Source organism: Scyliorhinus canicula, chromosome 1 (genome assembly GCF_902713615.1).
Source record: "Scyliorhinus canicula chromosome 1, sScyCan1.1, whole genome shotgun sequence".
Lineage (NCBI taxonomy): Eukaryota > Metazoa > Chordata > Chondrichthyes > Carcharhiniformes > Scyliorhinidae > Scyliorhinus > Scyliorhinus canicula.
The window spans coordinates 114,905,178-114,977,266 of NC_052146.1; positions in this window are offsets into that span (position 1 = coordinate 114,905,178).

Sequence of the window (72,089 nt, forward strand, 5' to 3'; positions counted from 1 at the left end):
TATCCATGCACATGACTGGCATAATGCTGCTTTTTCCTTAATCTGGATAGAGATTGGCAAAGCCAGATGATGCAGGGGTAGCCAGGGCTCGATCCAGGTGCCCCTCCATCCCGAGGCGGACCCCAGGGAGTAATTCTTTATCAGTTTCTCAGGCTGGACCAGACTTCAGAGTAAATTAAAAGTTTTACTGCCAATGGTGCTTAGGAATGCAAGGACCATCATATTTTTTTCGATGTCCTATTGGGTAGGATACAATAATGGAATATTTCCGCATGTAATTTCCAGTTTTCAGACTCTTTTTCAAATGGGCCCATCGTGCCAAACTGTCCCGCCATTTTTCAGTGATATCAGAATGCTCTCACAACTTTCCTTATGTAAACGGTCTGGTAAATAATGTTGAGTAAGCCAAACAGAATTTGTTGTTTCGCTTTGCCCCACCCTTCCTCCGTGTCTTACCCTACTGCACGTGGCGAGCTCTGCAGCCTGAATTCCTTGGGGTGTCAGATTAACTATATCTATATGTGGCTAATCAAGTGACAATGCAACAAAACAACAACAACCCACATATAAAACAGCATCAAATTCCCAGAAACAGGAATGTGATAATAACCAGATAATGTGTTTTTGTGATGTTGATTCAGGGATAAACATTGGCTGGGACACTGGGGATAACTCTCCTACTCTTTTCCGTAATATCAGAGACGGAATTCTCCACACCGCCAGCCCCATTTTCCAGCGCAGCACGCCCCCGCCAGCAAAGGGATTCTCCATTTACCACAGCTGACCAATGGGGTTTCCCATTGTAGCCACCCAACACCATCGGGAAGCCACGGGCTTGGGTGCACTTCTGGCGACATGGAGGATCCCGCTGTCGGAGAATCCTGCGGAGGATCTTTTCCGTCCAAGAGACCAGGCAGATGGGGGTCTCAGTTTGAAATCTCACCCATGAAGAAGCTTTCCTGCATCGCTCCCTCAGTATTGCACTGGAGTGTCATTCTTGATTTTTCATTCCGTCCCTCCCCACTGAGGGGAACTTGAACCTAGACTCTTGTGATTCAGAGGCAAAAGTGCTTCCAACTGATGCACAGCTGACACACTTCAGTAAACACATTGAGAAGAATTTCACTTCCTCTAAGCCTCTCAAAATATCATCAAAAAGCATTATGTTACTCATAGCCACTGACTGGCAAGGGGAAATGAGACATTAAGGAAATTAAAATGATGCTTCAGCCTTACTGACAGGGGCGTTGTAAATCGGAGCTGCCACCTCGCAAAACACATAGGTGAAGCAATCGGTCAGGAATGCTGCAAATCCGACTTCTTAAAAAATCTTGTATAAGTACGATGCAAATGATAAAAATAACAAAGGATCATATGAATAGTCACTCTCATTTAAGTAAAAGGTTTAGGCCTTTGTGCCATCTTCTAGAAAGAAAAAGAAGGCTTTGCATTTCTAAAGCACCTTTCGTGACTTTGTGATGCCCCAAAGTGCCTTACTGTGAATGAAGAAGTTTCTTGAAGTAGCTACTATTGTAATTTAGGAAACAATCAAAATATCCTTTCCCTTTTAAAGAGGGAATTTAGCAGGAAGTCAGGTGTGTTTTTGGTAAGCACCCCTGCAAGATATAGTGGGCTTTACAAGAATCTGTAACTTGCTTTTTCCCTTCTGCATAAAACTGTATATGTTCCAAAAGCTATGATTGAATGGCACACAACCTGATGAGTTACTGTCCTCGTGTTCATGTTAGGGTTCCCAATCTTCCAGGACCTTCTTATCTTTTTCTGTAAAATATTATTGCAAACAACTTGGGGTTGGGGGGGAGGGGGGGGGGGGGGGGGCAGATCTTTAGGAGCCTTGAAACTGATTCTGCATTTTCTTTCAATACTTTTGTATCTTGGTTTTAACAATATTGGAAAAGAGGAGGAAAGGCTGTCTGACTGATAGTTGAAACTCATCCACTCGAGTACTGAGGAGTCTTTGCTTTCCAATTGGAAGACAAGGCACTGTGAAGATGGACATGTCAGATGACCAAAAGTAAGAGCGTGGAGATGGGGTGGTTGGAAGTGGGAGGTCTTGCGATGAAATGGAATAGAATGTGCCCAAGCAGAATTCCCAAACTTTGCTGTCCCAAGAAAAGTACAGACATTCTCCCATTCACAATATCCAAGTGGGTCAATGATGCAGGGAATGAATGCCGGTATTGTGCTATACTGTGCAATCAAATTAAAACTTAACAATTGTACAGGAAGACCAATAGCATCTGTAAAAATCTGACGCAGGTTAACGTAGTAGGGCGTGGAGACATAGCATCAGAACCGGGAACAGGGAGACAGCAAAGTCTGAGGGCTGAAAGAAGGGAGGAGAGCACAACATATAAAGGTGAAAAATATTAAGAATTCTGTAACTTTTACAAGAAAACCAGCAGTGGGATTAATTGTTTGAAGGGTTTAAGAAGTCTAAGAGCAGGTCACGTAATGGATGAAACAACTCGGTGACCCAAGAAATGGAAGACATCAAGAACGTAAATAAAATTATAAACCCACAATGATCCTTATCTCCTTCCTGAGAACCTGGTGATGTCGTACCCTCTCTTTGAATCACTCCTTGCAACTTCATTTTTGTTACTGATATTTGACATTAGGGGAAAATATAGTGAACACCGGTTCGTCCACTGTAATGGCAGGAGATAATGGGAACTGGAACAGAATGGAAGCTTTCATCATGAATTTTTGTAATATTGATTGTTCTTTTTACAGGACCTAATCCCGGTTCCAGTATGTGCAGATAAGGCCCCCCTAAAAATGAGTTAAATAGGAAGTTTTATTTATATAGTACCCTTGTCACACAGTGGGGGCATTCCAAAGCTCTTCTTATTTGAATGAACTACTTTTCAACATAAATTCCTCATGCTGTGAGAAAAAGCTACAGCCAATGTGCACAAACAATGAATAATATCAATAACCAGTTGACATGTTACTGGTCAAGGGTCAAACATCAAATGTCCCTCGTCTTTGCCTTCAATTCCTCCCAGGGGATATAGGAGAGATGTGGCTTCAGTCTCCATCTATCCAGACAGATAGACACCCTAGTACCAGACAGAAGGAATGCCAACTTGCAGAAGTGCTACCTTTCAGATGAGGTGTTAAATCAAGGCCCAATTTGCCCTCCCAGGGACATGCAAATGATCCCATTGTTTTAAAGAAGAGTTGGGAAATTATCCATGATGTCCTGGATAATATTTACCCTTCAAACAGCATAATCTTAGAAAAGCAGATTAACTGGTCATTTATTGCATTTCTGTTTGGTGGGACCTTGCTGTGTGCAAATTGGCTGCTGTGTTTCCTCCATTAGGAGTGACTGCACTTCCAAAACAACTTCTTTGGCTGTAAAGCACTCTGGGAAATCCTCAGGTTGTGAAAGGTGCTACAGAAATGCAAATCTTTCTGTCTAAACAACTCATCTGAATGACAGCATCTCTGACAAGACAGAACTCCACTAAATAACAGCGTGGGTGAGATGATATAAAATGCTGAACTGAAGCCACACGCAAAGCTATAAGGACCAACTCAGCAATTTAAACGAGTTTTGCAAAGTATGCTGGCAATTTGATTCCTGCTGGTTTCTGATCTGAATCTAAATATTAGATTCGCATTGATGGGGAATACTAACGGAGGTTGGACACCGTACTTACTTTGCTAGATTGAGAAACAAATTATTTGATCCTTATCACAGTAACATTTGTGTGGCATTGCTAGATGCAAATCCTGACTTTACTTTAAAAACTACATAATTGGCTCAAAAGCATTTGGGGACTTTTTCTTTTCATGTTATTGGAACAGGATGGTTCAGTAATCTACTGTGATATTCTGCTAGTATTTTAACAGAGGCACTTCAATTTAAAAAAAATAAAATAATTTTTATTCAGATTTTCACAAAATATCAATAACAGAAAATATTAACAAACAATATTAACAACTAAGAAAAACAAAAAAGAGCAACCCCCCACCCCCGGTAAATACAAAAAGAAGAAATAGATTAACACCCGTCATAAACAAAGGACACATGTACACGCCCCTTCAACCCAACCCACCGAAAGAACCCCCCCGGGCTGCTGCTGCTGCTGGCCTTTGTCCCTACCGTTCTGCCAGGAAATCTAGGAAAGGCTGCCACCGCCTGAAAAACCCCTGTACTGATCCCCTCAGGGCAAATTTCACCTTCTCCAATTTAATAAACCCCGCCATATCATTGATCTAGGCCTCCACGCTTGGGGGCCTCGCATCCTTCCACTGAAGAAGAATCTTCCGCCGGGCTACTAGGGACGCAAAGGACAGAACACCGGCCTCTTTCGCCTCCTGCACTCCCGGCTCCACTGCAACCCCAAATATTGCGAGTCCCCAGCCTGGCTTGACCCTGGATCCTACCACCCTCGACACCGTCCGTGCTACACCCTTCCAAAATTCCCCCAGCGCTGGGCATGCCCAGAACATATGGTCATGGTTCCCTGGGCTCCCCAAGCACCTAGTACACCTGTCTTCGCCCCCAAGAACCTACTCATCCTCGAGCCGGTCATATGAGCCCTATGTAGCACCTTGAACTGTATGAGGCTAAGCCTTGCACAAGAAGAGAAGGAGTTCACTCTTTCCAGGGCATCCGCCCACGTCCCCTCCTCAATCTCCTCACCCAGCTCCTCTTCCCATTTACCCATCAGCTCCTCCACCAAGGCATCGTCTACCTCCTGCATCACTTGGTACATGACCGAAATCCTCCCCCCTCCAACCCACACCCCCGAGAGCACCCTGTCCTGGACCCCATGTGGGGGCAACAGAGGGAACCCCGCCACCTGCCGCCTGGCCAACGCCCTTACCTGCATATACCTAAAAATGTTCCCCGGGGGGAGCCCGAAATTCCCCTCTAACTCACTCAGGCTCGCAAACTTCCCGTCTACAAACAGGTCGCTCAACCTCCTAACACCTGCCCTGTGCCAACTCCGGAACCCGCCATCGATTCTCCCTGGAACAAACCGGTGGTTCCACCGTATCGGGGACCCCATCGAGACCCCCGCCTCCCCCCTGTGCCGTCTCCATTGCCCCCAAATTTTGAGGGTAGCCGCCATCACCGGGCTCGTGGTATACCTCGTTGGAGGGAGCGGCAACGGCGCCGTTACCAGCGCGTGTCCACACAGGACGCCATCTCCATCCTCTTCCATGCTGCCCCTTCCACGTCCATTACCCACTTATGCACCATCGCTGCGTTGGCAGCCCAATAGTACCCGCAGAGGTTGGGCAGCACCAGCCCCCCCCCCCCGCCATTCCTGCCCCGCTCCAAAAACACCCTTCTCACCCTCGGGGTCCCGTGCGCCCATACAAATCCCGTAATACTCCTGTTGACCCTCCTAAAAAAGGCCTTCACGATAAGGATGGGGAGGCACTGGAACAGGAACAAAAACCTCGGGAGCACCGTCATCTTGACTGACTGCACCCTGCCCGACAGCGACAGCCGCAACATGTCCCATCTTTTAAACTCTTCCTCCATTTGCTCCACCAGCCTTGTAAGGTTAAGTTTGTGCAGGGCCCCCCAGCTCCTGGCCACCTGGACTCCCAGGTACCTAAAGCTCCTCTCCGCCCTTTTTAATGGGAGCCTACCAATCCCCTCCTCCTGATCCCCCGGGTGCACGACGAACAGCTCACTCTTACCCAGGTTGAGCTTATACCCTGAGAAGTCCCCAAATTTCCTGAGAATCTTCATCACCTCCGGCATTCCCCCCACTGGGTCCGCCACATATAGCAATAAGTCATCCGCATAAAGCGACACTCGGTGGTCCTCCCCACCCCGCACCAGGCCCCTCCACTTCCTCGACTCGTCAACGCCATGGCCAGGGGTTCGATCGCCAACGCAAAGAGCAAGGGGGACAGGGGACACCCCTGTCTCTTCCCCCGGTATAACTGAAAGTACTCCGATCTCCTCCTATTCGTGGCCACGCTCGCCATCGGGGCCTCATATAACAACCTCACCCATCTGACAAACCCCTCCCCAAACCCAAACCTTTCCAGCACCTCCCACAAGTACCCCCACTCAACCCTATCAAAGGCCTTCTCCGCGTCTAGCGCCACCACTATCTCCCCTTCCCCCGCTACCGCCGGCATCATAATAATATTCAAGAGCCTCCGTATGTTGGTGTTCTGCTGCCTTCCCTTCACGAACCCCGTCTGATCCTCGTGGATGACCCACGGCACACAGTCCTCTATCCTTGTGGCCAAGATCTTCGCCAACAGCTTGACATCTACATTTAACAGCGAGATCGGCCTGTATGATCCACACTGCAGGGGGTCCTTATCCCGCTTAAGGATCAAGGAAATCAGCGCCCGGGACATAGTCGGGGGCAAAGCCCCCCCCCTCCCTTGCCTCGTTGAAGGTCCTAACCAACAGGGGGCCCAGCAGGTCTGCATACATTTTATAGAATTCGACCAGGAACCCATCTGGCCCCGGCGCCTTGCCCGACTGCATGCTGCCTATCCCAGTAACCAGCTCCTCCAGCTCAATCGGCGCCCCCAGTCGCTCCAGCTGCCCCTCATTCACCTTCGGGAATCTCAGCCGGTCCAAGAAATGCCCCATTCACCTCCCCCCCCCCCCCCCCCCCCCCCCCTCCGCTGGGGGTTCAGACCAATTCAATTCCCTGTAAAAGCCCCTGAAGACCCCATTGATGTCTGCCCCCCTTCGCACCACATTTCCTCCCCTATCCTTAACTCCACCAATCTCCCTGGCCGCATCCCCCTTACGGAGCTGGTGCGCCAGCATCCTGCTCGCCTTCTCCCCATTTTCATAAACCGCTCCCTGTGCCTTCCTCCACTGAGCTTCCCACTTTCTGGTGGTCAGTAAGTCGAACTTGGCCTGAAGACTACGCCGCTCACCCAGCAATCCCTCCTCCGGAGCCTCCGCGTATCTCCTATCCACCCTCACCAACTCCTCCACCAGCCTCTCTTTGCTCTCTCCTCTCCCTATGGGCTCGGATGGAGATCAACTCCCCTCTAATCACCGCCTTCAGCGCCTCCCAGACTGTCCCCACTCGGACTTCCTCATTATCATTGGCCTCCAGGTACCTCTTGATACATCCTCGAACCCGTCCCCCCACCTCCTCGTCCGCCAGCAGCCCCACCTCCAAGCGCCAGAGCGGGCGCTGGTCTCTCTCCTCCCCCAGCTCGAGGTCCACCCAGTGCGGGGCATATCCTATCGCCAAATATTCGGCATCCTCCACCCTCAAAATCAGCCCCCTGCTCATAATTTAAAAATCGATCCGGGAATAGGCTTTATGCACATGGGAGAGGAATGAAACCTCCCTGGCCCTCGGCCTCGCAAACCTCCAAGGATCGGCCCCTCCCATCTGGTCCATAAACCCCCTCAACACCGTAGCCGCCGCTGGCCTCCTACCCGTCCTGGACCTGGATCGATCCAATGGGGGATCCAGCACTGTATTGAAGTCCCCCCCCCCCCATTATCAGGCCCCCTGTCTCCAGATCTGGAATGCGGCCCAACATGCGCCGCATAAAACCCGCATCGTCCCAATTCGGGGCGTATACGTTCACCAGCACCACCCGCTCCCCCTGCAGCTTGCCGCTCACCATCACATACCTCCCGCCGCTGTCTGCCACCACATTTGATGCCTCAAACGACACCCTCTTTCACACCAGGATCGCCACCCCCCCCGATTTTTTGCATCCAGCCCTGAATGAAACACTTGGCCCACCCATCCCTTCCTCAGTCTAACCTGGTCCGCCACCTTCGGGTGCATCTCCTGAAGCATGGCCATATCCGCCTTCAGCCCCTTCAGGTGCATAAACACACGGGCCCGTTTGACCGGCCCATTCAGTCCCCTCACTAGCCATAACCCTTCCCCTGCCCGCCACTGGCCACGCCCCCCGCTCGGCCTGTTCCCCACGGCGGCAAACCCCCATCTCGACCCCCCCTGCATACCCCAGCTCCTTCCTGGCCATTCCAGCAGCAACCCCGTTACCCCCCCCCCCCCCCCCCCCCCCCCCCCCCCCAAGCTAGGACCACTCCTAGCCGCGTTACTCCCTCCATAGTACTCCCGTAAGCCAGCTGACTCCTGCTGACCCCGGCAACTCCCGCCACTCCTCCAACCCCCCCCAGCGTGGGGCTACCCCTCCTCCCCAGTGCCCACCAGCAGGCTCTCCTCCTCCCCCTCCTGCTCTCACGCGGGAAAAAAGCCGCGCTTCTCAGCTCCGACCCCAGCTCGAGGTTCGGGGCGAGGTTTGGGGCCTCACGGTAGCATGGTGGTTAGCATCAATGCTTCACAGCTCCAGGGTCCCAGGTTCGATTCCCGGCTGGGTCACTGTCTGTGTGGAGTCTGCACGTCCTCCCCGTGTGTGCGTGGGTTTCCTCCGGGTGCTCCGGTTTCCTCCCACAGTCCAAAGATGTGCGGGTTAGGTGGATTGGCCATGCTAAATTGCCCGTAGTGTAATGTTAATGGGGGGATTGTTGGGTTACGGGTATACGGGTTACGTGGGTTTAAGTGGGGTGATCATTGTTCGGCACAACATCGAGGGCCGAAGGGCCTGTTCTGTGCTGTACTGTTCTATGTTCTATGTTCTATGTTCTATGACCCCGCCACCATCAACACTCAGCGCGGGAAAGAGCCCGCGCTTTCCACCTGCCCGACCCCGCCTCCTCTAAGGCAGCTCCCATTGTCGGCCCAAGCCCCTCGCGGGGCCCCAGCCCCCTTCCCACCATCAGCTCCCCACACTGCAAATCTACCCCCCCTCCTCGAGCCCATCCACCGAACCCACGCAAAAAGACAGTGCTCCACCCGCCCTGAAAACAACACAGAACCAGCATTAAGCAGAAAGCCCCCCCTCAGAAAATAACACAGTTAAATACAGACCCCTGCACCCAACCCTCAGTTTGAGTCCAACTTCTCGGCCTGCACAAAGGCCCACGCCTCCTCCGGGGACTCGAAGTAAAAGTGTTGGTCCTTGTAGGTGACCCACAAACGTGCCAAACTTCACTCCTTTTCTGTGTAGCACCGCCTTCGTCCGGTTGTACGTGGCCCTCCCCCTCGCCACCTTCGCACTCCAGTCCTGGTAGATCTGCACCACCGCGTTCTCCCACCTGCTACTCCGCTCCTTCTTGGCCCACCTGAGCACACACCACTCCCGGTCAACGAACCGGTGGAACCGCACCAGCTCCGCCCGTGGCGGCTTATTCGGTTTGGGCCTCCTTGCCAGTATTCTGTGGGCCCCCTCCAGCTCCAGGGGCCCCTGGAAGGACCCAGCTCCCATCAGCGAATTCAGCAGGACGACCACGTAGGCCCCCATGTCTGACCCCTCCAGCCCCTCCGGGAGGCCCAGGATCCGCAAATCTTTCCACCTCGACCGGTTCTCCATCTCCTCGAACCGCTCCTGCCACTTTTTGTGGAGCGCCTCATGCATCTCCACCTTTACCACGAGGGCTGAGACCTCATCCTCTCTTTCAGAGGCCTGTTGTCGGATCTCCCGAATTGCCACCCCCTGGGCTGTCTGAGTCTCCAGTAGCTTGTTGATGGAAGCCTTCAACGGCTCTAACAGCTCCACTTTGAGCTCCTGCTGTTCCTGCGCCCACTGCCTCCATGCCTCTAGGTCTCCGCCGGCCCACTTCAATTTTTAAAACTTTGTCCTGGGGTTGTGGTGCATCAGTGTGAGAGCTGGCATTCATTGACCGTACCGAATAGCCTGGAAGGTAGTGATGAGCCTTGTTCATGAACTGTTGCAGAAGCAGTTTGATCGGCTTTTCTAGGCGACTTCACAAGGGAGTTAAGAGTTAAGAATTGTCAGATTGGTTTGGGACCGAAGTCATCCAGAGATTAGTTAAGAACTGCAGGATTCCTCATTATAGGACATCAAGAATTAGATGAACTTTTGCAACAATAGCTTTTTAGTCACTTTTACAGATACAGCAGGAGATCTGCCATTTAAGAACATAGAACACACAGTGCAGAAGGAGGCCATTCGGCCCATCGAGTCTGCACCGACCCACTTAAGCCCTTACGTCCACCCTATCCCCGCAACCCAATAAGCCCTCCTAACCTTTTTGGTCACTAAGGGCAATTTATCATGGCTAATTCACCTAACCTGCACGTCTTTGGACTGTGGGAGGAAACTGGAGCACCCGGAGGAAACCCACGCAGACACAGGGAGAACATGCAGACTCCGCACAGACAGTGACCCAGCGGGGAATCGAAATTGGGACCCGGCGCTGTGAAGTGTAGTGCTTTGTCTTTGTGAAATGTCCAACGGTGCTTCAGAGGAGAATTATATGACATCCAGCCACTTAAGGCGATATTAGTGCCAGATGATCAAAAGCTTGGTCAAATAGGCATGATAGAAATAAATGTTAGCAAGGTCTGACTAGGCAGCATACTTGCCTCTGAGTCAGATGGTCATGGGCTCACAGTCCGATTGTAGAGACTTGAGCACAAAAATCCAGGTTGGCACTCCTGAGTAATACTGGGAGAGTGATGCACTGTTGTAGATGCTGCCTTTTTTGAATAAAGTGCTAAACCTAAGCATGGTCTGCTCTCATTGCACATTGCTCATGGCAGTCTTTAGAAGAAGACCAACAGAGTCACCAACATTGTCTTGATCAATTCAATGGATATTAGTTTTAAAAAAACAGGTAATTTGGTCATTGTCACATTATTACCCGTGGGACCTTCCGATGTGCAAATTGTTTATTTTGTTTCCTGCTTTACAACCGTGACTGCACTTCAGAAGTATCTGAGTGGCTGGAAGGTATTTTAGGATGTCTTGAGGCAATGAATGGTGTTATATAAATACAAGCTTTGTTTTATTTAAAGGAGAAGAGGGGTCAGCAAGTAACGAGATTTAGGGCCTTGACAGCGAAAGATATGTCAACCAAAGATGGAACGTTTAAAATCACAGGGTGTGCAAGAGGCCAAAAATGGTGAAGTGCAGGTATATCGGAGAGTTGTAGGGTTGGAGGAGGTTATACAGATAGGGAGCAGCCAGACCATTTAAAGATCTGAGAGGAATTATGAGAAATTTGAAATCGAGGCATTGCTCAACTGGGTGTAAATGTGGTCCAGAAAGTTCAGGGATGTGAACTGAATGAGCCTCAAAATGAGGTGGAGATAAACAGCAGAATTTTAGATCAGCTTATGGAGGGTGGAAGATAGGGGGGTCATTCAGGAGTGCATTGGATTAATATTCAAATTTGACAATTCTCAAATTGTCATGAAGGGAATTAAATCCAAAGATGTGCAGGTTAGGTGGATTGGCTATGCTGAATTGCACCTTAGTATCTAGGGATGTGCAGGTTAGGTTATGGAGTTATAGGGATAGGTGTAACTGAGCATGGGTCGAGTGCTCATTTGCAGGGCTGGTGCTGACTCGATGGGTCGAATGGTCTCCTTCTGCACTGTAAGGATTCTATGAAAACTCGTGTTTTACTAGATCATTAGTGCACATTTTGGAATTACTCATCTGGTAATTTAACCACTACACGACCATAACCCATTTACAATAAACAGATTAACATTTGCACTAATATATTGGGCTAATCTTTCCTAATATCTGTCTAGTCTAGTTGAGGCTTGTTACTGTCAGCATTGTTTCTTATTTAGTTACACCCCGCACTAGTCTCTCATTACCGCTCAACTTCTGATTCACGAAATACCGGAATTCTACAAGGTGGGTGAATCTTTGTTTTCCTGGATGTGTCTGGTGTGATATGATTTTTTATGTCACCATGTCTGATAATGAGACGGCCACACATGAATCGCCCACCCACTAGGTAATATCTGGGTGGAATGGCAGCTGATGTTATCGAACAGCTGAAGCTTTCAAACTGCTACCATCTCTCCCACAGGGACCGTGCATGCCAACCCGAGCATTTACTTAGGATTACAAGTCATGAGATGGATGATGATGTGTTTTAAAAGTTTGTTCATGGGACGTGGGCATCACAGGATGCGCCAGCATTTATTACCCATCCATAATCGCCCTTGAGGGGGCGCAGTTAAGAGTTGAGCACATTGGGCCTGGAGTCACATGTAAGCCAGACCAGGTAAGGACATTAGTGAACCAGATGGGTTTTTACGACAGTCGACAATGGTTTCATGGTCATCATTAGACTTTTAATTCCAGATATTTTATTGAGTTTAAATTCCATCACATGCCGTGGTGGGATTCGAACCTGGGTCCCCAGATCAGTATCATGGGTCTCTGGATTGCTGGTCCAGTGGCAATACCACTATGCCACTGACTTCCATATGTGATATTTCTTTCTCCATCTACTGTTATCACTACCCTCTGGAAAATTCTTATCCTATTGGGATACAGCTCTAAAGAAACCAGGACTAATGGTTATTAGTTCATTGCTACCTCCCAAAATTATTGTGTCTCTTCAATCCTGGCCTCTTTTGGCTCTGGTGAATTCCCTCATTAGTATATTAACAGGTGCGCTTTCCCAATGCCTAGGCATTGTTATGGGCCAGGGTTTAGAAAACTCCAAAGTATATTATGGAGTTCACCTGACCTATGACTGTTTATTGAATTTGGCTGGGATGAGCACAAGAGCCTTCCCTTCAGGTATTATTCAACGGACTTCTTGGGTGCTTTTAATATTAAAAAATAGCTTTATTCTAAGAATTTAGTTAACACTTGTATAAACACACACACAGGAAGAACTTTTATCAATTACAAACACAAAGACCCCACACAGCTACAGTAATCTATGTATAACCCTTAATGAATTCCCCCTTAACTGTTCCAATTCAATAAAAAAAACAAGTAAAACCAGAAACCCCTTTTTTTTTCAAAGGCATGGCCCAGTACACGGCATTCTCACTGGTATAAGACTTGTTATTGATACACTGTTCCCCTTTTCAAACAGCAGATTTCAATTCCTTCCAGAAAGCAATTAAAACTTTTAAGCTACCAAGCAGTCTGGAACAGCTTTTAAAATGACGATAGAGAAAAACACTTCTTTCAACCTGTGCAGTTCAAACCAGTCCAAAACACAAGGTGAAAGTAAAAACTCACAGAGCCACAGCCCAGCTCCACCCACACAAATGACATCACTGAAGCCATGTGATAAGACAAATAACATTTCTTAAAGGGACACTCCCATGACAGCATTAAACTCTCAAATTCTCTCTCTAAACATCTCTGCCCAACTCAGGTGATCGGGCTCTGGGCAGGGTGGTAACCTGGCACATTGATGCAACTTGGGCCCCATGACACTCCCAGTCTGGCACCCTGGCAGTGCCACCCAGCTGCTACCCTGGCACAGCCATGGTTCCGAGGTGGCACTGATAGGCTGGCAGGGACACTGAGGTGCCTAGGTGGCATCTTGCCCATGCCAGGGATTGGGCCTGGGGGTGGGTGCCCGCCCTGGTGAGTTAAGGGAGGGACTTGAGGACCCCGCAATGGGGTGTTGGAGTGTCTCTGGAGGCCATGATGGGGGTTCAGAGATACCTACTCCAAAACACAATGGGCTTGAACCAGAGGCCTCATTCGAGACCCCGAACAACACTTTTACATGATTGAGACATGAGCTGTCTGAATTCCTTTATTTAACAAACTGTTCGATCTTATCTTCAGTCACCATTGGACCTCTGAAGAGATCAGTAACTTCAGGCAATGAGCCTATCATTGTATACTATCTTACCATTGAACAGGTAGCAGCAGAAAGATCTCTGTCTAGTACAGTCGCCAGGCCCTCATCCACACGGTGAACTACTGGAACATTGGAACTGGTGCCTTCAAGTCAATGCAACTTTACGGGCCTTCTCCCCTTGTGGAAATCTCATTTCTGGAAATTCAGGTCACCCTGCAACAGTTAACCAAACTACCCTCTGAAGAAACACTTTTGATGAACCATAACTTGTATTTTTATTGTGGTCTGGTCCTGGCGTTCCCTTATCCCTCTTTGTATGAGTGCAAGAAGGAATAGATGTTGCAAAACCCTTTCCCACATTTTGCACGTGTGTGAAATAAACTAACCCTTTTATTTTATCTTTTCTTGAGTTTGCTCTGCGAGTTATTCAAAGAGGATTGGAGCACTCCAAAATGAAGTGTTGGGGGAAATACGGCACCATTATAACGGGGGAAGTTAAAGGTCAAAGGGGAAGTTAAAGGTCAAAAACACCGTTCTATTTACTGGATAGGTAGAGAGAGGAGAAAACAGCATTGTTTAAATTAATCCCCCTCCTGACAGTGGCAGGAGGATAGTAACAGATGTAATGAAGATTTACACGGTTGGGTAAAATGGGGAGACATATGGTCGAAGGAATTCAATTCAGAGAAATGTGAATTGACATATTTTGGTAGGAAGACTGAGGAAAGGCAATGTGAACTAAATGGTACAGTTTTAAAGGTTATACAGGGATGTGGAGAGTTGAGGACTATGTAAACATAACCTTGGTGGGAGGACTAGCTGAGAAGGCTGCTGAAAAGCAAATTGAATCTTTAGCTTTAATATTAGCACAAGAAATTGGAGCAGAAGTAGACCATGGGCGCAATTTACCGGTTTCGTCGCGCCTAAGTTTGTGACACGGCGAGGCTGTTAAATCTCATGAACAAAGAAAAATTAAAGCATAGGAACAGGCCCTTCGGCCCTCCAAGCCTGCGCCAATCCAGATCCTCCATCTAAAACTGTCACCTATTTTCTAAAGATCTGTATCCCTCTGCTCCCTGCCCATTCTTGTATCTGTCTAGATACATCTTAAACGACGCTATCGTACCCGCCTCTACCACCTCCGTCGGGAATGCATTCCAGGCACCCACCACCCTCTGCATAAGGAACTTTCCATGCATATCTCCCTTAAACTTTTCCCCTCTCACCTTGAACTCGTGACCACAGTAATTGAGTCCCCCACTCTGGGGAAAAAGCTTCTTTCTATCCACCCTGTATATACCTCTCATGATTTTGTAGACCTCAATGAGGTCCCCCCTCAACCTCTGTCTTTCTAATGAAAATAATCCCAATCTACTCAACCTCTCTTCATAGCTAGTGCCCTCCATACCAGGCAACATCCTGGTGAACCTCCTCTGCACCTTCTCCAAAGCATCCACAGCCTTTTGGTAATGTGGTGACCAGAACTGTATGCAGTATTCCAAATGTGGCTGAACCAGTCTTATACAACTGTAACATGACCTGCGAACTCTTGTACTCAATACCCCTTCCGATGAAGGAAAGCCATATGTCTTCTTGGCCACTCCATCAAACTGAGCAGCCACCTTCAGGGTACAATGGACCTGAACACCCAGATCTCTCTGTACATCAATTTTCCCCAGGGTTTTTTCATTTACCGTATAGTTCGCTCTTGAATTGGAACTTCCAAAATGCATCACCTCGCATTTGCCCGGATTGAACTCCATCTGCCATTTCTCCGCCCAACTCTCCAATTTATCTATATTCTGCTGTATTCTCTGACAGTCCGCTTCTCTATCTGCTACTCCACCAATCTTAGTGTCATCTGCAAACTTGCTAATCAGACCACCTATACCTTCCTCCAGATCATTTATGTATATCACAAACAACAATGGTCCCAGCACAGATCCCTGCGAACACCACTGGTCACAGTTCTCCTTTTTGAGAAACTCCCTTCCACTACTACTCTCTGCCTCCTGTTGCCCAGCCAGTTCTTTATCCATCTCACTAGTACACCTTGGACACCATGAAACTTCACTTTCTCCATCAGCCCACCATGGGGAACCTTATCAAATGCCTTACTGAAGTCCATGTATCTGACATCTACAGCCCTTCCCTCATCAATCAACTTTGTCACTTCCTCAAAGAATTCTATTAAGTTGATAAGATATGACCTTCCCTGCACAAAACCGTTGCCTATCACTGATAAGCCCATTTTCTTCCAAATGAGAATAGATCCTACCCCTCAGTATCTTCTCCAGCAGCTTCCCTACCACTGACGTCAGGCTCACCGGTCTATAATTACCTGGATTATCCCTGCTACCCTTCTTAATCAAGGGGGCAATATTAGCAATTCTTCAGTCCTCCGGTACCTCACCCATGTTTAAGGATGCAGCAAAGATATCTGTTAAGGCCCCATCTATTTCCTCTCTCACTTCCCTCAGTAACCTGGGATAGATCCAATCCGGACCTGGGGACTTGTCCACCTTAATGCCTTTTAGAAGACCCAACATATCCTCCCTCCTTATGCCGACTTGACCTAGAGTAATCAAACATTTATCCCTAGCCTCAACATCCAACATGTCTCTCTCCTCGGTGAATATCGATGCAAAGTACCCGTTAAGAATCTCACCCTTTTTCTCTGACTCCACGCATAACTTTCCTCCTTTGTTCTTGAGTGGGCCAACCTTTTCTCTCGTTACCCTCTTGCTCCTTATGTATGAATAAAAGGCTTTGGGATTTTCTTTAACCATGTTTGATAAAGATATTTCATGACCCCTTTTAGCCCTCTTGATTCCTCATTTCAGATTGGTCCTACATTCCCGATATTCTTCCAAAGCTTCATCTGTCTTCAGTCGCCTAGACCTTATGTATGCTTCCTTTTTCCTCTTAGCTAGTCTCACAATTTCACCTGTCATTAATGGTTCCCTAATCTTGCCATTTCTATCCCTCATTTTCACAGGGTCATGTCTGTCCTGCACTCTAATCAACCTCTCTTTAAAAGCCTCCCACATATCAAATGTGGATTTACCTTCAAACAGCTGCTCCCAATCCACATTCCCCAGCTCCTACCGAATTTTGGTACAGTTGGCCTTCCCTCAATTTAGCACTCTTCCTTTAGGACCACTCTCGTCTTTGTCCACGAGTATTCTAAAACTTACGGAATTGTGATCACTATTCCCAAAGTAATCCCCGACTGAAACTTTAACCACCTGGCCGGGCTCATTCCCCAACACCAGGTCTAGTATGGCCCCTTCCCGAGTTGGACTATTTACATACTGCTCTAGAAAACCCTCCTGGATGCTCCTTACAAATTCCCATCGGGACCTTTGACACTAAGTGTATCCCAGTCAATGTTGGGAAAATTAAAATCTCCTATCACCACCACCCTGTTGCTCCTACATCTTTCCATAATCTGTTTACATATTTGTACCTCTATCTCACGCTCACTGTTGGGAGGTCTGTAGTACAGCCCCAACATTGTTACTGCACCCTTCCTATTTCTGAGCTCTGCCCATATCACCTCACTGCTTGAGTCCTCCATAGTGCCCTCCTTCAGCACAGCTGTGATATCCTGTCTGACCAGTAATGCAACTCCTCCACCCCTTTTACCAACCTCTCTATCCTGCCTGAAGCATCGATATCCTGGGATATTTAGTTGCCAATCATGCCCTTCCCTCAACCAAGTCTCAGTAATAGCAATAACATCATACTCCCAGGTACTAATCCAAGCCCTAAGTTCATCTGCCTTACCTCCTACACTTCTTGCATTAAAACAAATGCACCTCAGACCACCAGTCCTTTTGCTTTCATCATCTGCTCCCTGCCTACTCTTCCTCTTAGTCACGCTGACCTCATGATCTTGTTCCTTAACAGGCTTTAGTTACTACCTCCTTACTGTCCACTAACCTCCTCATTTGGTTCCCATCCCCCTGCCACATTAGTTTAAACTCTCCCGAACAGCGTTAGCAAAAGCACCCCCAAGGACATTGGTTCCAGTCTGGCCCAGGTGTAGCCTGTCCAATTTGTAGTAGTCCCACCTCCCCCAGAATGGGTCCCAATGTCCCAAAAGTCTGAACCCCTCCCTCCTGCACCATCTCTCAAGCCACGCATTCATCCTGCCTATTCTTTCATTTCTACTCTGACTACCACGTGGCCCTGGTAGCAATCCTTAGATTACTACCTCTGAAGTCCGACTTTTTTACTTGGCTCCTAACTCCCTAAATTCTGCTTGTGGGACCTCATCCCATTTTTTACCTATGTCGTTGGTGCCTATATGCGCAACAACAACTGGCTGTTCACCCTCCCCCTTCAGAATGTTCTGCAGCCGATCTGAGACATCCCTGACCCGTGCACCTGGGAGGCAACATACCATTCGGGAGTCTCGTTTTCTTTTTTTTTCAAATAATTTTTATTCAAATTTTCACAGAAAGGAAAACAGTAACAGAGAATCCAAAGAACAAAATGAACCCCCCCACCCCTCCCCCCCATACATACAAAAGAGAAACAATAAATAAACGCCTGCCGTGTGCGAAGATTCAACCCAAAACAAAAACAAAGAAACCCCCCCCCAACCCGGGCTGCTGCTGCTGCTGACCTTTTGTTTTTACCGTTCTGCCAGGAAATCTAGGAATGGTTTCCATCTCCTGAAGAACCCCTGCACTGACCCCCTTAGGGCAAATTTCACCCTCTCCAATTTAATAAACCCCGCCATATCGTTGACCCAGATCTCCACGCTTGGGGGCCTCGCATCCTTCCACTGAAGAAGAATCCTCCGCCGGGCTACTTGGGACACAAAGGCCAGAACACCGGCCTCTTTCGCCTCCTGCACTCCCGGCTCCACTGCAACCCCAAATATTGTGAGTTCCCAGCCTGGATTGACCCTGGATCCTACCACCCTCGATACCGTCCTTGCTACACCCTTCCAAAATTCCCCCAGCGCTGGGCATGCCCAGAACATATGGACATGTTTTGCTGGGCTCCCTGAGCACCTAATACACCTGTCCTCACTCCCAAAAAACTGACTCATCCTTGTCCCGGTCATATGGGCCCTATGCAGCACCTTAAACTGTATGAGGCTAAGCCTCGCACATGAAGAGGAGGAGTTCACCCTTTCCAGGGCATCCGCCCACGTCCCCTCCTCAATCTCCTCACCCAGCTCCTCCTCCCATTTATCTTTCAGCTCCTCCACCGAGGCCTTGTCTACCTCCTGCATCACCTGGTACGCTTCCAAGATCCTCCCCTCTCCAACCCACACCCCCGAGAGCACCCTGTCCTGAGCCCCACGCAGCGCCACCTGCCGCCTGACAAACGCCCTTACCTGCATGTACCTAAAGGTGTTCCCCGGGGGGAGCCTGAACTTCCCTTTCAGCTCACCCAGGCTCGCAAACTTCCCTTCTCTGAACAGGTCCCCCAGCCTCTTGACACCTGCCCTGTGCCAACTCAGGAACCCGCCATCAATTCTCCCCGGAACAAACCGGTGGTTCCCCCGTATCAGGGACCCCATCGAGGCCCCCACCTCCCCCCTGTGCCACCTCCATTGCCCCCAAATCTTGAGGGTAGCCGCCACCACCGGGCTCGTGGTATACCTCGTTGGAGGGAGCAGCAGCGGCGCCGTTACCAGCGCCTCCAGGCTCGTGCCCACATCTCCATCCTCTTCCATGCTACCCCCTCCCCGTCCATTACCCACTTACGTACCATCGCTGCGTTGGCAGCCCAATAATACCCGCAGAGGTTGGGCAGCGCCAGCCCCCCCCCTATCCCTGTCCCGCTCCAGAAACACCCTTCTCACCCTCGGGGTCCCGTGTGCCCACACAAACCCCGTAATGCTCCTGTTAACCCGCCTGAAAAAGGCCTTCGGGATAAGGATGGGGAGGCACTGGAACAGGAACAGAAACCTCGGGAGCACCGTCATCTTGACTGACTGCACCCTACCCGCCAGAGACAGCGACAGCATGTCCCACCTCTTAAACCCCTCCTCCATTTGCTCCACTAGTTTTGTGAGGTTAAGCTTACGCAAGGCCCCCCAGCTCCTGGCCACCTGAACCCCCAAGTACCTGAAACTCCTCTCCACCCTTTTCAGCGGGAGCCTCCCAATCCCCTCCTCCTGGTCCCCCGGGTGGACCACAAACAGCTCGCTTTTCCCAAAGCTAAGCTTATACCCTGAGAAATCCCCAAATTCCCGGAGAATCTCCATCACCACCGGCATTCCCTCCACCGGGTCCGCCACATACAACAAAAGGCCGTCCGCGTAGAGCGACACTTGGTGCTCCTCCCCACCCCTGACCAGCCCCCTCCAATCCCCCGACTCCCTCAGCGCCATAGCCAGGGGTTCAATTGCCAGCGCAAAAAGTAGGGGGGACAGGGGACACCCCTGCCTCGTCCCTCGATACAGTCGAAAATACTCCAACCTCCTCTTATTCGTGGCCACACTTGCCATCGGGGCCTCATACAACAGCCTCGCCCAGCTGACAAACCCCTCCCCAAACCTGAACCTTTCCAGCACCTCCCACAAGTACCCCCACTCGACCCTATCAAAGGCCTTCTCCGCATCTAGCGCCACCACTACCTCCGCCTCCCCCTCCACCGTCTGCATCATTTAAACGTTCAAGAGCCTCCGTATATTAGCATTCAGCTGCCTACCCTTCACAAACCCCGTTTGATCCTCGTGAGTAACCTGCGGCACACAGTCCTCAATCCTCGTGGCTAAGATCTTTGCCAACAACTTGGCGTCCACATTCAAGAGTGAGATCGGCCTGTATGACCCACACTGCAGGGGATCCTTGTCTCGCTTAAGAATCAAGGAGATCAGCGCTCGAGACATCATCGGGGGCAAAGCCCCTCCTCCCTCGCCTCGTTAAAGGTCCTAACCAATAGGGGGCCCAGCAGGTCTACATACGTCTTGTAAAATTCAACCGGGAACCCGTCCGGCCCCGGCGCCTTCCCCGACTGCATGTTGCCTATCCCTTTAACCAGCTCCTCGAGGTCAACTGGTGCCCCCAGACCCTCCACCCGTCCCTCCTCCACCCTCGGGAATCTCAGCCGGTCTAAAAAGCGCCCCATCCCCCCCTCCTCCGCCGGAGGTTCAGACCGATATAGTCTCTCATAAAAGTCCCTGAAGACCCCATTAATATCAACCCCCCTCCGCACCATATTTCCTCCCTGATCCTTAACACCACCAATCTCCCTGGCCGCATCCCGCATACGGAGCTGGTGTGCCAGCATCCTACTCGCCTTCTCCCCATCCTCGTACACCGCACTCTGAGCCTTTCTCCATTGAGCCTCCGCCTTTCTGGTGGTCAACAAATCGAACTCAGCCCGAAGGCTGCGCCGCTCCCTCAGCAATCCCTCCTCCGGGGCCTCCGCGTACCTCCTGTCCACCCTCACCATCTCTCTCTCTCTCTCTCTCTCTCTCTCTCTCTCTCTCTCTTCCCCCCCCCCAAATCAATCTCTCCCTTTCTCTCTGCTCCCCGCTCTCCCTGTGGGCCCGAATGGAAATCAACTCCCCCCGAACCACTGCCTTCAGCGCCTCCCAGACCGTCCCCACTCGGACCTCCCCATTATCATTGGCCTCTAGATACCTCTCGATACATCCTTGAACCCACCCCCTCACCGCCTCGTCCGCCAGTAGCCCCACCAACGGGCGCTCCTCCCCCAGCTCGAGATCCATCCAATGCGGGGCATGGTCCAAAATGGCTATCGCCGAGTACTCAGCTTCTACTACCCTCGCAATCAGCGCCCGACTCAAAACAAAAAAATCGGTCCGGGAGTAGGCCTTATGCACATGGGAGAAGTATGAAAATTTCCTGGCCCTCGGCCTCGCAAACCTCCATGGATCCACCCCTCCCATCTGGTCCATAAACCCCCTCAGCACCTTAGCCGCCGCAGGCCTCCTACCCGTCCTGGAACTGGATCGATCCAGTGGCGGATCCAGCACTGCATTGAAATCCCCCCCATTACCAGGCCTCCCACCTCCAAATCTGGAATCCGGCCCAACATGCGCCGCATGGAACCTGCATCATCCCAATCCGGGGCATATACATTAACCAACACCACCCGCTCCCCTTGCAGCTTGCCGCTCACCATCACGTACCTCCCGCCGCTGTCTGCCACCACACTCGACGCCTCAAACGACACCCTCTTCCCTACCAAGATCGCCACCCTCCGGATGTTTGCATCCAGCCCCGAATGAAATACTTGGCCCACCCACCCTTTCCTCAACCTAACCTGGGGCGAAATTCTCCGACCCCCAGCAGGGTCGGAGAATCGCCTGGGGCCGCCGAAAATCCCCCCACCCGCCAATTCCTGGGTGGCGAAGAATCTCTGCCATGGCGGGGGCCCCTCCGATCGGCGTGATGTCCGCGGCGCTCGGTGAGGCCCCTGCGGCGATTCTCCGGCGACGGGTTCGGTGGTGCGACCGGGCCCCCGGGGTCCTGGGGGGGGCGCGGTGCGATCGGAACTCGGGGGGCACTCTTTCTCCTCCGCCGCCGCCATGGCCTCTGCCATGGCGGAAGCGAAAGAGAATCCCCCAGCACGCATGCGCCGGTGGTGACATCAGCGCCAGCTGACGCTGACGTCACCACCGGCGCATATGCGAACCGGCGAAGGCCTTTCGGCCAGCCCCGGCGCCGGGCGGCGGGCCTGAAAGCCGGCTGGTGCCAGTTTTGGCACCAGTCGCTGTGGTGCCAACCGCTCCGGAGCGGGCCTAGCCCCCAAAGGTGCGGAGAATTCCGCACCTTTGGGGAGGCTGGACATCAGAATGGCTGGCGCCACTCCCCGACGCCGGGACCCCCCACCCCGCCGGGTAGGGGAGAATGCCGCCCCTGATCCGCACCCTCAGGTGCATCTCCTGAAGCATAGCCACGTCCGCCTTCAGCCCCTTCAGGTGCGTGAACATGTGGGACCGTTGAACCGGCCCATTCAGTCCCCTCACATTCCAAGCAATCAGCCGGATCAGAGGGCCACCTGCCCCCTTCCCCCGTCGACTAGCCATCACCCTTCCGCACCCCGCCATGTGCCCGCGCATCCCGCTCAGCCTGTTCCCCACTAACCCTAACCCCCCCCCCCCCCCAAGCTAGGGCCCCCCCTAGCTGCGTATCTCCAGGCATTGTAATTCTACAGTACTATGCAGCTCCCCACCCCACCGCAAAATCCGCAGATTCTTCCGGCGGGAGCGATTCTCCATTTCCTCCATCCTTGCCAACCATTTTTTGTGAAGCGCCTCGTGCGACTCCACCTACACCGCCAGGCCCAGGAGTTCGTCCTCGTTCTCTGAAGCCTTCTGCTGCAGCTCCCGAATCTCTGCAGCCTGAGCCGTCTGAGTCGCCCCGAGCCTGTCCAGCGATGTCCTCAACGGCTCCAGGATCTCAGCCTTTAGTTCCTGGAAGGAGCGCTGCAGCAGCTCCTGCTGATCCCTCGCCCACTGCTGCCACGCTGCCGGTTCCCCGCCCGCCGCCATCTTGTCCTTTCTGCCTCGCACCTTCTTCTGCTGCAAAGTTGTTTTCCTGGCCGCTCCACTTCTTGTCCAGCCCATCCACCGGTCGCCAAGCACCAAGGCTGCGTTCCCACCCGGGGAAAAATCAAAACTGTGCCGTTGCAGGCCCTTAAAAGAGCCCGAAAATCCAAAACTAGCGGGAGCCACCGAACATGCGGCTTAGCTCCGCATTGCCGCAACCGGAAATCGGAGTCTCGTTTTCAACCACAGAACCACCTATCTACTCCCCTTACAATTGAATCCCCTATGACTATAGCCCTTCCACTCTTTTTCCCGCCCTTCTGTACAGCAGAGCCAGCCACGGTGCCATGAACCTGGCTGCTGCTGCCTTCCCCTGGTGAGCCATCTCCCCCAACAGTATCCAAAACGGTACGCCTGTTTTGGAGGGAGATGACCGCAGAGGACATTTGCACTGCCTTCCTGCTCTTTCTCTGCCTTCTGGTCACCCATTCCCTTTCTCCCTCAGCAATCCTAATCTGTGGTGTGACCAATTCGCTAAACGTGCTATCCACGGCCTCCTCAGCATTGCGGATGCTCCAAAATGAGTCCATCCGCAGCTCCAGAGCTGTCATGCGGTCTAACAAGAGCTGCAGCTGGGCACACTTCCCAGACCTGAAGGAGCCAGGGACATCAGCCACGTCCCTGAGCTCCCACACTATGCAAGAGGAGCATAACACGGGTCTGAGATCTCCTGCCATTTTTAATCTCAAGTTTCATTCAGTCCAACTATAATATCAAATAATAGATAAATGAGAAAGGAAAAAAAAAGAAAAATTGTTACCAATCACACAATAAAAAAAAAATAGAAATCGAAAAACCTTACCTTATCAACACACCTCAGGGAAAAGAAAAACTACTTACCAGTCACCAGTCAATCAATTACCTGCTGGCTGTGACGTCACGGTTCAACTTCTTTCTACTTCTACCTGCCTCGAGACTCCCTTTTGATCTTTTCACGGCTGGGATTCTTACAGTGATTGTTTTTTTTTGTTAGAGGAGGAGGTAGGGAGGGAAATACTGAAGAAGTGTTTGGGGTTTAACTGTCACTTGACAACAGCTCCACCACAAACCACCTTCTGGATACAGTGACCGCAATGCACTGATGCAAATTTTCCCCGCAACAGCCAATCAGCAGCTCTGCTCTGCTGCCCTATGCTGGATGAGAGGGTTGAGACATCTTGCAAGATTCAACGGAACCTCGTGAGATGTCCCAATCTGGAACTCGCCCACTGTGGGTGAGATCCAGATCAGCATATTGAAATGAGCCATGAGGCTCATTCAAACATTCTTGCTCTGGATTCAATGGAACCAGTGACCTACCAGCGAGGCCTCAACGGAGCGCCGTTTAGTACTGGTCCACACAAATGTAAACCAGGCATAATGACACCTGGAGGTTTCCCAGATCGTTGGAGACTCCTGGTGGCCTCCTCGCACTCCCTCTGGCACCTGGGCACCTTGACACTGATACCCTGGCATGGGTGCCAGGGTGGCATTGCCAAGGGTCTGGGCCTGAGTTGAGCCATGCCATGAAAGGGGGAATGAGGGGGTTCTGAAGGTTTGGGGATGAAATGCGGGTATGAAGAAGCATCCTAATGGGTCGTGGGGGACTGAAGGCTGGGCATCCTGAAAAGGAGGAGTGCAGAGGCCTGAAAAGGGGGACATCCCTCAGTCATAGCAGGGTATCCTCACTTGCAGGGTGGGGAACGGGTGGCATTGCCCATGGGTGGTGGGTGTGGGGGACCCCCAAGCTCAGTTAGAGATTGGGACAGCCAATCCTTGAGGAGCCGGTCTCGCCAGTGGGTTCAGCTCCCCAGTGATGAAAACATTTCGAAGTGTGGGCTTGACCAGGGAGAAACTCCCCAAGGCCCAAAAAAGTGACTCGGGGGTGCAATTCTCCAATTGGAAGAGTAGCGTCTCTGCCAGAGCTGTATTTTACGTGATTTGGACTCCTGCTGGAAGCGCCAATCACTGAGCAATTCCGTGTCCCTCGCCATGCAAATTTATGCATGGCGAGGAATACGAAGGATTCTCTCGGGAATCCCGCTATCGGGCTGCCATTTTGAGCAGGTGGCCGGATAACGAAGTTCCACAGCCAACTATCCCCCTCCGCACCACAAATCGGCTCCCCAGCCCACCGCACCACAGGTCAGCCCCCCACCCTGGATTTTCAGGGTTCCCCCCTTTTTCCAAATGGTGACCTGACCCTCAGGACTCCCTAAAGAGAGGAACCCTCACAGGGACCCCCTAACTAAAGGGGCCCCCCACCAGGGACCCACAGAAAAGATATCCCTGTCTGGAAGTTAGAGAGTAGTCAAGATAGGGGCAATGAAAAGAATGACAGTTGTAACACTTGCCTGGATGCACCACATGCCCATTCCTGGAAAGAGACCAGCTGTGACCTGTGCTTCAACCCCTCAGATCCATTAGCTGCAAGCCATTTATTAATTTCTGGTAGTGGCCTGTGATTGACAGCTTCCTCAAAGCAATGGTTGTGATCTTGGGGCTGGGGGTCCCTTTGGGGTGTCCCACAAATTAGGGGGTCCTTGTGGGGTTCCTTTAGTTAGGGGGTCTGGGTGGGGGTGATGTTAATAATAATAATAATAATAATCACTTATTGTCACAAGTAGGCTTCAATGAAGTCACTGTGAAAAGCCCCTAGTCGCCACATTCCGGCGCCTGTTTGGGGAGGCCGGTACGGGAATTGAACCCGCACTGCTGGCATTGTTCTGCATTGCAAGCCAACTATTTAGCCCACTGTGCTAAACCAACCCCTAGGTAGAGGGTCCATGTGGGGTGTCCTGTTAGTTGTGGGGTCCATGTGGGGACTCCTTTAATTCAGAGGTCCCTGTGGGGGTTTCATTATTAAGGGTGTCTCCGGGGGGGTCTCCCTATTAGGAGACTCCCGGGGGGGGGGGGCTCTCCCATTTTAAGGGGTCTCAGTGGAGTGGGGGGGATCTTATAAGGGTACGTGGGTATGGTGTGCCTTGTGAGGGGGGAGAGTATCCTTGGATGGACTTTGGGGAAACCACTTTAAGGAATTACCCCCTTGGCCCACTCCGAGGTCCATCACTCCGAGGTCCGTCACATCAGGCTCACATTTGGTGAGACCTGTTGTAAATCCCCCTCCCTTGATTTCCTTTCCCCGCTTGCTCCCCACATCCCGTGACTCCCCAAGAGACCAAAAATCTGTCTATCTCAACATTACATATATTCAATGTTGGTGCATCCGCAACTCTCTGGGGTACAGAGTTCCAAAGATTTTCAGCCCTAGAGTGAAGAAATTCCTCCTCACCTCAGTCCTAAATAATTGGCCCCTTATCTTGAGACTGTGCCTACCCATGTTCTAGATTCCCCAGCCAGACGAAACAACCTCTCAGTATCTGACAAGTTCCTTCACAATTTTGTATATTTCAATTAAATCACCTCTCTATTATTCTTCTAACCTCCTGAGAGTGGAGACCTAATTTATGCAGCCTCTCATCAAAGGACAACCGTCTCATCGCACACACTAATCTAGTGAATGATTGCTGTTACAGTCTTTAATGCAAGTATACTTTCTTCAATTAAAAACAGAAAATGCTGAAGACTCTCAGCAGATCTGGCAGCATCTGTAGAGAGAGAAACAGAGTTTATGTTTTGCATCTGTATTGCTGGATTTTTCCAGATTTTTTTGCTTCTATTTCAGATCCCCGCATCGCAGTATTTTGCTTTTATCCTTTCTTAAGTATTGAGACCAAAACTGGACACTGTATTCCAGGTGTGGTCTCAACAAAGTCCTGTACAGTTGCAGCAATGTATTTTTGTTCTTGTACTTCAATCCCTTGCAATAAAAGTCAAAATGCAATGTGCCTTCCTAATTGATTGCTGTACCTGAAAGTTAACTTGCCTGTGTTTTTTGTATGAGTACACCAAGTCCCTTTGAACATCAACATTCATAAATTTCATGCCTTTTTCAAAAAATCTGCCTCTTTTCTTGATACCAAAGTGAATAACGTCACTGTTATGCCTGAGTGCCTTTCAATGATTTAGTCAGTACACCAGAGAACGTCTGGTCCGTGACTAGTTAAAGATTAATTAGATTACAATAATGTGGGACGGAAAACAATACTAATACTACTAAACTGTTACTAAACCCTTGACTCCAGGAGCTCTTATATCATCTCTCTGCTTCTGTAATGTTAATTCGTAGTTTCATGAGGTGTAAAACTAATAAAGTCCCATGTTACGAAGCATCTCGTGTCATTGAGCAACACACTACGATCATTGCAAATTGTTTCCAGATTGCATTATTGGCTTTTATCCAACATGAAAATGAAAATCGCTTATTGTCACGAGTAGGGCAGCAGGGTAGCATGGTGGTTAGTATAAATGCTTCACAGCTCCAGGGTCCCAGGTTCGATTCCCGGCTGGGTCACTGTCTGTGTGGAGTCTGCACGTCCTCCCCCTGTGTGCGTGGGTTTCCTCCGGGTGCTCCGGTTTCCTCCCACAGTCCAAAGATGTGCGGGTTAGGTGGATTGGCCATGCTAAATTGCCCGTAGTGTCCTAATAAAAGTAAGGTTAAGGGGGGGGTTGTTAGGTTACGGGTATAGGGTGGATACGTGAGTTTGAGTAGGGTGATCATGGCTCGGCACAACATTGAGGGCCGAAGGGCCTGTTCTGTGCTGTACTGTTCTATGTTCTATGTTCTAGGCTTCAATGAAGTTACTGTGAAAAGCCCCTAGTCGCCACATTCCGGCGCCTGTCCGGGGAGGCTGGTATGGGAACATTGCATATGTTACGAAGGTTTACATAAAACAAAATAACTCTTCCATTTTAGACATTACAATGCAAGTCACCACAAGACTATCCAACAAAGTACAAAGTATTTCATAGAATTTACAGTGCAGAAGGAGGCCATTCGGCCCATCGAGTCTGCACCGGCTCCTGGAAAGAGCACCCTACCCAAGCCCACACCACCCTATCCCCATAACCCAGTAACCCCACCCAACACTAAGGGCAATTTGGACACTAAGGGCAATTTAGCATGGCCAATCCACCTAACCTGCACATCTTTGGACTGTGGGAGGAAACCGCAGCACCCGGAGGAAACCCACGCACACACGGGGAGAACGTGCAGACTCCGCACAGGCAGTGACCCAAGCCGGGAATTGAACCTGGGACCCTGGAGCGGTGAATCAATTGTGATAACCACTATGCTACCATGCTGCCCTCTGTATTTACAACACAGAAACAGGCCGTTAAATCTAATTGGCCATGCCAGTATTTATGCTTCACGCATACACCCGCTCCCCCCCCCGAAACCCATTTTCATCTCACTCTGTTATCATAACCTTGCATGTATTTCTCCCTCATGTGTTTATCTAGTTATCCCTTAAACACATCAATTCAACTTTTCCTTCTGGTAGCTAATTCCACTTTCTAACTATTCTCATAGAATCATAGAATAGAATCATAGAATCCCAACAGTGCAGAAGGAGGCCATTCAGCCCGTCAATTCTGCACCGACCCTTCAAATATGCACTCTATCCATGTTCGCCCCACTCTACCCCATAACTCCATAACCTGCACAGCCCTGAACATTAAGGGGCAATTTAGCATGGTCAATCCACCTAACTTGCACATCTTTGGACTATGAATTTATGATTATTTAGAAAAACATAGTTTTCTTCTTTTCCTTAACAGGAGTATTACAGGATTTGTATGGGAGCATGGGACTCCGAGGGTGAGAAGGGTGTTTTTGGAGCGGGGCGGGGGGGGGGGGGGGCTGGCACTGCCCAACCTCTGTGGGTACTATTGGGCTGCCAAAGCTGTGATGGTGCGTAAGTGGGTAATGGACGGGGAAGGGGCAGCATGGAAGAGGATGGAGATGGTGTCCTGTGTGGACACGAGCCTGGAGGCGCTGGTAACAGCTCCGTTGCCGCTCCCTCCAACGAGGTCTACCACGAGCCCGGTGGTGGCGGCTACCCTCAAAATTTGGGGGCAATGGAGATGGCATGGGGGAGGTGGGGGGCTCGATGGAGTCCCCGATATGGGGGAACCACCGGTTTGTTCCAGGGAGCATCGATGGCGGATTTCTGGCCTGGCACAGGGTAGGTATTAGGAGGTTGAGGGACCTGTTTGTGGATGGGAGGTTCGCGAGCCTGGGTGAGTTAGAGGGGAAGTTTGGTACATGCAGGTTAGGGCATTTGCCAGGCGGCAGGTGGAGAGGTTCCCTTGGTTGCCCCCACGTGGGGTACGGGACAGGGTGTTTTCGGGGGTGTGGGTCGGAGGAGGGAGGATCTCGGACATATACCGGGTGATGCAGGAGGTAGACGAGGCCTCGGTGGAGGAACTGAAGGGGAAATGGGAAGAGGAGCTGGGGGAGGAGATTGAGGAGGGGATGTGGGCGGATGCCCTGGAGAGAGTGAATTCCTCCTCTTCCTGTGCGAGGCTTAGCCTCATACAGTTCAAGGTGCTGCACCGGGCCCACATGACTGGGACGAGGATGAGTAGGTTTTTCGGGCCGAAGACAGGTGTGCTCGGTGCTCGGGGAGCCCAGCGAACCACGCTCAGATGTTTTGGGCATGCCCAGCGCTGGGGGAATTTTGGAAGGGGGTAGCAAGGACGGTGTCGAGGGTGGTGGGATCCAGGGTCAATCCAGGCTGGGGACTCGCAATTTTTGGGGTTGCAGTGGAGCCAGGAGTGCAGGAGGCGAAAGGGGCCGGTGTTCTGGCTTTTGCGTCCCTAGTAGCCCGGCAGAGGATCTTGCTTCAATGGAAGGATGCGAGGCCCCCAAGCGTGGAGGCCTGGATCAATGATATGGCGGGGTTCATCAAATTGGAGAAGGTGAAATGTGCCCTGAGAGGATCAGTACAGGTGTTCTTTAGGCGGTGGCAGCCTTTCCTGGACTTCCTGGCTGAATGGTAGGGAAATAGGCCGGCAGCAGCAGCAACCCGGGGGGGGGGGGGGGGGGCTGGGTGGGTGTTTGGTTCGGTGGGAGGGTGAATTGTGTACATGGGTTTGTTGGATGTGGCGGGTGTTATCTCTTTCCTTTTTGTTGTTTGCCTTTTTTGTTTTTATAGTTGCTTTTGTAGTTGGGTGGTTGTTCTTGGATTTTTACCATGGTTGTTTTGTTAATATTGTTTTGTTGTTTATATTTTGTGAAAATCTTAATAAAAATTATTTTTAAAAAATTCTTCTTTTCCAATTAAGGGGCAAATTAGCATGGCCAATCCACCTAACCTTCACATCTTTATGTTGTGGGAGTGAGACCCACACAGACACGGGGGGAATGTGCATACTCCACATGGACAGTGACCTGGGTCGGGATCGAACCCAGTCCTCGGCTCTGTGAGGCAGCAGTACACCACCGTGCTCCCCTTGATTACCACATTTCTGGCCCTTGCTTTTAGTTTAAGTTGGAAGTGCATCTCTATGTCAACCCTATCAAACCCTTTCATAATCTTGAAGATCTCCATCAATTTACATCTTAATCTTCCTTTCCGAGAGAAAAGAGATGCAATCTGTTCAATTTTTCCTGATCAATGTGTGTTCTCAGTTCTGGCATCATTCTAGTTCTTCATTTCTTTGCACTTTTTTGTGTACCTTTGTATCATTTTATTATGTAGAAGCCAGAACTGTACACAATGTGTCCACCAAACTAAATAAATGCCAATAAACATGTTGGGGAATGTAAAATATGTATTTCGGCAAAGAGGGGGAGACCACAGTTATTACTACGAAGATGCTCACCTGTAAATATATATGTTAATTTTTGCGTGTTTTTTTTTCTCTCTCTAACAATTTGTAATTTGTTCAATATAAAACATGAAAACTGAATAAAAAACATTTATAAAAAAAAAAGTCTGATCTAATGAAGCTCTTGGCTGGGATTCCACTGCCATTTCCATGGCGGGTTTGGCGAAAGGGAGTGGAAAATGTAGTGATGTCATGGTTGTGTTGTAATTCACTGGCTGACCACTAGGAGTCTCACTAGTATATAAGTGAATATTAAAGTCAGCTGACCCCGAGATGACTGGAGAGCTGGAAAAGAGAAGCTGTTTATGCATGATTTTGCTGATATCAATCCATCGTTTTTTACATAGTTTGCCACAGTTAAAGTTAATAAATTATTTATAATTTTTACTACAAGTGTTCTTGTAATAAATAATGTCATCCGACAAGAACATTGCATGGTACCAGGGATGGATGGTGTTAAACACTGAGAAAAAACTATCAGCCTGCCACTGAGATTTGAAGATTTTGCAGTGTGCAAGAATTTAACAACATGGAGTTGTTGAAGCCACCAGAGTCTCAGCTTTCACGGTAGTGTGGACAGAATTGGCATGTATTTAAACAACAATTTAATCTGTTTCTTATTGCAGTAAATTTAGAAGATCCATCAGATTTGCACAAGGTAGCGATGCTCCAAACCGCGGCAGGGCCAAAAGCAATTGTTGTGTTTAATATGTTTAAATTTGCAAACAATGAAGATAGTAAAAATTTTAATGAAGTAAGTTAAAGATTTGATGCCGATTGCAGCCCCAAAAAGATTGAAATTTGTGAACGCTATGTGTTGAGATCACATTTACAGAAGACAGGAGAGTCCATAGATCAGTTTGTCACTGATTTAAAGTTAAAAGCTAAAACCTATATTTTTTCTGTGGTGGAATGTTCCATGATTCGGGACAGATTGTGTTTGTGAATGAAAATAAGCTGAGGGAATGGTTGCTGAGGGAATCAGAGTTGTCTTGAGAACAAACAGTTAAGATTTTTCAGGCTCACGAGCCAGCAGTACAGCATGCTAAAATGTTTCTCAGTAATGGAGGCATCTTCCTGGAGGAAAACACTCTGGGTGCTGCCCTTTTTCCAAAAAAGCGAAAACTTCCAAAAAAGCCGGGAAAGTTCCTGCAGTTCCTCGCACATCAACAAACAGGTTAAAAATAAGGACAAAGTATTGCTGTGGAAAAGATCTGCTCAAAGGCTCAATTCACAAATTAAGGCAGTGCCCAGCATTTGGCAAATCACTTTGCTCAGAATTGTAACACTAAGCTCAGATCGTTCAGCACAATGGAAGTCACAGATTCCAGTGATGAAACATCTTTGATTGTTGGGATAATAACCCATGGTTGTAAACACAGCGCCAGGAATCAGGGTTCGATTTCTACCTTGGGTCTCTATCTGTGTAGAGTCTGCATGTTCTCCCCATGTCTGCGTGGGTTTCCTCCGGGTGCTCCTGTTTCCTCCCACAAGTCCCGAAAGTGCTTGTTAGGTGAATTGGACATTCTGAATTCTCCCTTGGTGTACCTGAATAGGAACCGGAGTGTGGCGACTGGGGTATTTCCACAGTAACTTTATTACTGTGATAACGTAGGGCAGCATGGTGGCACAGTGGTTAGCATTGCTGCCAACAGTGCTGAGGACCTGGGTTCGAACCCCGGCCCTGCGTCACTGTCCGTGTGGAGTTTGCACATTCTCCCCGTGTTGCTTGGGTTTCACCCCCACAACCCAAAGATGTGCAGGATAGGCGGATTGGCCACGCTAAATTGCCCCTTAAGTGGAAAAAATAATGGGTACTCTAAAGTTATTTTAAGAAAGTTACTGTGATAATGTAAGCCTACTTGTGACACTAATAAAGATTATCATTATCAAAGAATAATCTTTTAGAGGTATCAAAAAAATTTTCAGCACTTAAAAAATGCAAACTGATACTCCGTTTAAAACAAATGAGGTTGATGAGGACAAATGGCTGCTACCACTTGAAGCAAACAGTACAGTGGTCTGATTGAAGTTCGACACTGTCATAATATACACACAAGTATATGATGGTGCACAGACAGACATTGATTGACACACAGGATGACCAATGAATACACAGAACACAGCAGCCAATCACCAGACAGGACACGGCCACTATAAAGCCAGAGGGCACTAGTTTTCCCGCTCTCTCGGGATGCAGCCTCTGAGATAGTCAGACCCCGTGAGCAACAACATGAACATCCACCATGTGGTAGTCAGATAGTCTGGTCAGGTTAGCCTCAGGTCTCCAGTCAACTCAGCATAGTGTCAACCCACAGTTTAAGTATGTTTAACAGTTGGTAGTTCAATAAAATAGAGTTGCATTTCTCCAAGTGTTGGAAGCCTGTCTCTCTCACTGCTATGGTAAACGCAGTCCTCGCAGACCCAGCATACACAACACACTGGTGCCAAAGCTGATTTAATCAGCATGACTGATTTAAAAATCTAAAAATTCAGCCGATTGGAAGAAAGCATAAAATATCTTTGAGAGATTATAATGGTTCAAGCATTAATTGCAATGGTGCTTGTGACCAGAGTGTGGTGTGAAGAACACAGTTTATTCCATCCCATTCTGTATTGTATCCGAGGGTTTGGATTCATTATTAGGTGATCAGTCCTGTGAAGAATTAGGTCTAGTGCAGTTGGTATATAGCATCCACAAAGGGTTAGATCAACACTCCAATGCTTCTGAGAACATTATCAGCAAATTCTATGAACAAAATCATTCACCCACAAGATGATGCAAAGAGGATGCAAAACCTGTTACATAGGCACCAAGAAGAGTACCTACACCTCTTTGGGATCGACTCAAAAAGGAGCTCGACAGAATAACAACATTAAAAGTAATCAGAAAGATAGAAGAACCTACCGACTGGGTAAACTCCATGGTTGGTGTGAAGAAAACAAATGGTGATATTTGCATGTGCATAGATCCTAAAGATCTTAACAAGAATATATTTTTAAAAATAAATTTGGAATACCCAATTTTTTGTTTCCCAATCAAGGGGCAATTTAGCATAGCCAATCCACCAACCCTGCACATCTTTGGGTTGTGCGGTGAAACCCATGCAGACATGGGGAGAATGTGCAAATTTCACACAGACAGTGACCTGGAGCCAGGATTGAACTTGGAGCCTCGGCGCCATAGGCAGCAGTGCTAACCATTGTGCCACCGTGCCACCCGCTTAACAAGATTTGAGCGTACCTCTGCTCTGTTGTCATCATGGATTGTGATGCAAAAGCGACTGGTTTCCAGTTGTCATGCTTGAGCTGCAGAAGAACTGCTCCCAGATCATCTTTGGATGAGTCTGTTGACACTTTAATCTGATTAGATGGATCAAAAAATCTTAGAACTGGCCTGGCGGTTAGTGAAGTCTTGAACTTCTTCCACTCTTGCTCATGTTCCTCAGTCCAAGTGAAATCAGTTGTCTTGTGCGGGAGATCACGTGGATGTGTTGTTTTTGCTGACAGGTTTGGAATGTACTTCCAAATTGACCATACCCATCACGATCCATGACGACAACAGAGCAGAGGTATGTTCAAATCGAAAAATAATGCATGGGTTTAGTTGTAGGCTTGGAGAAATTCCACAACTACGTCTATGGGCTTCCAACTTTCACAGTTGAGTCAGATCCTCATCCTTTGATTAACATCATCAAAAAAAAATCTTAACCAGATGTCTCTGCGCATTCAGAGGTTGATGATAAAGTTACAACGCTATGACTTCAATATCATCTACACGCCAGGCAAATATTTGTTCTTAGCAGATGTATTATCGAGAGCGCTGATGCAAAGTATTGGTGGTGAGATTACTGACGATGTAGATCTGCATGTCAATCTTATTTCCACACTACTACCAGTATCAGATGCGAAACTACGTGAGACCCAAGAAGGGACCAGGAAGAATCAAACTCTTCAAGAGGTTATGACGAACATCAACACATACTGGCCCAGAGGTCAATGTATGGAGTTCTACAAATTAAGATCTGAAATCAGTATCATTAATGGCATGGTACTTTCTTTACCTCAATCTCTTTGCAAGTTGTACTAAAGAGGATTCACGAAGGACATCTTGGGATTGAAAAATGTAAATGGAGAGCTGTGGTTGTTTACTGTCAGGTATAAATCAGGATATTGACAGGATGGTCAGTTGTTGTGACGCATGCCAAACGCATCGTTGCAAGCAAACAAGAAACCTACGCAAATATCCGATTCACCTACGGCACCATGGCAGAAAGTTACTATTGACCTCTTTCACCTACGAGGGAAAGATTATTCAATGATCAAAGACTATTTTTCAAACTATCCCGAAATGGCTCTACTGTCAAGCATAACAGCAAGCAGTGTAATACTGCAGACCAATTGAATTTTTGCTAGACATGGAATTCTGAAAGTTGTCGTGAGTGAGAGCGGTTCTTGTTTTAGCTGTAAAGAGTGGCAACACTTTGCAGTATCGTATGATTTCAATCACATCACGTCAAGTCCATTGTACCCTCAAGCCAATGGAAAAGCCGAAAAAGGTGTACATATTGTTAGGCAATTGTTGAAGTAAGCAATGGACAGCCAATCTGATCCATACCTTGTACTATTGAGTTACAGAGCATCACCATTGTAGACCACCAGCAGAGTTACTCAAGAATAGAAGGCTGCACATATATATATATGCATAAATATGTGTACAGTTGCTAAACCAGTTTAAAAAAATTTTAAAATCATACTGTTAGACTCATAGGCTCATGATATCACATGCAAATATAGTTTTAACTTTGACACTGCTTTTCCAGCCTGACAGCGGCCTTTGCCAATTTCCAGGACAATCTTGCCCACAATCTTGCCCTCTATTTCTTTTGTTGATCTCCTGGTTATTGAAACCATTTTGCAGACTTTTTCTTTGAATTGTTTTTCTGCCAATCTCTTGTCCCAGCCTTATTTGAGTCTTCCCTCAGTCAGTGTTCTGACATAAAGTTCCATACCCTTTTTTAAAATAAATAATCTTTATTGTCACAAGTAAGCTTTCATCAACACTGCAATTAAGTTACTGTGAAAAGCCCCTAGTCACCACATTACAGCACCTGTTTGGGTGCACAGAGGGAGAATTCATTATGTCCAAATGACCTAATAGCACATCTTTCGAGACTTGTGGGAGGAAACCAGAGCACCCGGAGGAAACCCAAGCAGACACTGGGAGAATGTACAGACTCCGCGCAGACAGTGACCCAAGCCGGGAATCGAACCAGGGACCCTGGTGCGTGAAGCCATAGTGCTAACCATTATGCTACCATGCTGCCCTACCAAATACCAAGCTTGGCATTGTAATCTCCAAGCCCAGAGGAAGGATGAATTACTCTACCTTTACCATAAAGCAACCTGACATGGACTTATCTATTGGCAACACAGTCGTGCAAATTTGTAGGTGTATTATATCATGCTTATGTCTGAAAGGATTAATAATTGTGTTGCAGTGTGGGCAGATGGCAATGATGTTGTCAGTTTAATACATTTGTTTTGTAGGAATGTCCATATTAGAACAAAACAAACACGTTGTTCTTGCAACTCTAATGTTGATTGAAAGCATGCTGTGAAGTAATTTAGGATAAACAAGACCATGAAGGGGCAATAATATTAAGGAAGGCTGTATGAAGTAAAGGGTCAGCATGTTGTCCTTTCACCTTTAGGACATAGGACTAAATCCAAACCTACAGTGAAAATCTTGTCCATTTGGTTGATATAAGGGTTTTATGTGAAATTAGACCTGCCATTCCCCCCGGTTCCCACAGGACACGTGGTCACAGCACAAGAAAATCCAGAATTTGGCAGATGGGTACTTGGTTGACAATCAAACACTTGCCAGGCCAAATGGGTCTGTTCTCCTTGGAGAGTTGAAGGCTGAGAGGAGATCTGACAGAGGTGTTCAAAACCATGAGGGGGCTGGACAGAGTAGACAGGGAGAAACTATTCCCGCTTGTCAAAGGATTGAAAACCAGAGCACAGATTTAAGGTGATTTGCAAAAGAAGCAAATGCGATGTGAGATAAAGCTTTTTCACACATTGAGTGGTTCGGGTCTGGAATGTACAGCCTAGAAGTGTGTTGGAGGTAGGTTCATTTGAGGCATTCAAGAGGTTATTGGATGAGTATTTGAATATAAATAATGTGCAGGGATATGAGGAAAAGTCAGGAGAGTGGCATAATGGCAAAGTCGTAATGATAATTTGGAGAGTCGTCCAAGACACAATGGGCCGAATGGCCTCCTTCTGCACAATAATAGGTCTCTGGTTCTGTGCGTCTCTTGGATAACAGGAGAGTTTGTTTTGGTGCTTGAAGGATGCTCATCTGAGTTCAAGGCTGAACAATTTTTCAGGGGAAGAGCAGTTTAATGGGTCATTGTAACTGAATCTGAAGCAAGAATCTAAAGTGGTAAGATATTATTATTATGTTATTCTGACAGCTTCTAACTGATGTTCACACAACATTATTGTTCTCTCTTCACTTAGACCTGAAATCAACTCAACTGAGAAAGAGATAGAAGTTCTCTCTCTTTAAAACTATTTGGGGGCGCAGAGGACCCGGGTTCAATTCCGGCTCGGGTCACTGTCCATGTGGAGTTTGCACATTCTCCCCATGTCTGTGTGGGTCACACGCCCACAAGCCAAAGATGTGCAGGGTACATGCTAATTAGGTACTCTAAATTGATTTTAAAAGTTAAACTTTTTTGGACCCAATGAGTGTAATGAATTGTTGATTGCTAATTATGCCAGAGAGGGATGTCGCTCGTAGCGAGTGCCATGGTTGAGATTGGGTTACAACAACTTCAAAGCCATTCTCAGTGCCAATGAGCCCCCATGCCAACAACTTTGCTTCCTAAAGTTCCCCAATGCATTCTGCATAGAGCCATAAACATTTGCTGCATAGAAGGAGCTCATTTGGTTATCATTGGCTATGCTGGCTCTTTGCTAGAGGAATCAAAATTTATCCCACTCCCCCACTTTTTCTCCATAGCCCTAAAGTTTTCTCTGCTTCAATAGTTTATCTACTGTTCCCTTTAAGTATCTATTGATATCTGGCTTGACTACCCCCCTGTTACAAAATATTGCAAGTTCCAAAAACACTGGAGTCAAAACAGTCTTTTGCAAAAGTGTGAATTGTGTGATGGTGATCCAGCACGCATGCTATACCCCATCAATCTTCTTTTCCATTAGGAAATAAAATGGTGTGCATTGTAACATGGGCTGCAAGTCCGCTTTTCCCTGAAGATCAATTTCACCCCCACTGTGAGCAATAAAGTTCTCTAAACCATGAACAATACGTTCAAAGGTTCTGCTCCCTCAGGTCTGAGTCAACTTCAAATTCATGATGATGACCCTTGCATTGTGACAGCACCCTTCCTGACCTACCAATGCCCCAAAGCACTTCAAAGTTTGTGAAGTGTAGTCATTGGAATAATATATGAAAATGCAGCAGTCAACCTGAGCACAGCAAAGTTCCACGCACTGCAACGTGATAATGATCAGATAATCTGCTTTTATGTGATTTTGGTTAGGGAACCAGGGATAACTTCCCTGTTTATCATCCAATAGTGCCATGGCATCTTCCCATCCACCTGAGAAGCAGACAAGGCCTCAATTTCAATTCTCATTTGAAAGTTGGCCCCTCCGCCAGATAGGACACCCTCAGTTGTGCACTGAAGCGTCAACCAAATTATGTTCTGAAGTATCTGCTGTGAGCCTAGAACCTCCATCCTACTGACCCTGAGCTGACAGTTCTACCCACTTGAGCCATCTTGAGTTGACAGCCAGAAACAGCTGTAACAGAGAACAGATATATACACATCGACAATTGCAGTGCTCAACATCCAATCTGCCTACTTGCAAATGTATGCTAGTTATACTCTGGAAGAGTGCATTATTGATCTGTTTACATAGAAACAAAGTAAAAAGGAGCAGGAGTAGGCTTTTCGGGCTCTTCAAGCCTGTTTCGACATTCAACGTGATCATGGCTGATCCTCTATCTTAACACCTTACCCCAGCACTCTCCCCATACCCTTGACACCTTTAGAGTCTAGAAATCTACCTATTTCCTTCTTTTCTTTTCTTTTCTTTTATTCCCTTTTCTTCCCATGTACTTAATGATCTGTTGAGCTGTTCGCAGAAAAATACTTTTCACTGTACCTCGGTACACGTGACAATAAACAAATCCAATCCTTAGAACATAGAACAGTACAGCACAAAACAGGCCCTTCGGCCCTCAATGTTGTGCCGAGCCATGATCACCCTACTCAAACCCACATATCCACCCTATACCCATAACCCTTAACCTTACATTTATTAGGACACTACGGGCAATTTAGCATGGCCAATCCACCTAACCCGCACATCTTTGGACTGTGGGAGGAAACCGGAGCACCCGGAGGAAACCCACGCACACAGGGGGAGGACGTGCAGACTCCACACAGACAGTGACCCAGCCGGGAATCGAACCTGGGACCCTGGAGCTGTGAAGCATTTATGCTAACCACCATGCTACCCTGCTGCCCCTTCTTAATCATATTCAGTGACTTAGCCTCCACAGCCTTCTGTGGGTGAGAATTCCACAGGTTCACCACCCTCTGAATGAAGAAATTTCTCCTCATCTCCGGTCTAAATGTCCTACCCTGTATCCTGAGACTGCGACCCCTTGTTCTGAATAGCCCCCCCCCCCACCCCCGGCCCCCCAACCGGGTCCAAGGAAATAACATGCTTAAGTGGGTTGGTGCGGACTCGATGGGCCGAGTGGCCTCCCTCAGCATTGTATGTTTTATGTTCTATGTTCTGTGCCTGCCACCAGTCTGTCCAGCCCTGTCAGAATTTTATGTGTTTCAATTAGGGCAGCATGGTAGCACAAGTGACTAACACTGTGGCTTCACAGCGGCAGGGTCCCAGGTTCGATTCCCTGCTAGGTCACTGTCTGTGTGGAGTCTGCACATTCTCCCTGTGTATGCGTGGGTTTCCTCCAGGTGCTCCGGTTTCCTCCCACAGTCCAAAGATGTGCCGGTTAGGTGGATTTGGCCATGCTAAATTGCCCTTAGTGCCCAAAAGGTTAGGGGGGATTATTGGGTTACGGGGATAGGGTGGAAGTGAGAGCTTTAGTGGGTCAGTGCAGACTCGATGGGCAGAATGGCCTCCTTCTGCACTCCATGTTCTATCCCCTCTCATTCTTCTGAACTCCAGTGAATACAGGCCCAGTCGACCCAATTTCTCCTCCTGTGACAATCTTAGCATCCCAAGAATCAGTTTGGTGAAGCTTCGCTGCCCTCCCTCTGTGGCAAAAATATCTTTTTGTCGATAAGCAGACCAAAACTGTACAGAATACTTAAATTGTGGTCTCACTAAGGCCCTGTCCAGATGAAGTAAGATATCCCTACACCTGTACTCAAGTCCTACTCCTTCACTAATTAGAGGACTGGACTGTCAAGCAATATAGTGGACACGACCTAACTGTCCCCGCATTTCTCCAACCACTGCTCATCTCAGTATAACTTTGAAGAGATTCCACGAACCAGTCAACAGATTTCTCTTCAGATTTCAAATACATACTCTTTTTAAAAAAAAAAAATTCCAAGTAAGGGCAATTTAGCGTGGCAATCCACCTACTCTGCACATCTTTTGGGTTGTGGGTGTGAGACCCACGCAGACATGGGGAGAATGTGCAAACTCCACATGGGACAGTGATCCGGGGTCAGGAACCAACCTGGATCCTCGCACTTTGAGGCAGCAGTGTGATTTCAAATACATACTCTCTGACAGAGTGCACAGCTGGTTACAGGTGTATAAGGTGAGTTGGCACACTTGATTACAGATGTTTTTTAAAAATGGTTATAATTATTCCCATTTAAAGTCACGCGTTATGTCTGTGTCCTACCATTTCAATTAGAAATGATGAAATTCCTTGAAATTTAAAAACAAATTGTGATGCTGAAATTACATCTACCCACCAACAGTGGTGCTGTAGCACTTCTACAGGACTGAGGGTGCAATCGTGTTGAGATGTTTACACGTACAGTTTCTGTTATAAATGTGGCCATAGGAACGTGGAGTGGAAAAGGTTGACCGTAAGTGCATGTGGATGTAATATTTTAATATTGATTTAAATTGCACACTAGGCTGCAACACTAGGCAAACCCCAGCCCAAGGGTTGGTATAAATGAAGTTGAACATTGCAGCATTTCAATAACTTATAGTATCTGCTTACATTACTGGGGTTGGAGTGCTCTATTGAAAATTCATTCTCAGGATTTGGGTGTCACTGGTAAGGCTGACATTTATTGCCCACCCCTAGTTCCCTGGAGAAGACGGTGGTGAGTCGTGTTTTTCATACAACTGAGTAGCTTCCATCCGTTCCAGAGGGCAGTTAAGAATTGGTGGGAGACTGTAGTTCAGACTTGGTAACCATGGCAATTTCCATTCCCTAAACAAGGACAGGAGTGAACCTGCTAATAGGCTTTTTTTTAAATTTAGAGTACCCAATTATTTTTTTAGAATTAAGGGTCAATTTAGCGTGGCCAATCCACCTAACCTGCACATCTGTGGGTTGTGGGGGCGAAACCCACGCAAACACGGGGAGAATGTGCAAACTCCACACAGACAGCTAACAGGCTTTGTAACAACTATTTTATCAATCTTTTTCATTCAAGGGATGTGGGCATCATTGGCTAGGCCAGCTTTCATTGCCACCCCTAATTGCTCTTGAGAAGGTGGTGGTGAGCTGTCTTCCTGAACCTGCAGTCCCGGAAGTGTGGGTATGCCCACCTTGCTGTAAAGGAAAGAGTTTCAGGATTTTGACCCAGCGATAGTGAAGGAATGGTGCTATATTTCCAAGTCAGGATGGTGGGGAACTTTCAGGTGCTGGTGTTCCCATGTGTATGCTGTCCTCATCCTTCTAGATGGTAGTGGTTGTGGTTTTGAAAGGTGCTGCCTAATGAGCCCTGGTGAGTTCCTGCAGTGCATCTTGTTAATGGTACACACGGCAGTAACTGATCATCGGTGGTGGAGGGAGTGAGTGTTTGTGGGAGATGTACCAACAAGTGGGCTGCTTTGTTCTGAATGGTGTCAGGCTTCTTATGCGTTGTTCGACCTGCACTCATCCAGGCAAGTGAGGAGTATTCTATTACACTCCTGACGTGGGCCTTGTAGATGGTGGACAGGTTTTGGGGAGTCACTCGCTGCAGAATTCCCAGCCTTTGGCCTGCTCTTGTAACTACAGTATTTATATGGCTCGTCCAGTTCAGTTTCTAGTCAGTGGATGTTGATAGTGGGGAAATCCGGTGATGGTAATGTCACTGAATGTCAAGGGTAGATGGTTAGAACAAAGAACAAAGAAAAGTACAGCACAGGAACAGGCCCTTCGGCCCTCCAAGCCCGTGCCGACCATGCTGCCCGACTAAACTACAATCTTCTACACTTCCTGGGTCCGTATCCCTCTATTCCCATCTTATTCATGTATTTATCAAGATGCCCCTTAAATGTCACTATCGTCCCTGCTTCCACCACCTCCTCCGGCGAGTTCCAGGCACCCACAACCCTCTGTGTAAAAAAACTTGCCTCATACATCTGCTCTAAACCTTGCCCCTTGCACCTTAAACCTATGCCCCCTAGTCATTGACCCCTCTACCCTGGGGAAAAACCTCTGACGATCCACTCTGTCTATGCCCCTCATAATTATGTAGACCTCTATCAGGTCGCCTCTCAACCTCCATCGTTCCAGTGAGTTTATTCAACCGCTCCTCATAGCTAATGCCCTCCATACCAGGCAACAGCCTGGTAAATCTCTTCTGCACCCTCTCTAAATCCTCCACATCCTTCTGGTAGTGTGGTGACCAGAATTGAATACTATACTCCAAGTGTGGCCTAACCAAGGTTCTATACAGCTGCAACATGACTTGCATATTCTTATACTCAATGCCCCGGCCAATGAAGGCAAGCATGCTGTATGCCTTTTTGACTACCTTCTCCATCTGTGTTGTCCCTTTCAGTGACCTGTGAACCTGTACACCTAGATCTCTCTGACTTTCAATACTCTTTAGAGTTCTACCATTCACTGTATATTCCCTACCTGCAGAAGACCTTGCAAAATGCATTACCTCACATTTGTCCGGATTACACTCCATCTGCTATCTCTTCGCCTAAGTCTCCAAAACGGTCTAAATCTTGCTGTATCCTCTGACAGCCCTCATCGCTATCCGCAATTCCACCAACCTTTGTGTCATCTGCAAAATTACTAATCGGACCAGTTACATTTTCCTCCAAATCATTTATATGTACTACGAACAGCAAAGGTCCCAGCACTGATCCCTGCAGAACACCGCTAGTCACAGCCCTCCAATTAGAAAAGCACCCTTCCATTGCTACTCTCTGCCTTCTATGACCTAGCCAGTTCTGTATCCACCTTGCCAGCTCATCCCTGATCCCGTGTGACTTCACCTTTTGTACCAGTCTACCATGAGGGACCTTGTCAAAGGCCTTACTGAAGTCCATATAGACAACATCCACTGCCCTACCCGCATCAATCATCTTTGTGACCTCCTTGAAAAACTCTATCAAGTTAGTTAGACACGACCTCCCCTTCATAAAACCATGCTGCCTCTCACTAATATGTCCATTTGTTTCCAAATGGGAGTAGATCCTGTCTCGAAGAATTCTCTCCAGTAATTTTCCTACCACTGACATAAGGCTCACCGGCCTGTAGTTCCCTGGATTATCCTTGCTACCCTTCTGAAACAAAGGAACAACATTGGCTATTCTCCAGTCCTCCGGGACATCACCTGAAGACAGTGAGGATCCAAAGATTTTTGTCAAAGCCTCAGCAATTTCCTCTCTAGCCTCCTTCAGTATTCTGGGGTAGATCCCATCAGGCCCTGGGGACTTATCTCCCTTAATTTTTTTCAAGACGCCCAACATCTCATCTTTTTGGATCTCAATGTGACCCAGGCTATCTACACGCCCTTCTCCAGACTCAACATCTACCAATTCCTTTCCTTTGGTGAATACTGATGCAAAGTATTAATTTAGTACCTTGCCCATTTCCTCTGGCTCCACACATAGATTCCCTTGCCTATCCTTCAGTGGGCCAACCCTTTCCCTGGCTACCGTCTTGCTTTTTATGTACGTGTAAAAAGCCTTGGGATTTTCCTTAATGCTATTTGCCAATGACTTTTTGTGACCCCTTCTAGCCCTCCTGACTCCTTGCTTAAGTTCCTTCCTACTTTCCTTATAATCCACACAGGCTTAGTCTGTTCCCAGCCTTCTCGCCTTGACAAATGTCTCCTTTTTCTTTTTGACGAGGCCTACAATATCTCTCATTATCCAAGGTTCCTGAAACTTGCCGTATTTATCCTTCTTCCTCACAGGAACATGCCGGTCCTGAATTCCTTTCAACTGACACTTGAAAGCCTCCCACATGTCAGATGTTGATTTACCCTCAAACACCCGCCCCCAATCTAGGTTCGTCAGTTCCCGCCTAATATTGTTATAATTAGCCTTCCCCCAATTTAGCACATTCACCCTAGGATCACTCTTAACCTTGTCCACCAGCACTTTAAAACTTACTGAATTGTGGTCACTCTTCCCGAAATGCTCCCCTACGGAAACTTCTACCACCTGGCCAGGCTCATTCCCCAATACCAGGTCCAGTACAGCTCCTTCCCTAGTTGGACTGTCTACATATTGTGTTAAGAAGCCGTCTTGGATGCTCCTTACGAACTCTGCCCCGTCTAAGCCCCTAGCACTAAGTGAGTCCCAGTCAATATTGGGGAAGTTGAAGTCTCCCATCACAACAGCCCTGTTGTTTTTACTCTTTCCCAAAATCTGTCTACCTATCTGCTCCTCTATCTCCCGCTGGCTGTTGGGAGGCCTGTAATAAACCCCCAATATTGTGACTGCACCCTTCTTATCCCTGATCTCTACCCATATAGCCTCACTGCCCTCTGAGGTGTCCTCCCATAGTACAGCTGTGATATTATCCATAACCAGTAGCGCAACTCCGCCACCCCTTTTACATCCCCCTCTATCCCGCCTGAAACATCTAAATCCTTTAGCTGCCAATCCTATCCTTCCCTCAACCAGGTCTCTGTAGATTCTCTCTTGTTGAAGACCATTTTACTGGTACCAGATGTGTTCAAATTGAATTCATATTCTTATGATGGAATTTGAATTTGGGTACTCTGAATTAGCAGTCTAAAACAACCACGAATGCACCCTTAAATTACTGTTTTTTCACACCTGGGTCTCTGGTTTAAGTTATGACAAACTCTTCCCAGTAAATTCAAAGAACTTGCTCCCTGAGTAGTGGTGATAACTGGAATATTGGAGCATTTCCAAGACAATTGCTCTCTCGCAGTTTCTTCCTCCACTTCCTCCCTGCCACACAGATGTCCCATTTATCTTCTTTGAGAATAGGATGCAAACCTCCTCTGTTCATCAGGTTAGGAAAAACCTGCTCACTCACCAATTCCTGGCCCTTTCACGTGGAACACCATCTCACTCCAAATACCCAGTGTGGAGCCTGTTAAAAACCGTTCAGCAAATACCCGAGAACTTCCTGACTCTGGATCCTGCCAACTCTCTTGTGGGAGGACCCCCTGATCATGGAAACTTGGTGAGCATTGAACCATTTGGAAATGCAAAGTGCGGAAAGAAACAAATGCAAGGCCTAATTCTGCATTCTGACATAAAGTCACCACCCTGAAATGTTAACTCTCTTTCTCTCTCCACAGGTGGAAAAGTTGGACAGGCTTGTTGCTACTGGAGCTTAGAAGCATGAGGGGCGACTTGATTAAAGCATATATGACCCTGAATGGTCTCAACAAGGTAGATGTGATAAGGATGTTTCCTCTTGTGGGTGTGTCCAGAACTAGGGGCCATTGATTTAAAATTAGGGGTTGCCTTTTTAGGACAGAGATGAGAAGAATGTTTTCCTCTCAGAGGGCTGTCCGACTTTGGAACTCTGCCTCAGAAGGCGGTGGAGGTCAGACCACTCAATATTTATAACGAGAAGGTAGGTAGATTCTTGTTGGGCAAGGGAATCAAAGGTTGAAGTCAATGGGAATGTGGAACTCGATATCAACCGATCAGCCATGATCTTATTGAATGGGAGACAGTTTCTTGAGACCATTCAGGGTCTTATATACTTCAATAAATTCACCCCTCATACTGCAGGACAGCACGGTCGCACAAGTGGATAGCACTGTGACTTCACAGCGCCAGGGTTCCCAGGTTCGATTCTCTGCTGGGTCACTGTTTGTGCGGAGTCTGCACGTTCTCCCTGTGTCTGCGTGGGTTTCCTCCGGGTGCTCCGGTTTCCTCCCACAGTCCAAAGATGTGCAGGTTAGGTGGATTGGCCATGATAAATTGCCCTTAGTGACCAAAAAGGTTAGGAGGGGTTATTGGGTTATGGGGATAGGGTGGAAGTGAGGGCTTAAATGGGTCGTGCAGACTCGATGGGCCGAATGGCCTCCTTCTGCACTGTATGTTCTATGTTCTAAATTCCAGTGGAAAACAAGCCTTTCCATCTGTGGAGAGACAAAGAGAGTTAATTTCAGGGCGATGACATTACTTCAGAATGCAGAATTGGGCCTCGTATTTGTTTCTTTCCCCTATTTGGTTTGTTCCTATGACCATAAGATATTAGGAGCAGAATTAGGCCATTTGGCCCATGGAGTCTGCTTCTCCATTCCATCATGGCTGATATGTTCCTCATTCCCCTTCGCTGCCCGACCTGCTGAGCATTTCCAGTTTTCATATCTTCGATTTACAGCACCCGCTTTTATATTATACATTAATTACTAAACCCTGTTTGGGTTCCCAGCACGTAAAATAATTCGTGAGTTGTGATCACCTTCAGTCGGTGTGGCATCTTTTGTTCCCTGAGTTTATCCGTTACATGTTTAAACAGGGAGCAAGAACCAAGATTGCATCAAGTTCGTGTTTTTAAGCCGAAATGTTTCCATTCATTGCAATTTGCTTTCGATCCAATGCGGTATTATAAACACACGTCCAACTTGGAGGAGTTTATCGATACCTCTTGAAATGAACGAGCATTGATCACAGGGAGCCAATAAATGGAAACGAAGAGAAGGAGAAGTTTGCACAGATTAGAATTGTAATGTCCCCAGTGTTTACCGCTTTATTGACATCGTTTCACTGAGGTAGGTGAATGTTAAGGAGGGACCTCCATCCACCTCTGAGCAAGGGGTTAAAATTCCTGACGCTATTTTCCCCTCAGAGGTGCTGTGTGTTATTTCCCCTTTCCGATTTCCAGCTATTTTTAAGCAGAATTATGTGTTTCCATCATTACTTCCGAGCCTGCCGTCGAAATGGCCATGCGCAAGATTGTTTATTTTTTCTCCAGGTGGACTCGAGTTAACCGGAGTTTGATTGGAATATTTTTTACGTGACACATGTCACAAGGAAATGTCGATTCTATTTTGAATGGAAATCGATATTTGAACATGTCCGGCCCTGCCGTGAAAATATTCCAATGTCACGGTTAGTTTCCTGTGTAACAGCGAGTTACATTCACCCCGGGAGGGCGGGGGGAGCCGTCACCTTTATTGGGAAGCGGCTGAATATCATAAACAGAAACCAAGAACGAATTGGCGGGGTGAGGGGTGTAGGAAGACTAGTCATTCTTACTTCCAGAATTCGTTAATTCTTCATCAATGACTTCAGAAACCTGTGTTTATTCGCGCGAGTTTCGGGAATGTGGGGGGCGGCGGATTAACACACAGAGGGAAAAAAAACAATTTTGTTTTAATTTGTTCCCAGAAAGTACAGTCAGCACCAAGTCCCCAGATCATGGGCTCAGCTGCGGGAAATGCGTATGACGGGGCTGCCAGGAAAATGGAGAAGAGTCACTTTCCTGACAATAGTCAGGCAGTTTCAATGTGTTACTGAGAGCAAAATTCCAGAGTCATGCTGTTGCCAGAGAAATTCCTTGTTACAATCCATCCGACAACTTTTCAGAAGTTTCCCTCTCAACCTCTTTCTACTCTTTTCCTGGATCTGGACACTTTCTGGACTACACTCTCTTTCAACGCCTGTATTCACCTAGCACCTGTAGCATAGTGACAAAGACCACAAGAAGTCCAAAGATGTGCAGGTTAGGTGAATTGGCCATGATCAATATGCGGGCGGGCGGGGGAGGGGGGGTTGATGCAATAATCGATGGGCCGAATGTACTCCTTCTGCACTGCAGGGATCCCATAGATTGTCAACTAAAGTTTGACACCAAATTCGAACAGATATGGCCACAGGTAGGTTTTAAGGAGTATCTTCAAGGACGGGAGAGGCAGAGAGCATTGGGAGCGAATTTCTGAATTTAGGGAGGTGGGGGTGTGGTGATATTGTCACTGGACTAATAATCCAAAAATAATTCAGAATAATCCAGGGATTTGTGTTCGAATCCCACTACACCAAATGGTGAAATGAGAATTCAGTGTAGAGTCCAGTGATGAACCACTGTTGATTATGAATTAACTCAAGTTCACTAATATCCTTTAGAGAAGGAAATTGACCATCCGAGTCTATATGCGACAATTCAATGCCTCTGAGCCCCTCAATTCTCATGGGCAATTAAGGGTGTGCAGCGCCGCCCAATCCTATAAATAAATTTCGAAAAGGATCAAGGCAGTTGAGAGAATGGCCGCCAATGGTGTGATTAAAATCGGGGGTTCAAAAGTAGCCACAAATGGAAGAGCGGAGTTATCTGGAAGGATTGTCGGGCTAGAGCAAGGTTTTTCAAACTGCGGGTGGTAACCGGGTCGTGACTCACAGGCGGGTTGCGGGCAGGTATCAGAGGTTCGGAGAGCGATCAGTCATGGCTGAACAAGGGTAAAGCGCCCAACGGACGCGACCGGCTTTTACGAATGCCGGAAGCGACAATGTTTTAAGTTGAGAATGTCGGCCGTGACCGATCTTTTAAATATGAACGATGGAGTCTTCCCGCAGAAGTGGCCGCTGGGAGCAGGCCATGTGCTTGGCACGTACACTGACATCCGTGCTTTGGGCATGAAATTACCGAGGAGATTCCGCCATTTTGAAGCTGCCAGCAAGCAAGCAACACGACTGCGAAGAACTGAAGATGGATCATTTTTAATAAGGAAAGAGAGGCCCAGAGACACAGACAGACCAGGTTCTCACAACCAACAGCACGATAGCACAATGGTCAGCACTATGGCTTTGCAGCACCAGTGTCCCAGGTTCGATTCCCGGCTTGGGTCACTGTCTGTGCGAAGTCTGCACGTTCTCCTCGTGTCTGCATGGGTTTCCTCCGGGTTCTCCGGTTTCCTCCCACAAGTCCCAAAAGACATGCTGTTAGGTAATTTGGACATTCTGAATTCTCCCTTCGTGTACCCGAACAGATGCCAGAATGTGACGACCGGGGGCTTTTCACAGTAACTTCATTGCAGTGTTAATGTAAGCCTACTTGTGACAATAAAAATTATTATTATTAAATCTGCTGGAGAGAGCTGCCCAGGAGAATCCGTGACCGGACAAAACAGTGCTGGCGTGAGCTGTATACAGAGCTCCAGGGCCTCTAGTGAACAATCCACTGAGAAGAAATTGAAATCAGGAACAAAGCAGGAGAAAGATGATTATTTGAGGTATGGCTGTGTTAATTGTATCATTGCAAATCAGGATGCAAGTCCCATGCAAATTGAAGTTTAAAACCCTCAAACCTTCAAAGGCATTGGAACACTAAGCATAGCGAGTTTGGGGGCAAACTTCTTGAATTTTTTCAAAAGGTGGAATGAGAACTTAAATCATCAGTTGAAGTCCTTCGTAGAAACGTAACATGATAAAGCAAGATCATGAGGACCAAGAAGGCTCATATGTTGCATTAAAGGTAAGTGGAAATGGTGTGTCGTGAAGGTCAGCCAACGTGGGTCCCGAAGGTCGGCCGGATGATAAAAGTGGGTCCTGGGGGAAAAAAAATTGAAAAACACTGGGCTCGAGAAGGTTTGCAGAAGTAGTTAGGAAACTAAGCCATAGAGGGATTTGAAAACAAGAATGAGAATTTTCGAATTAACATGTTGCCAAACCAGGAGCCAGGCGCCAGTGTAATCAGCAAGCAGTGGAGTGACATGAGATATGCGTGGCAGAGTTTGGGATGAACTCCGTTTACTGAGGGGAGAAGGTTGACCAGGAGATGATTGCAATATTCATGCCTAGAGGTGGATTAGGGAGACTTTCTATTTCTTTGACTCACCCCTGAGGTTTGATTCCAAACCGGTTTCTAATGAAAATCCATATTGCCGGCACTGACCTTCAACCTGACACTGGGATAAGACCATAAGACATAGGAGCAGAATTAGGCCACTCAGCCCATCAGGTCTGCTCCACCATTCAATCATGGTTGATATCCCCATTCTCCTGCCTTCTCCCCATAACCCCTGATCCCGTTATTAATCAAGAACCTATCTATCTCTATCTTAAAGACACTCAGTGATTTGGCCTCCACAGCCTTCTGCGGCAAAGAGTTCCACAGATTCACCACCCTCTGGCTGAAGAAATTCCTCCTCATCTCTGTTTTAAAGGATCGTTGCTTTAGTCTGAGATTGTGTCCTCTGGTTCACGTTTTTTCTACAAGTGGAAACATCCTCTCCATGTCCACTCTATCCAGACCTCGTAGTATCCTGTAAGTTTGAATAAGATTCCCCCTCATCCTTCTAAACCCCAACGAGTACAGACCCAGAGTCCTCAACCGTTCCTCATAAGACAAGCTGTTCATTCCAGGGATCGTTATTATGAATCTCCTCTGGACCCTTTCCAAGGCCAACACATCCTTCCTTAGATATGGGGCCCAAAACTGCTCACAATACTCCAAATGGGTCTGACCAGAGCATTATACAGCCTCAGAAGTGCATCCTTGGTCTTGTATTTTAGCCCTCTTGACATAAATGCTAACATTGAATTTGCCTTCCAAACTGCCGACTGAACCTGCACTTTAACCTTAAGAGAATTGTGAACAAGGACTCCCAAGTCCCTTTGTGCTTCTGATTTCCTAAACATTTCCCCATAGAGTAGGACTCTCCTCGAATCATAATTAGGAACTTACAGTTCCGAATTACCAACTGTAAGTAAGGCATTTTTATTTTCTCTGCCAAATATAAAGTTCTATCGCAAACCAGCCATATTTATGTCAAGTTCAGGCACAATGTTGTGTGGCTACAATGTTCTACATATTAGAACATCTAACTTTTGCTCTGTGGCCATCTAAAATGGCCACCCGCAAAGGATAATGGGAATTGTAGTCAGATTGGGACACAGACGATACAGAGCTCATCTGTATTGTGCAAAGGGAACCGGACCTATACAGAAACTTGCACCTGCTAAATATCAATCACCGATCTCCCCAGGACAATGGGACTCAGATTGAAACATAACAGTAGTAACAGACTTGGGGGCATCTATTCACCTTATTTGGGAGTGCATACGTGCCTTGGACAATAACAACCAGGACCCACCCAGCTATCAAGGTACCCGCCTCTAATTGGCCAGAATCGATTAGGGCGATCGAAATCCTATCAATCCATTGGATCCCGAGTTGTGACCATCCGAAAGAGCGTGAAAGATCGGAGGATAAGAGGAACTGCACAACCAATGCTCTGTCTCTTTTGGGACCGGCCTCTGCCCTGCCAACTGTAGCATATCAACTAGCCACGTTCAAGGACCCGCGATCGCTACCAGAAAGATGAGCCTCAGCCCAGAGGCATCTGACAACTTCCAGCCGCCACACGTAGGGAACCAGATAAAGGCCTTATCTAACCTGCACAGAGCCGGTCACTTGAAAGTTAAGTAAAGGTCATTTAAGCTGTTAGATATAGTTTAATGTGTAGTAACGTGTAGATTATTAAGAATAGAACCAATCCTATGTCTAATAATAAATAATAATTGAACTGATATACTGGTTGTGTGGTCATTTGTCCAATACACGGAACTCGTGTCTTGTGGTTAATATTAATAAAGATAAAAGAGCAATAGCTCTTTCTATTTTTTTTCTATTTTCTTTTTTTTAAATATAAATTTAGCGTACCCAATTATTTATTTTTTCCAATTAAGGGGCAATTTAGCGTGGCCAATCCACCTAACCTGCACATCTTTGGGTTGTGTGGACGAAACCCACGCAACCACGGGAAGAATGCACAAACGTCACACAGACAGTGACCCAGAGCCCGGACCGAACCTGGGACCTCGATGCCGCGAGGCAGCAGTGCTAACCCACTGTGCCACCGTGCTGCCCTACTTTTTCAACATTTTTCAAATTCTCCACAAAACATTTGCTAATTTTACCAAGTCTTTGATTCCTGAATAATTTGTTGCTTTATTCCCAATTGTGAAAACCCTGAACTATTACAAGTTTTAGAGGTGTAAACTTCACAACAGGAATCAGACAACCAAACAAAGGTGGACTTGCATTTATCTAGCACGTCTCACATTTTCGGGATATTCCAAAGTGCTTTACAGCCAACAAGAAAGTTCTTTATTTTTAGGAATTGTACACAGTAAAATGCACAGGACCCCAGGGAAAACATTTCTGACCTTCTTCAAAATGGTGCCATTGAATACGATACATCCACCCGAGTGGGCAGATAGGGTGGTCATGATAGGGCCTCATCTGTAAAATAGCATCTTCAACAGTGCAACACTCGCGCTATACAAGCATTGGGAAGGCCGGCTTGGATTGCATGCTCAAGTAACTGGAATCTGAGCCAAATGATACAAAGTTCAAACAATGGGTTCAGTTCTAAACGTTTGTTGTAGAGGATGCTGGGCACTGCCAGTCTTTAATGCAATTTGTTCTCTAATTTCACTGAAATTAATCTCTGGGATTTGTTGTGACACCCATAAGATACTGATAATTTTAAATAGGAAATCTATTTCCCAAACAGTCAGAGGAAATAACTGAAGGGCAAGATTTCACGGTTTAAATCTTTTACTGTAAGAATGCAAACTAAAATCAACTTAGTTCAAACATTAATAAACAAGCAACTAAGAGACTGAACGAAAGGAAAGGCACTTTAACATTTATTAACTAATGCAGCCAGAGTAGGTCCTACAACCACTTTCACTTTACACCACACTTTTGGCGGATGTGTGGCATGACAGGAGTGAGTCTGTCACTCTCAACTCTCCAAGCAGGCTCACTTCTCCCTGCCAAGCTAGGTTGCAACTTCCAAAGTCCTTTGAAAAGCGTTCCACTCAGCCCGAGTCCTCCAGATCTGACTTGCGGCAGCAAGGCTCACCTCGGCGATCCATTGATCCTGAAATCTCCAAAAATCCCATCCGTTCGGTTTCCTTCTTTTCGAACAGAAAACAAATTCTTACAGACAGCCTGCATCACCACAGCAATGTCTACCTGGTCTCTTTCTGCCTATGCCTCATAAAGCAGTTGTCCTTTTACTGTGACTCTCTAAGGAAAGATGTGGAAACTGTAACTGGTTTTCATTAGATTTCTGTTTGAGTTTTGCTCCCTTGGCAATCGGACCACACAGCTCCATCTCTGAGCGGAGGTGTTTAGTATGACTTCATAATCTGCTTTTCAAAATGTACTGTTTTGCCTTAAGTTAAAGGAAGCATTTTAAAACATAACAGATTTCAAAGTTTCTCTCATAATAAGACTTCCTCAGCCAGCAGCTGGAAAAAAACATATTTGCGTATCATTTCATTGCATTTCCTATGATATACATAGTGCTGTAAACTCGGTGTACTTCATGAACCTGCCCTTCAGGGCTCTGACAGTCCAGTTGGGTATTTTAAATATTCAGTTTTTTTGAAGTATTTGATGACTTTGAACCATGTCTCTTGTTATGAGACAAACTATTTACAAGGGGTAATTATGCATTTACGAAATACTGCACTAGATAAATTAAACAGTTGGATGAGTAATATACAGATTGGTGGTTACACACACCGTGTCAGCTGATGTGTGTTTAGCAAGCTCCATGGAACTGACTGTCAGTGATAAGGGGGTGGAAAAGGAGATAAACATCCCACACCAGTCCTAAAAATAGACAAGAGAACAGCAGCTTCAAACCACAGGTAGATCGGGTGTAATAAGGATGATACCAGAATGTAGAGGTTATGACTACTGAAATAGAGAAGAAATAAATTAGGCTGTCCTAATAGAGGTCTTTAAAATGATCATACATTTTCAGTGGGTCTGAGGTCGAGAAAATGTTTCCATTCAGGTCGGATTTAAGGGTCAGAAATATAAGATGGACACTAATCAATCCAGTAGTGAATTCATGAGAAAATCCTTCACTAAGACTCAACACTTAGAATGTGGAACTTGCCACCACACGGAATAATTGAGGCAGATAGGATAGATGTATTTAAGGAGAATGTTAGGGAAACACAAGAGGCAAAAAGGAACAGAAAGATATACTGATGGGGTTTTAAAAAAATATATATTTTTATTCGCTTTCTTTTTCACATTTTCTCCCACATTTACACCCACCAACAATAAGCAATAATCAGTAACGATGCAATCCCCATATCAATAATAACAATCCCATCCTCCCACCAATCCCCCAAAAAGCATCCCGCATGTTATAAGAACATAAGAACTAGGAGCAGGAGTAGGCCATCTGGCCCTTCAAGCCTGCTCCGCTATTCAATGAGATCACGGGTGATCTTTTGTGGACTCAGCTCCACTTTCCCGCCTGAAAACCATAACCCTTTATTCCTTTATTGTTCAAAAAAAATCTATCATTATCTTGAAAACATTTAATGAAGGAACCTCAACGGCTTCACTGGGCAGGGAATTCCATAGATTCACAACCCTTTGGGTGAAGAAGTTCCACCTAAGCTCAGTCCTAAATCTACTTCCCCTTATTTTGAGGCTATGCCCCCTAGTTCTGCTTTCACCCGCCAGTGGACCCCCCACACCTATCCTATCTATTCCCTTCATCATTTTATGTTTCTATAAGACCCCTGCATCCTTCTAAATTCCAATGAGTACAGTTCCAGTCTACTCAACCTCTCCCCATAATCCAACCCCCTCAACTCTGGGATTAATCTAGTGAATCTCCTGTGCACACTCTCCAGTGACAGTGTGTCCTTTCTCAGGTAAGGATACCAAAACTAAACACAATACTCCAGGTGTGGCCTCACTAACACCTTATACAATTGCAGCATAACCTCCCTAGTCTTAAACTCCATCTCTCTAGCAATGAAGGACAAAACTCCATTCGCCTTCTTAATCACCTGTTGCACCTGTAAACCAACTTTTTGTGACTCATGCACTAGGACACCCAGGTCCCTCTGCACAGCAGCATGATTTAATATTTATCATTTAAATAATAATCCCTTTTGGTGTTATTCCTCCCAAAATAGATAACCTCACATTTGTTAACATAAACAAACAACAAAAAGGAATCGGGATTCACCCATAGTCACCAGTACACATACAGACAGTGCCCCTCCCCCCAACCCTCCCAACCCCCCACCCTAATATTAGATGTAATCCAATTCTTGAAAGTAACTGTGGTGAATGTGATTCACACCGGACTATAATCTGTATATACATGTGTCTGTATTGTAAGTGCAGTTGCACTACCTGTCCTCCAGGGGGAGTAGCTCTGGGAATGCTGGAGTTGTATGGGCTTCTCCCTTGGCTCTGCCCAGGACTCCTCCCCCGGAAGCTGCTGTATAAAAGCTCAGTGCCACATGGTCAGCCGGCCAGTTCACCTAAAGTTCAATGGCTAACCGGCTGGCTCTGTTGTGAGTATATTAAAACCGCTATTCTAATCCTACAAGCACGTGTCCGTAAAATTGTTGGTTCCAACAATAACATAATGAATAATGCCCATGAATTGTAGAACTCCTCCATCATTCCCCTCAGTTCAAATTTAGGCTACAACATCTGCCTCAGCACCCGTTTCCAACCCCGGCTGGTCCGACACCCCGAATATGGCTTCCTGACGGCCCAGGTCCAATTTCACGTGCACCACTTTAGAGATTGCCCTAAAAACCTCCTTCCAGTAATCAGTAATCCTCCAGCTTTGGTGGACAGGACGAAAACATATGAACGTGGTTTGCGGGCACCCCCCCCCCCCCCCCCTCCCACCCTGCAACGCTCACACACATCTTCTACCCCCTCAAAGAGCCGGCTTATCCTCACGCTTGTGAGGTGCACCCTATGTACCACCTTCAGCTGTATCAGCCCCAACCTCACGCACGAGGTGGAGGCGTTCACCTTCCGGAGCACCTCACACCAGAACCCCTTCTCCATACCAACTCTTCCTCCCACTTTCCCACTTTGCCTTGACACCTCATCCAGCGGTTCCTTCCCCTCTTCCAAAATAGTCCCATAAACCGCCGACACTACCCCCTTCTCCAGTCCCTCTGTCATCAGCACCTCATCCAGCAATGTGGAGGCTGGCTCTACCGGGAAGCTCTGTATCTCCTTTCTGGCAAAGTCTTGAACCTGCATGTATCTAATGTTTTCCCCCTGCTCTAGCCCATACTTCGCTCCCAGCTCCTTCAATCCTGCAAACTGACCCCTAAGAACAAATCGTTTAGTATCCTAATTCCTTTCTCCTCCCATCTCCAAAAATTTCCATACCACTGCCCTGGTGCAAATCTGTGGTTCCCCCGAATCCGCATTTCCCTTGACCCTGCCCCCAACCTGAAGTGCTGGCGAAACTGCCTCCAAATTCTCAGCGAAGCTATTACTACCGGACTATACTGATGAGGTTAAACGAAGAGGGTGAGTGAAGGCTCATGTGGATCATAAATACTGTGCCTGTGCTGTACATTCTATGTAATAATCTCCCCGAGAAAACCTAGGAGTGAAATCCCTTAGAAGCTCTCCGACTGTAACCTTGATAGAAATCCCAATTTCTTGAGAAGGCAGTTCACCAACCTTTGCTAAAGTTATGGCGAGAGAGTGGGACAAACTCAGAAGAGCCATCCATGTTGTTCATATTTTTAAAAAGCTGTTCTCGGGATGTGGGCGACACTGGAAAGGTTGGCATCTGTTGTCCATCTCTAGTTGCCCTTTGAGAAGGTGAAGGTGGGCCACCTTCTTGAACTGCTAATGTGATGAAATTGCGCCAGCTATGTTATTGGGTGCGGGGTTCCAGGATTTAGGCCCAATGATGAAGAAAGAACAGCCAGTATGTATCCAAGCTAGGATGCTTTGTGACTTAGACACGATGCTGTTACCATGGCTTTGATCCTTTTGTCTTTCTAGGTGATGGAGGTTCTGAAGCTGTCTGGAGCAATTCCAGTAACCTTGGTGAGTTGCAGCAGTGACCAGGTAGATAGTATACACTTCAGCGTATATGGTATGTCAGTGGTGGAGAAAACGGATGCTCAATTTATGTTTTCACAAACGAGATATATTATTTTTGACTCACTGTATTCAAATTGAGTTTTATCACTTTGAGATCAAATTAGTACAAATCAGAGTTTTTGAACGAAACTTTTCTTTATATACCATCAAATTGAGTCTTAAAACTTTTCAAAGGGTATCACACAGAATGGATGACTCTGAAGTGCCATTACTATTGTTATGTACAGAGAAAAATGTATGCGCAATGTTTGTTGTATTTGGCCCTTTGTACTTCACGAAGGAACTCACCAAATACTTCAATTTGTCTAAACCATGTGCAGATTTGGACGATTGGCCTTACTAAATTGCCCCTTAGTGTTCAAAGATGTGCAAGTTTTGAAAAATGTTTTAGAGTACCCACTTATTTTATTTTTTTCCAATTAAGGGGCAATTTAGCATGGCCAATCCACCTAACCTGCACATCCTTTGGGTTGTGGGGGTGAAACCCACACAGACATGGGGAGAATGTGCAAAGCCCACACGGACAGTGACCCAGGGCCGGGATTCGAACCCGGGTCCTCAGCTCTGCAGTCCCAGTGCTAACCACTGCGCCACATGCCCCCCTTAAAGATGTGTAAATTAGGTTAAGGGGTCTTTGTAATAGGGCGCGGAATGGGCTTCAGAGGCTCAGTGCAGACTCGTTGGGCTGAATGACCGCTTTCTGCATTGTAGGCATTCTATGGGTCTTGGCAAATACTTGCATACTAACCAATATCACCAAAAGAAATTGTGAGGTCATTATCATGTTGCTCCTTATGGGAGTTTGTTGGTTTCCTACATTACAACAGTGTCAGGGCAGATTGGTGGCGCAGTGGTTAGCAATGCTACCTATGCCGCTGAGGACCCGGGTTCGATCCCGGCCCGTGTCACTGTCCGTGTACAGTTTGCACATTCTGCCCGTGTCTTCATGGGTTTTACCCCCACAACCCAAAGATGTGCAGGTTAGGTGAATTGGACACGTTAAATTGCCCCTTGATTGGAAAAAAAATAATTGGGTACTCTAAATTTATTTTTAAAAATGAAAAGTTACAACAGTAACAACACTTCAAAAGATAGTTCATTTGTCTGAAAAGCTCTATGGGCATCCTCATCTTCCTAAACATGTTCGATAAGTACAAGTTCTTCCGTTTTTCTTTCCTTGGACAATGTTGCAAGCAACCCAAGTGAAACATCATAGAAATATTAAAATAATTGATGTAGTCATCATGGCATTTATTGCCCATCCCCGATTTATGTTGCAGAAACTGATGCTTTGTTTTCAATTTCGTTTTCTTTGAATATTTACTAGTTGTAAAACTATTGAAGCTGGGAGGGGGGGGAGGAAATAACAGAGATTTGACTGAAAATCAGGTAGTATCCAATTGAGTAACAAAGAGTCAGCTTGCTTTCCAATATGCATGGGAGGGTGAGGTTTCATGAGAATGGCATGTCGGGTGACTAATGGTGGGAGCATCTGGAAATTGGAGGCTGAAGGTCCTATGATGAAACTTCCAGCAACCTCCAGATGTATTTACATTGTGTATTTATAGCATATATTATGTATTCATATATGGAGTGATCTGCCTGGACTCCACTCAGAACAATACTTTTCACTTTACCTCGGTATACGTGACAATCAATCTAAATCTAACCTAATCAGTGGTATGCTGGACAATGAGTTCAAGTGTTGGATGCCTGCATCCACTCCTCCTTGACCCAAAAGGCAGAGCCAAGCTGAGATCACAGAATAATATAGTGCAGAAGAGGCCCTTTGGCCCATCTAATCTGCACTGATGCATGACCTTCCTACCTAATCCCATTTGCCAGCACTTGGCCCATAGCCTTGCATGTTATGCCATGCCAAGTGCTCATCACTGTACTTTTTAAAGGATGTGAGGCAACCACCTCTACCATCCTAAGGCAGCATAGTGGTGCAGTGGTTAGCACCGTTGCCTCATGGCGCCGAGGACACTGGTCACTGTCTGGAGGTTTCACATTCTCGCCGTTTCTGCATGAGTCTCACCCCCACAACCCAAAGAGATGTGCAGGGTAGGTGAATTGGCCATGCTAAATTGCACCTTAATTGGAAAAAAGAATTGGAACATCTACATTTATTTTTTAAAACCTTTACCACCCTCCTAGGTAGTGCATTCCAAACCATCACCACCCTCTGGGTAAAAATGTTTTTCCTCAAATCTCCCCTAAACCTGTCCCTCAATTTGAACTTGTGTCCCCTCATGACTGACCCTTCAAATAAGGGGAACAGCTATTCTCTATCCGCCCTATCCATGCCCCTCAAAATCTTATACACCTCAATCAGGTCGCCCCTCAGTCTTCCCTGCTCTAGCGAAAACAACCCAAGCCTATCCAACCTCTCTTCATAACTTAAATGTTCCATTCAAGGCAACATCCTGGTGAATCCCTTCTGCACCCTCTCCAGGGCAATCACATCCTTCCTATAATGTGACCAGAATTGCACACAGTACTCCTGCTGTGGCCTCACCGAAGTCTATCCAACTCCAACATGACCTCCCTGCTTTTGTAATCTATGTCTCGATTGATAAAGGCACGTGTCCCATATGTCTTTTTCACCACCCTATTAACCTGTCCTTCTGCCTTCAGAGATCTATGGACAAGGCCACTTTGTTCCTCAGAACTTCCCTATTCATTGAATACTTCCTTGTCAAATTACACCTTCCAAAGTGTATCACCTCACACTTTTCAGGGTTAAATTCCATCAGCCACTTGTCTGCCCATTTGACCATCCTGTCTATATCTTCCTGTAACCCATGACACTCAACCTCACTGTTAACCACCCGGCCAATCTTTATGTCATCCGCAAACTTACTGCTCCTACCCCCCACATTGTCATCTATGTCATTTTTGTATTCCAACTGAAACCAGTCACTGGGCTCAGTCACAGGTTTGGATGGGAATGACAGGTTAACATACTTGTGGAGAGGTGGCCAATAATTATTCTCACAGTGGCGTGACTGAGGCACATACTCTGGATCCCATCGAAACTATATTTCACACAGAAACCAAAGCACCAAATCAGCCCTGTCGTGTGTTCCGTTCTTTTCCCGTGTTTCTGCTCCACTCAAGCCCCATCCCACCCCTATCAACACATTATTTTAATTATTTCTTGCTCACACACTTATCTAGATCCCTTAAACTGCTCTTTGCCTCAGTTGCTCCATGTAGTGGGAAATTTCACATTCTAACCATTCCCTGGGTCCCTCCTGAATTCCTTGTTAGATTTATTTGTGACTCTTTTTATATTTATGGCCTCTGGTGTTGGACTCACCAACATGTGGAAACATTTTCTGTCAGAATTTTAAACATCTCTAATTGGTTCTCCTTTCAGCCCTTTTTGTCCATACCTTCTGTTGCAGAAATGATACAGAACAGAATGAGGCAAGTGGCCCATTGTGTGTGTGCCAGCATGGTAGAGCCACCAATTTCACCTCCCTCCCCTGCTCTTTCCACGTAGCCCTGTCATTCTTTTTTATTCCAATTGAAGTATTTATCCAATTCCTTTTCGAAAGTTCCCATTGAATGTGCCACCTTTTCAGGCAGTGCTTTCCAAATTGCAAAAGCTGGCTGTGTCAAAATAAAATCCTCCTGTCACTTATGGTGATTTTATCAGTCACCTTAAATCTGTGTCCTTTGGTGACCGAACTTCTGCCAATGGGAACAATGTCTCCCTATTTGTCCCATTCAAATTTGTCACCATTGTGACCACCTGGTGTGTGAACACCACCTCAGCTCGACTGGATGGAAGTAATTGCAATGAGATAAATTTGGAAAGGGGCGGGGGGAGGGGGGGGGGGGGGGGGGGGAGTGGGGCGTGTTGGCTGTACCGGGATTTGACCCCAGGGTTTTGCTCAGTTTCGGGCTGAGGGCGGTGCGCGACCCCATCACTCAAGGGTTGAACATGAGTTAACCTGAAAGCGGGCTGCACCTGAGTCCGCGGCTGTCAGGCAGTTCCAGGGATCTCCCGCCAAACGAAACATTCCAGGCTCCTTGTTGTTGTGGAGATCCTGACGAAGCGAAAACAGGTTTGTAAATTCGCTTTGTCATTTACACACCCACATCAGCCCGGCCTGTTTGTATTTAGACACTGTTCTTCTCCCTTTGAATGGAAGCAGTCAACAAAACACCCACTTGGGAACTCCTGTCCAGGCATTCCAACATTCAGCTCGAAATCAGAGGTACGTTTGAAATTACCTTTTCTAATACCAATTTTCGCAATTCTGTGCTTAGAACATATGCGACAACTGAGAAAAACTTAAATTAATTGATTATTTAAATCCCAAGCTTCTAACCATAACACGAACACGTGTCTTAAAAGTTTACTTTGACATAAATGAACGATTGTTATTTTTTACAATAAAAGCAAATTACTGAAGACGCTGGAATCTGAAACAAAAAAGAGAAAATGTTGGGCAATCTCAGCAGGTCTGACAGCATATTGTGGAGAGAGAAGGGAGCTAACGTTTCGAGTCTGGAGCTTTGACAGAGTCACCCAGAATCGAAACGTTAGCTCCCTTCTCTCTCCTCAGATGCTGTCAGATTTGCAGAGGTTACCCAACATTTTCTCTTTTTGGGGCTATTTTTATTGACCTGTTTTATCTCTTTAAATATCCTTAAATTAATGTGTGGTAATTATTTTTGAATTGGCGTACACTTCCCTTATTGAAGCATAAGCGCCCCCAGTGCTTTATCATAAACCATTTAATTTGCCCATTCTCCATTTTAGCAGTCGGACACACTTCTAAAAATAATAATCTTCCCCTCTCCCGCGGAGACATCAGCGAGTATTACCCATTGGTCGGCGAAACCTAACGGAACTGAACGAATTAGAAGGATTTTGACCTTACATTTTTTTAAAGTCAGTTGTTTGGAAACGAACAAGGACTGTTAAAAATTAAAAGGAAAACTGTAAATATGACTTAAAAATGTAAAAACAAAGCCCGCCAAGACCGAGGTTAGAAACATAAAATACTGGTTGTTTGGCAAAGCCTTCGGCGTTGATTGAGGGGATTCTGCTGGTGGCTTCTCTAACCTCAAACCCTGACGAATGATTTGGGCATAAGGTTCCCCCTCACCTCCCGACAATCTGACTTCATTAAGTTATCTCGAGGTATGAAACCCTGGGCGATGAATGCCCCATCTTATTCACGCTTAGTCATTCTCCTGTTTCAAGATATTGCGATACCATTGTTCCATGATCATTTGGGTTTCTGTCACATTTTCACCCTGTACCTTACGTTAAAAGCAAGAGTAATTGTGGAGATTCTTTTCCAAGGGTGCCCATATGCAGTGGCGGACTGGGTCTAAAAATATTGGTTGACAGGAGACAAAGGGGGCCCACCCACAACTACAATGCTATTATTTCATTTTCATAAGGAATAAATAAAATTTTCAAAAAATACATATGGAAAAAAGGTACAATTAAAATTTTTGTGGAAAAAATGTGTATTTCTTAGTAATTACAGTGTACATGTACTGTACATATTACTGGCAGTAGATACCAAATGTAAATACAGAAGGTTATAATTGAATTTTTTAATTTTTAAAAAAGTAATTGGTTGATATTTTTAAATAGTTTACTGCACAATTTACACATTAACAGATAGTTCAAAAGCACAATAGAGCATTGCATGCAGTCCACTATATTAAGAGCAATCGTTTGTGTTCGCTAGATGCTTGTGCGAATCTGCCAATAATTGCTTCTGCATCCAATTCATCTAACAATTCCTTTTCAATGGATAGCAACATGTATGATTCCAAATTCTCCTCAGACAGCGAATTTCTTAACCTTGTCTTTATGATCTTTAGCTTTGAAAATGTCCTCTCACATTGGACTTGAGTAACTGATAGTGGGCAGATGACTTTATAAAGTTCATAAAGGTTATCATATGCCTTGTCATGAAGTCTGTTGGATGCCAGAATTTTTAGTACACACGATGGGCAAGTGCTGCAAATTTTACAATTGTTGCAACTGGAATCCATATTCTCACCATCATTAAGCAATAGCTTTAATACATCAAAGTTTGAAGCAAAAGAAAACAATTCCAATATTACTTGATCTTTGCTGATTTGTGTAAACAGCTTAATAATACCTTCCAATGCTTCATCTTCAAGGCCCTTCTCTGCAATAGTTTTAAACTTTGCTGGGTCCAAGCAGGACAAATCTTTATACAACTGTTTGTGTTGTACAAAGCGTGATTCTAGTGACTGGACAATGCGATCCATTATTAGGTTAAACACATTTACTCGAAAATCAGCTAGAGAATCTGAGGAATTTATTTCATCATCAATATGCTCATCTGCCATTCTTTTCTTCTTCCTCTGCCTCTCAACTGGCAATGCTGTTTCCAATGCATCAATTTCCAATGTTTGATTTTCATCCATATTCATCTGTGAAATCCTGTCATTACATTTATTTACAAATTCCAAAGCCTTGCTGTGAGCGTTATCAAATGTTCTTGTCTGTTCCTTCAACGTTGTTGTAGCTGAATCTACCAAACTCCATGCAGTAAACATATCTAAACCACTTGTCTGTAGATAACTTGATAACGAGGTTGTAGTTTCAAATATATACAAGTAAGTAAATGCTGTCAATATGGTTTCAAACTTTAGAAGACATTGAAGTAAAACATTTGCTTCATGTTTTGTTTTTGCATCAAACTTTTCTGAATCTTGTATCATTGATAAGCATGTCAATAGATTTACGAAAGTACTGGCAGCGGCATCATTAAAACGTCCAAATATAGTTGTTGCTACATTGGATTTTCCTGACCATCTGGTCTCACCAATTAGCTTTAATCGTTTCATGTTTTCTTGTCCTAGATGTTTTCCAACAACTTCTATCCATACAGCCATTCTCTTGTATGATGCTTTCACAAAAGTTGCTATATTCTGGAGCAAATTGAAAAAAGAAACTGCAGGCACACAACATTTTGTTGTTTCAGTTATCACCAAATTCAAGACATGGGCACAGCACCATATATGAACATGTTGATCAGCCACATCAGCAATTTTACTTTGTAAACCATTATACTGGCCATGGTAGCTTGCAGCGCCATCTGTGCTATCAGATAAACATTTTTGGGGGTCAATTTTAAGATGCTGTAATGTTTCAATCAATAGATCAAAAAGTCCCTGTTCTGTACCATCATTACTTGACACAACTGAAAGTAGTCACTCACAGATAATACCTTTAAGCACATACTGAATAATAATGCTAAACTGATCGATGGATGAATTATCTTGTGTTGAATCAACCTGAATAGAATAATATTTTGCTTGAGAAACTTCATGACTAATTCTTTCTTGTATCATATTCTTCATAATTTTAATTAACATGTTTATCGTTGTTTTACTCAGGTATGTAACATGTCCACCACGGCCTTTACTTTGAGCCTTTCCTTGTTGCTCTAATCGTTTGATTCTTTGTTTAGACTTGTTTTGCACTGCAGAAACGTGAGTTGCCATAATGGGGTCATATTTTGCCATCAACTGCACTGTAGCTAAAAAATTGCCATGATTCAGAACCTCATTATCTAGAGTGTAGGCCGATTCATTTCTGTGACCTCGAAAAGGAAGTGCTTGCTTGCCTAACATCTTTATGATGTCTATAATCCTCATGACAATACTTCTCTGCTTCAATACTTCTTCTTTCCTTTTAATTAGTGATGCTGCAAAAAATTTATCTAAGGTGCCATCATTAACCACACTGATATATTGCTGAGCATTTCTGACATGTGTTGTTGTCGATTCATGTAAAGTCAAGCTCTGGCTAATACGCCTGTAGTCACTAAAGCCACGTACAAAGGGAGATGGATTACAAGTGTTGGGAAACTCAAAGGCTAAGCAGTATGAACAATATAAGCATCTATTTTCTTTGTTATATGTTAGCCATTTTCTTGGGACTGAGTCATTCATAATTCTCCTCTCATACAAACGAGCATCAAATGGCAGATCATCAAGTGGCTGAAGTGGATGTTCAGCAAAAAACTGTTTTAGCTTTGCTCGTGATGGATATTGGAAGATTCCAGTAATTGATCTTTCATTTTCTTGCGTATGTTCATTTACAGGATGTGCTTCAGAAACCAAGTCATTTATGCTTGAAGGAATATCTGATTCCCTGTCACTAGTTGAAGCTATGTGTTCAGATGTTGCAACTACAGGCAGTACAGATACCGGAACAAGGAAGCCAGAAGAAATATTGGGCCTGGGTTGATTAGTAATGGATGCACTTGTATTTGTCTCTACATTCAAAGTAGCTCTTCTCTATTCTTGTAACTCGCATGTCATTGCATCATCACCATGAGCATTGTTTCTTGCTTCTTGATTATTTGTTGCAGAACTGGATATTGATGTGGATTGTGCGTGTGGTATTATAAATTCTGTAATAGGCCTGCATCGCTTGGCTGATTCCTTCCCTTCTGCTTCTTTTTGTTCTTTGCGTTTTAGTGACCCAGATTTATGCTTTTTCTTTTCCATGCTGTTAGGGGTAATATTCCTGAAATAAAAACTTATATAAAAATAGCCCACATTGGGAAAAATGAATATTGATGATTGCAAGAATAACTTGAAGGAACGCCAGATAAACCCCTACTTGATAAAAAATATAAAATAACTTACTTACACTTCAATAGGCTATGTTCATTAGTCAATACTACTGTGGCCTATGCAGCTTCAGAAGGGGAGACAATCCACTGTCCAGTGTTCACACCAGCAAGCAACTGAGACAACTGTTGAAACTTAGAAGTTTGGTCCGACTATAGTAAGACATTAAGAATGGTCCCACGACCAAAGTTAACATGTCCAGTTTGATACCAGTGTAGTGTTACAAGTCGCAACCCTTTGAGTTTACCGATCATGGCTTATCACTTCAATATCTTTGACCTCATGATTCACGGTCAAAGGTACCGCTTCTCCTTTTCGGTGACCTCACGACCCTATGTACTGCTTGATATCCTTTCAAGTTGCCGACCATCTCAAATCACGAACTGTAACTTTATCTTTAAATTCACACACTCTTGCTGAAAACGTGGATTTCATACTATGTCCGACCCAGGTGAACCAGCCCCCCCCCCCCCACCCCACTCCTTTTCACATCCGTTTAACACTGCTTCGTTCCTTCATACACTGAGTGATTATTTGTTTGTTTCTTTATTGCATTTTTATTTGGTATTGCTCTTTTTAAAAACAATTATATTTTATTAAGTTAGAATACAAATCTCAGGAAAGAAGTTGGAGATTTATTTATCTAATTAATTATAATTTTTAAGGGCCCTTCAGAGATTCACGGGCCCCTTCCTGGCTCTCCGGGCCCCGGACCGATGTACCGGCTGAACCAAGACTACTGCTTGATATCCTTTGAAATTGCCGACCATCTCAAATCACAAATTGTAACTTTATCTTTAAATTCACACACTCTTGCTGAAAACATGGAATTTCCTTAATTATGCCCGACCCGGGCCTCCCTATTCCACATCCTTCCACTACCTCCCCTGCTTCGTTCCTTTTCATGCACTGCTTATTTGTGTCCTGTTCTCTTTTTTTTCTTATTCCTTTTTATTACTAAAATAGTTGTCTGTGTTTGTTTCTTTATTGCATTTTTATTTGATATAGGGGGCCCACTTCATCAGGGGCCCACTTGCCACTGGGCAAGCTGACACCCTGGCCAGTCCGCCACTGTCCATATGTTTATTATTAAATGGTAGATGGTTCATGGTAGCTCAGATGCGCTGCCCTGTTATCAGGATAGGCATGCCAGACACTATTATTCTGCTGCCAAAGCTACTCACGTTTCACGGGGCCCTGTTCTTTTGAAGCCACAATATCAAATGGTAGCGAATGGGCACATCCTGAGGTCAACTATTGTTGGTGCAGGGAATATTTTTTGCAATTGCATAAAAATTGGAGTCCAGTATTCATGTAACTTTACCATATTTACTGACAAGGCAATACATCAATCTACTTGGGAAAAATATACAATTCGCTTGAATTGTTCTTTCTTCAAAAAAATCTCACTGACTGACCCACTTGCTGACCAATTCATGTCAATACCATCAATTGAGGCTAAGAATATATAGGTGGAGGACATTGATTGGAAAATAATGTAAGCACATATAAAGAGACTCTTATTGATACAGCGGGAGAATAGATTCCAGAGTTATATACCTGTATGTATAAATCTGTTCCAAATAAATGGGCTATCGATAGTATAACAACCCTTTCTCTTCTCCCCTCCCCCCTCCCACCCCCAACCTACTCTGAGTAAAGCTGTGGGAAATCATCAATTTCTATAAGAAACATACAATGTCAGAACTGTTGTCCTTTGTTAAGATGTTAAGCTGAGTTCCGAATTGTTCATCCAATGGCTTACGGTCTCACGTCTGTATTTGAAGGAGAGCAACAAGCTTTCTTATTGTTTTGCCACATATTCCTTTCTCAACCAACATTACCAAATATAGATCAATTCACCATTCTTTATATTGCTCTTTGCAGGATCTTGTTGCATGTAAGCTAACTCCTGATTTCCCTACGTACCAGCCTCTTCACATCAAAGTAATTCTTTATGTGTGAAACATTTTAAGGTGTGTTTGAGACACATGATCAGGTGATTAACTAATGCAAGTCTGTCATTTATAGGCAGTACAATTTATTTGATGCAGTGCCAGGTTGCATCATTTACAATGTTTTAATTTGTTAAATTTAAGTGATAGTGTAGGCCGGGCATTAAGAGTGAAGGGAGTCAAGGGCAAGATTAGATGAAGCAACAAATGGAGCATAAGTGTCACCTCACTTAAAAAGCACAACATTATGAAAGGAACTAACAATTAAGTCAGGTATATAATGTTAAGATCCTGGAAAAGAATGAGTTTATAATCGTCTTGTGCCTTTTAAGGTTATTGGCATGTACTAAAGTGCTTCTCAGCTAATTAAGTACTATAAAAGCATAGTAACAGAGTGAAAGGGGGCAATCAATTTGTGCGCAGCAAGGTCCCACAAATGAGGCAAGAAACCAGATAATCTGTTTTAGTTATGATGATAGGGTAAGGATTAGATAAATATTGTCTGGATCACTGGGAAGAACTCCCCTTCTCTTTGAAAAAGTACTGTGGGATCTTTAAGCAGAGGGCAGACAGAGCATTGGTTTAACATGTAATTTGAGGAGAAGACTGGAGAGGACCTGAGTTTAACCCTGGGTAAGTGAAAGGGTTTTGAATGAGTTAAAATCTCACTACTGTGGTGTTAGTGACTAGAATGCAGAATAGGAGAATATAATTTGGAATAGTTTGGTGCTCTGTTTGTGTGCACCACCTACTACCTGAGATTAACGTTTCTGCTTTCTTTGATCCAGTCTTAAACTATTGAAAAGCTAAAAAAGATTCCAATTCAAATTCTGTAGTTCTGAAATTATATACTGTTTGATATAAGGCTGGACATATTTGTATTGAATTCCTGCAAATGCTGTTTCAACAGAAACATTGCAATACATGATTCATAGAAGGAGGCCAGTCCTGAGAGCTTATGCAGCATTAAATTGTTGCATTCCCTCACCGTCAACTGAGTCCCAGCTGCCACTTATACTAATTGATGAATGTTACAAATATTTGTTTCCTAAGATTCATTTAATCTACAGCAGACTTTGGAGTTGAATAGATTGGCAACAAAACGTGGCCTGTGGGAGTTGGGCCCTGTGCCTCACACGTATCTCGATTTGGGGTCTGCTTGCTACCTCCTTTTTCAGATTTCATTGATATCATGAGATAGGCACTGAAGTTGCTATTGTCCAGTCTCCTGCCTCCATACCTAGCAGCAGCATCGCATAAAACCACAATGAGCAAATGCATCACTGGGGCACTAAGGATCAACAAACCAGTGCCTGTTATATCAAACACCCAAAGAATAGGAGGCAACAGAAAATAAAATTGGGTGGAATGTGAAAGGGGCAGTTGATTCTCAATTGCCTGCTTTGTACTAGAGCCGGAGGTGAATTGTACCATTTGGCTCATCTCTAACTCTCTGAAAGAACAATCCAGCTCCTGGCTTTTACCCTTTTCACTCACCATGTCTGTGCTGGCTCATTGGCATTTAGTTCCATTCCCCTGCCTTTTTCCCATACCTTTTTAAATCATCTCTTTAAAAATATCACTTCCCTTTTCAAAATTCTCATGAATGCTACTCCCAGCATTGCGTCTAGTAGAACTTCCCATATATTAAAACCGAACAAAAAAATAAATTCCCCAGCCTTTTCCTGTATTCTCTTGGCACTGTCTTAAAAGAATGACCTCCAGTCACCCACTCACCAACAAGTGACACTAACCGTTTTCCATTTGAGTTGTCCAAAACCTCAAACCAATCCTCTCTCAAAACTTTTTTGTCGTCATGAAAAGAGTCCGTGGGAGTCATTTATAACTTGAATTATGAGGCAGAACTAGATGATCGGCAGTTTGCCATTTCCACAATGGGAAGGACAACAGAATGAAGGGTAAAACAGCCAGCCGATTTGCTACTACTGTTATCCCCACCTTGTTTCTCCTGCCGTTCGTCTGACTGAAGCCTCTCCTCTCTGGTTATCAGCTCAGTGAATATCTGCTCCACTCTCTTCATATCCTTGCCATCCTTCCTAAATGTGAAGATGTCGGCGTTAGACTGGGGTGAACACAGTAAGAAGTCTTACAACACTAGGTTAAAGTCAAACATGTTCGTTTCAAACACTAGCTTTCGGAGCACTGCTCCTTCACCTGAGGAAGGAGCAGTGCTCCGAAAGCTAGTGTTTGAAACAAACATGTTGGACTTTAACCTGGTGTTGTAAGACTTCTTACTATCCTTCCTAAAGGCAATTTGTTGCAACACTCTAACTGCAGCCTAATCAATGCAGTTACACAAATGTGAACGGTGCCAGGGAGGCCTGGCCAACCACCCCACATGTTTTGTGCCTGTCCCAGACATGCCGGGTTCCGGACATCCTTCTTCAAGACAATGTCCAAGGTTGTGGGATGAAGGCGGAGCCATTCCCGAGAGTGGCAGTCGTCTAGGTATCAGAATAGCCAGAACTCTTTATGGGGAGGATGCCGACGCCCTTGCCTTTGCCTCCCTAATCACCCACCGAAGAATCCTGCTTGGCTGGCGATCAGCAGCACCACCCAAAGCTGAAGACAGGCTGTCTGACCTGTCAGAATTTCTCCGAATGGAGAAAATTAAATTTTGCCATCCGGCAGTCGGAACAGGGCTTCTACAAAGAGTGGGGGCCATTCACCAACTGTTCCAAGGTCTGTTTGTAGCCAACAGTCAATAAGCCAGAGGGAGGGGGGATCCACCGAAAAACCACACACACAATGGGGGAGGGGGGAGATGGAAGGGGGAGGAAGTGGGGAGGGAACAGAGAAGCGAACGAAGAAGCAAGAACTGAACCATACCCAACACAAAACAGCACACACATGTGTCACCATGCCACCCCAAGAGGACCAGGTTAGAAGATCCAATGAGCAAAGAAGACACACCAGATAATGGGAAGGGGAAAGAGATCGGGAGGTTCGGGGGAAGTCCGGAGCAGGGGGTCTAGCCAATACTAGGCACTTGCTGAGAAATATACACTGTAGCGGATGTAGATAGTGAGTGGCAATTGATGCATATAGTTTCAGTGTATGTTTACGTTCATCTTTGCTTTGTATGAAAAGAAAAACCCGAATAAAAACAGTTTTTAAAAAAGCAATGCAGGTACCAGGCGAAGTTCAGAAAGTTCAAGATGAAAATTAGTGCTTTTGAGTGACAATTAATATTATTTCTTAATATTCCTCAAGCGGGAGAATGAAAGTACAAGACTTATAAACAGGAGCAATGGGACACGGAAGTTTGTTGATTGAAATGACAAAACCAGAAAGCAGAGAGCTTTAATTGAGGTTATTGGCTCAGTGTTCCAACATGCTGATGGTGTATAGACATTTTTTACTCTGAAAAGAGCAACGTTCCTTGAACTCAGGAACACTATCCTTCTCCTACCGGTGCAGTGACAAATTCCTACTGGGTAATCTAATGAGCTTGCACTTTGGCATGGAGCTCTACCCAGTGGGATCACCTTGTCGGGAAGTGTACTGTGAACCAGAATTACCAATATGAGCCTCAGTGGGTACTGCTATGTGCCTGGAGTATGAGCTCATAAAATTACCCTAATCAAGGATAAATTTGATCCAATATTTTGAAATTCCCAAGGTGACATCAGTGGTGGAGCTCGTTTTTCTATAATCCAGGGGACTTTTTATGTTTAATAATGTGAAATACCTCAACACTTGTGGTTCCAATTTTCCACCAGCTACTCCCAGGGCAGAGTAAAGCTCCCTCTATACTGTCCTATCAAAAACTCCAAGGTCAGGTTACAGCACAGGTTAGATGCAGAGTAAAACTCCATCTGTACTGTTCCTTCAAACACCCCCAGTCCAGGTTACAGCATGGGTTAGACACAACATAAAATGGAGGTGTTTAAGATGATTGAATAAGTTGACAGTTTCTCTCTATTTGCTCTATTTCCTCTAGTGGGGAATCAAAAATAGGGACGGCATAACCTTAAAAATCAGATTTTTGCCATAAAGTATGATGTCAGGAAGCACTTATTTTATGGATGGCATGGTAGCACAGTGGTGAGCAGTGTTGCTTCATAGCGCCAGAGACCCGGGTTTGATTGCCAGCTTGGGTGACTGTGCGAGTCTGCTTGTTCTCCCTGTGTCTGTTGATTTCCTCCAGGTGCACCGGTTTCCACAAGTCCCAAAAGATGTGTTTGTTAG